General features: G+C 40.9%; 3 protein-coding genes across 5 annotated transcripts; 1 reads left to right on the top strand and 2 right to left on the bottom strand.

The window, feature by feature from the left end:
• Positions 1–7,621: 7,621 nt before the first annotated feature.
• On the bottom strand, positions 7,622–12,727 carry LOC117541216 (ubiquinol-cytochrome-c reductase complex assembly factor 3). Its single transcript, XM_034208377.1, has 2 exons — positions 12,473–12,727; positions 7,622–7,934 (listed from the first exon to the last, which is right to left on the bottom strand). Exons 1-2 carry the CDS (start codon positions 12,584–12,586, stop codon positions 7,809–7,811), a joined length of 240 nt encoding a protein of 79 aa, XP_034064268.1. The 5' UTR covers positions 12,587–12,727; the 3' UTR covers positions 7,622–7,808.
• Positions 12,728–17,537: 4,810 nt separating this feature from the next.
• Positions 17,538–42,131, top strand: araf (A-Raf proto-oncogene, serine/threonine kinase). 3 transcript variants are annotated; one of them, XM_034208323.1, is made up of 16 exons: positions 17,538–17,621; positions 19,044–19,253; positions 21,178–21,281; positions 23,958–24,060; positions 24,247–24,401; positions 24,921–25,019; positions 25,657–25,801; positions 27,750–27,777; positions 27,907–28,037; positions 28,140–28,342; positions 29,221–29,397; positions 30,495–30,541; positions 30,684–30,802; positions 36,593–36,724; positions 37,260–37,394; positions 37,549–37,689. In XM_034208323.1, exons 2-16 carry the CDS (start codon positions 19,143–19,145, stop codon positions 37,687–37,689), a joined length of 1,830 nt encoding a protein of 609 aa, XP_034064214.1. In that variant the 5' UTR covers positions 17,538–17,621; positions 19,044–19,142. The 3 variants fall into 3 exon arrangements, with proteins under 3 accessions (XP_034064214.1, XP_034064216.1, XP_034064215.1); XM_034208325.1 differs by lacking the exon at positions 24,921–25,019 and having other exon boundaries at positions 37,549–42,131; XM_034208324.1 differs by lacking the exon at positions 17,538–17,621 and having other exon boundaries at positions 19,143–19,253; positions 37,549–42,131.
• Positions 42,132–42,456: 325 nt separating this feature from the next.
• On the bottom strand, positions 42,457–52,781 carry zgc:64051 (leukocyte surface antigen CD53). The gene is made up of 8 exons (XM_034208326.1): positions 52,616–52,781; positions 51,963–52,043; positions 51,153–51,341; positions 47,832–47,906; positions 47,649–47,750; positions 47,453–47,557; positions 44,204–44,287; positions 42,457–42,968 (listed from the first exon to the last, which is right to left on the bottom strand). Exons 2-8 carry the CDS (start codon positions 52,023–52,025, stop codon positions 42,897–42,899), a joined length of 690 nt encoding a protein of 229 aa, XP_034064217.1. The 5' UTR covers positions 52,026–52,043; positions 52,616–52,781; the 3' UTR covers positions 42,457–42,896.
• Positions 52,782–65,340: the final 12,559 nt, after the last annotated feature.

The raw sequence follows: 65,340 nt of genomic DNA, 5'->3' as shown, positions 1-65,340 counted from the left end.
AATATGCACATATTTTAACACATTTCAGGAATCGAAATCTGAACTTTGGATATAGCCAGATTCAAAATTATTGTTTCATTTTGTAGTCATATTAGTATCTAAGGCTTTTACAGAAGGGATATTGGATATCTCTTTTTATCACTCCATAAATCAGAAAATACTGTCAACAGCCCTAAAATATCCATTTTCGCCATGTTTTTAGGTATATAATGTTGTATAATTCAGGCTATGAATGATATATGGCCAAACCCTTCTGTAAAAGCCTTCATAATATTGATAGGAATATAACTGGAAGGTTTGGTGTATGTACGTGCTACTGAAGTTGAAATTTCGAACTCAGAGTAGGAGAAAAAACTCATTTTGAGAAAACGACCTTTAAAGATTGCAGTGAGACGCTAGGTAAACCCTCCTGTTCTTTGGATGACAGCTTGCGCATCGACGCACTCCGTGAAGGTATTTCATGTTCAGGGTCATTTCTTTTTTTATAACCTTGCTTCGTGCAAGTGACAATTGTTGTCGTCTTCTCTGTGAACGTTTTTTTCGCCGTTCTTTTTGCATTTTGAGATTTCAATTTCTAGCTGAAAGCTAACCAGGAAGTGTTTTAGCACACCACGTGACGCATCTGAACGAATCACGTTGTCATAAATTGACACCAGCCAATGAGATTTCGTTTCTTGGTTTAAGACCCCTTTGTGCTTTCACGATTGGTTGCTGATATAAAGGAAATGACCATATTTGGATCCGATGAGATTGTGCAGGAGAGACACAGCTTTCCAGCGATACCTCTGTTGACATGGTGCACACAGCGGTCGCGGTACTTTATGTTACGTTAGAATGCTAACTTTTGGTGAATTTAGGAGAAATCTACAGACGCAAATAGACAAACTATAGTAAAATAAACACTTAAATGTGTATTTTGTACGTTTTCCTTCCAAAACCCTGAAAGAAAACATGTTATGGAATCAAAATAGCACAAAATCTCAAAATTGACCTGTACTTGAAAAACGATGTTTTTGCCTGCCGTGTCTCGCCTTAAGTGAATGGTGACTGTAAAAACGACACTGCGCATGCTCAAAGTATTTTCCTATTTAATGTGTGTGGCAAAAAAATAATGACCATAGGGGCAGTGGGCTGCCATCCCCACCATACGTCATCTCACATAATTCAGAATTGATTGGCTGTAAGTACGTCACGTGTGCAGTGCTGCAAAACGTCACGTGTAGTTTGAAGAGGAGACGAGAGAGCAGCATATAGCTAACATCACCAGCGATTAAAAGAAGTAAAAAACGAGAGCGTGTAAAACCTGATTGAGCAAGTTTGCAGAAAAAAAATCTGAGCTTGTGTGCATACATTTACACTTGTATAACATATCCACGTAACTGTGAACCAAATGTACACTTGTAAAAAATATCCACGTAACTGTGAACCAAATTTGAAGTCACAGAAGGAAAAACAAAGTGTTGTAGCTTGTAGAAAAAAATTCACTTAGTGATGAAATGTTCACTTGCAGAAAGATACATTTTTTTTAAAATATATTTTCCTTTACAACTGCAACTTGGTTATTACAACCTCTCAAATCAGTCATTACAACTTGACGAATCTGCTCTGTGGCAGTATAAATAGACGAATCTGCGGTCTTGACTTTTGCTACACTTCTTGCGATAAATGTGTCGCAAAAGTAATTTTCACCTGTAGGTGTGGGGGGAGGGAGGGGGGTTGGAGCGAAGGGGCGGAGCTATCAGAACGACGAGGCTCGGGTCAGTCACACTGGCTGCTTCTCAGGTCGACTATTTTCATTTCCTCGCTCCTTGGTCCTCGGTCTCACCGGAAGTTGATTTGCCTGCGCCATCTTGAGTACCGTCCCATGCATAGATATATAGTGTTTATATATATATCTATGGTCCCATGGCTCTTATTTCTGCCGGAGGACCGAGGAGCGAGGAGCGAGGAGCGATAATGGAGGAGCGATAACCGAGGAACCACCAGACCATCCTCCGATGAAATCCTCAGATACTCGCCCCGCCCCCTTACTGTGTATCGCTCACTGATTGGACGATGCAGCGCATGCACTGATCTGATGCTTCTTGACATGAGAGCAGTTTCCCAGCGGAGTGAAGAAAACACATGAACCTCACGGGAGTCACTCCTCAGTTTATACCGTGTTTTGTTTCAATTAATGTTTCATTTAGTTACAAATATGTGATCTTCACATTTCTCCCTGCAGAAAAAAAAAACATGGCCGAACTTCGTTTTATTCTCGGTGGAAAATGCCTATTTTAAAGTTAGTTTGGCCATTAAAATGCGTTTTGATGTCATTTTTTATGCGAGAAATATGAGTTGTTATTTCAGATTATGTGTGCAGTGGATGTACATGATCTTTAGTTTGCTAGTTATTACGAAGATTACTTCAGGAAATTGTGTCGATACAACGTTTTCATTGTTACCAAGGTGGTTGCTAGGGATGCTGCTATCGATATTATTTCTGTTATGTTGTGTAACAGTTTAATGGTGTAATCTTTATTGCTACCCCCTTCCCCGTCAATGTATAGTGTTGGTCCACAGCACAAACGTATTAGTTTAACAAAATCTGCATCTAAAATTGTGGCATAGATACGTTATTTTCCCCTGTGCAATTCCAGTCTCACATCTCACATCACATCGTCATAAACAAATACCGGAAACAGACCGAAAACACTTTATTCCGAGTATGCTTGCTTTTCTCTTTGAAAGTCATCACATAACGGCATTGTAATACACGGTTCGGCTGCATTAAATATTACATATCTGCCGTAGTTCTCTATTTATAGAGCCCTGATGAGAAGACTTCTAGACAAACATGAGGAACTGCAGCCAACACTGAAAACGTGACGTGGATCATAAATATATCAGCCATTAAACAACATCTTACATTTCTTTTCACACAATACGTCTCCTTGCAGTATCAACACTAATTCGGCTGACTTTTATATTTGATCCAATTGGTAGATAGGCTGTATTTACACCATAAAGGTGCACAGCTGATATAAAGGGACACCTAGTGGTTAAAGCATGTTATTGAATTTCATTATTTTTATTATTAGATATTAATAGGATCCCTATAAAGTATATTCATTACTCGTTATTCTCTACTAATAGTTAATTAAAGACTGTATATAATGACTATTTTGCACATCCCTTTCAAGATTTCAAGATTTTCTAAGGTTTATTGACATATTATACACAAACGGTGTAGTTATGCATTGAATGAAAAACTTTGTGTATACCTCCAGCAATGTTAACTATGTTGAAGCACTTATTTTAACCGATATTATACATGTGTATTATACTCTTATATAAGATGTATGTAGATATTTCATCTCCGGCCTTGTCAGGTATTGAACAATCAATAAATAAAGAACACAGAATTATTAAATATAAAACACAGAATTTGTGTGATTATACTAAATGATTTACAAATAAACACCACTGCATATTTACAACTCTTACACATGCTGATGTAACGCAAATGTTCCAACTTGGGATCAATAAAGTATATCTTATCTTAAGATGATCGATGGCTACTGCCATATTTGCAAAATTTGCCTCTGAACCTTGACAAGTGCATGTTTCAGGCTTATCAATGAACAACAGGAGGGGTCACAGACATAAGACCAGCTGTTAAATAAAGCTCTTCTGACCTTAGCTGGCATGTGGGTAATGCTGCCCATTATGGGCACAAGCAATTTTCACCCATTTATTAATTATATGTTTTACATTTGAGTGTTTCCTATCCCCTAAACCTCCAGGGATGTACACAGTTTAATACTGGCCACTTCTTATTATGGGAAATACAAAAACGTCTTTTAAAACTACAACTCCCAGAGGAGTGCCATAGAGCATGTTGCAAAACACACAATAGCCAGCATGTGTAGTTCTGGGGACGGGGTGGACCCGTTCAAATCCAGTTTTGGACAGTCTGCCGTGGTTCCATCCCATTTCAAGTGCTGTTCGACGCTCGGCACACTCTCCAATCACAGAGCTTGAGGACTATCACGGGGTTTGTCAAGCGAAGCGGAGAGAATACTTACTTCCGGGTGTAATATTCTCTAAAGCAAATGAGCTGCTCCGACCCTCGACCTGACGGACTCTTGTGTTTATTAATCAAACAAATAAACACAAGGATAATTATGTGTTATTGTTGAGTAAATGGAGAATTGCACAGGGGAACATAACGTAGATCTATGCCACAATTTTAGATGCGGATTTTGTTAAACTAATATGTTTGCGCTGTGGACCAACACTATATATTGACGGGGAAGGGGGGTAGCAATAAAGATAACACCATTAAACAGTTACACAACATAACAGAAATAATATCGATAGCAGCGTCCCTAGCAACCACCTTGGTAACAATGAAAACGTTGTATCGACACAATTTCCTGAAGTAATCTTCGTAATAACTAGCAAACTAAAGAACATGTACATCCACTGCACACATAATCTGAAATAACAACTCATATTTCTCGCATCAAATTACATCAAAAGGAATTTTAATGGCCAAACTAACTTTCAAATAGCCATTTTCTATCGAGAATAAAACGAAGTTCGGCCATGTTTTTTTTTTCTGCAGGGAGAAATGTGAAGCCATTCAGCCATTGGAATGAATGGTGAAAAAAAACGTAGGGATCTTACAATTTCAGAGGCGTTTTTGTAGAAATACTACGTCCTACGTTGTGGACCAACGTAGTTATCACACGTTTTTTTTGAGAGACTGGGTTGGCTGCTCCGGTACAAGCATGGATGTATAAGGGTACAAGTCTGAGCTGCTGTGGTTTGTTGATAATTGTCGTCTTCTTCTGTTTGCTTTAACCGAGGCTACGTAGTTATGCAGCGCCCCCATCGTCAGTATATGGAAGTACTACAAAGAACCCCGTTTAGTGCAATTATTTGACGAGTTTTGTATACACAGCTCGACAAATATTACCGAGGTCCGGACCTCGGTGACCTCAATGGTAGATACGGCCATGGCCACAACATAAGTAACCGGATCAAAGTAACATTACGTAGCCTACAGTCAAGCCCGCCTTAACCTGCCATCAGGCCCTGGGGCTGATGGTTTTGTAGGCCCCCTATTTAAACAACAAATCAAAGTCATTTATAGCCTCGGCAGGCTCTGTGATCGCACTTCTCCACTCTGCTCTACGCGCGCCTGGTCCTCTCCTCCAGATGAGTGATGTATCGGGCCTCCCTCATGTATTTGTCCGGTTGCCGTTGGCTCCCCTCCACGTAGCAAGTCCTCGTCGTCCTCTCCATCTCCTCCAACAGATAATGTCCCTCCTGTCTGTTTTTCCTCTCCCGCTACTCTATCGCTATCAGAACCAGCCCAGAGTCCTGCACGGGTCTGATTTTCAAGACCCGCTCCCGCCCCGCACCCGCGACGTGCAATACCGAACCCGCCCCGCTACCCACACATATTGCCAATTAGTTCCGCAACCCGACCCGACCCGTCGGCACAAGATCCGCAACCCGACCCGAACCCGCATAGCCTATGAGCAGTGAAAACGTGCAATTATTAACACACGCAGTTGCATATTTGTCTCAAAAAGCGTGGGATGTTGGTTCTTTTCTCCATCTAGGATCACACCAGAAGCCTCCCAGACGTTGGATTTCGCTCTTGAGGAAGTGTTATTGAAAATGCTGTATTCTCCGCTAGAGAGCTTCACCTCAGCCATTTCGAATGTGGCGCGCACAGCAGCAGATTGATGCGCTGCAGAGGTTATGATTATGCGCGGTCCCGCGGGGGAGAGGTCTGAAGATTTAAACATTAAACTAAATTACTATTATTTTAATATATTTATTATGCAATACCCGCGACCCGACCCGCATCATCTTTGTTTTACCCAGAACCGAACCCGGAAAAAAGTGTTTGAAAAAATACCACCCGCGAATCACCTTTTTTGCGGGTACCCGCGGGTACCCGACCCGATGCAGGACTCTGAACCAGCCTACTTGGCTTCGAGGCCGGCACCGCTGCCACTCGGTACAGAACTCATCTGTCCTTCCTCCTCATCCTGGCCTACAGGTTTAAAATAACCTGTAAGCTTCGGCATTTTTTGTAATAGCTGCTTGTCTCGAAACTCCTTTTCCTTTTCCGAGCGCCACTCTCAAACTTTTTCTTCTCCGACATTTTCTCCTAAACAACCTTCATCTGTCACTCAATCACTCGCAATTTGAATACGTCACAAGTGAAACATATTCTCATTCTGATTGGCTGTTAAGTGGTGCCCACTGACTGTTTCGGAGTCATCATTTTTGAGAAAAATCTCTGGAATCCATCGATCTGATTGATTAGCGGAGCAAATGATCAAAATACTACGGAGGGAAGATATTTTCGTTTGGATTACTGGTCTGGGGGAAGCCCGCAAGTGTGTGTGTTTGTGTATTTTTGCATTTGTGTGTATTGTGTTTGTTTCCCGGGGAAAACACTCGCTGTTGTTATGCCTGCTGTGACGTCAAGTTACTCCGTTCTCCGCTTGTAATTATGCTGTTACAAGCTTCAAAGTTGTATTTATCATCTGAATTTGCCGAAACAAGTTTAATATTCTAAAAGCTAAGACTTTGTTTATTTGAAATTAGATGAAAACAAACTGTAACGGACCCTGCCGTGTTATCTATGATTACTATACGCCTTACATTCATAATTTCAGCAGAGGGAGGGGAACAGCAGAGTGGCGAGAGAGAGCTGTCTTCTTCCCTTTACAAGCTTCAAAAATGGATTTATCGTGTGATTTTGGAAATAAAAGTTTCATATTATGAAAGCCAAGACTTTGTTTATTTAAAAAATCTGAAATAAAAAAAATAAAAATTATATTTTTTTTTGGCTCATGATAGGCCCCCAATCTCCGTAGGCCCCTGGGCTTCAGCCCAGGTCAGCCCGTGCATTAAGGCGGCCCTGCCTACAGTCCGCGGCACTGTGAGTGCAGACGTTGATGTGTCCCATTATCATTCATATCACATCATAATGTATCATATATTTCCTTATCTGAGTCAGCTTCTTGAACCGTATCTGGCCGTGCAACACTCACAGTGTCACATACTGTATGCAGAAGTATTATTTGAAGCAACACATTAAGTTGAGGAAACACTCGAGTCAAATGTAATTAAAGTCAGATCGTGTCTTAGACGGGGCAGTGATATCATAAACCTGTTAATGAACGTATTCAAACACTTTTTCTGTTACCAGCTGTATTCACCTTGCAGCTCTGTGGCTTTGATCCTGGATAAAGTGTTTAAGTCATGGATGTTTAAAGTTTAACTTCTTCATATTTGACTAATATTATAGTTGACTTTTCATTCAGGAAGTATGACGCTGCGCTGTCAGTACGCTTCTCCATGTTTGTGATTGGTCGAATGCTCCAGATACCACCCCTTTCATGTGAACGCGCACCTAACTAGATAGGACACGGCTGGCTTGAGCGATCGAGTTGATAGCCAGCGTTGTAGGACAGTTTAGCGAGAGCGGCTTTGTTTTGGATTAAGTCAACCGGATAACTCAAAACATATCCAGGATATGTTGAACTAGATTCGTAGTATAGGCCCCTGGCCTCTGGTAACCAGCTAACTTACAACAAGACTGAAAATATGTTGTTTGGATAGTTTTAATATATATTTGTAACATCCCACAGTATAAAGTTGTCACAGACAATGAAGCAATAGAGCTGAACATTAGACAGCAATTTACCCTGGAATAAATAACGTCCATCTGTTTCTGCACAGGATGAGGCCCTGCATGACAGTAGCATTTTCTACAGAGGGACTTTCCAACAGGTTCACTTCCCGCCGACCCCTCGTGACAAGTTTTCGTTGCACTCAGAAGCCTCCTTCAGTGTCTGCATCACCAGAGCGGTCCTCTTCCTCGTCTCGTCCATCGTTTGTGAGCTGTATTCAGGCAGATTCTGATGGGCGGTAAAGCAAGAGGCAGATAAATGGAATTAATAAGTGTATTTCACCACATAAACATATCTCTTCACACTCGCATATTTACCCTGATCATTATCCATCACACATCCTCTGTTTTATTTATTTGATTTTGTATACTGCATTGTCTTGTTTATGTTTCTTATGCTGGTGTTATGTATCTAGCACAGATGGAAGGCTGACAGGCAGGTAGGCCATCCAGTTATTTTAGCCGGGCCGGCTAAAATGTACGGTGGTCCTGAAGTGCAAGACACCACAGCATTTCAGAAAACACCACAGCATTTCACATTGGATGGAAAGGGTATTCCTTTTTGTTTACATTATATATGCTTCCGTTAGGCAATATTATAAGGAATCATTCTATAAACTTTCATTGTTATGTGGATGATACTCAACTATATTTATCAATCAAGCCTGATGAAATTAATCATCTAAATACAATTCAAGACTGCCTCAAGGACTTAAAAACGTGGATGACCTTAAACTAAACTTTTTGATGTTAAACACGACCAAAACTGAAGTTATTGTACTCGGCCCAAAGAACCTACGAAACAAATTATCTAAAGATATACTAACTATGGATGGCATTAATTTGGCCTCCAGTGAGACTGTAAGGAATCTTGGTGTTATATTTGATCAGGATTTATCCTTTAACGCCCACATAAAATCAATTTCAAGGACCGCCTACTTCCATCTACGTAACATTGCAAAAATCAGGCATATCTTGCCTCAAAACGATGCAGAGAAACTAGTCCATGCATTTGTTACTTCAAGGCTGGATTATTGTAACTCTCTATTATCAGGGTGTACCAAGAAGTCAGTCAAGTCGCTTCAGCTGATTCAAAATGCTGCAGCTCGTGTACTAACCAGAGTTAGGAAAAGGGACCACATTACTCCTGTTCTGGCTGCCTTACACTGGCTCCATATAGAACACAGGATAGAATTTAAAATTATTTTTCTCGTCTACAAAGCCCTTAATGGGCAGGCGCCATCTTACCTTAAAGAACTCATTATACCCTACTGTCCTACTAGGGCATTGCGTTCCAAGAATGCAGGGTTGTTGGTTGTTCCTAGAGTCTCTAAAAGCACAATGGGAGCCAGAGCCTTTTCTTATCAAGCTCCACATTTATGGAATCAGCTTCCAGTTTGTGTTCGGGCGGCAGACACCCTATCCGTTTTTAAGAGTGCGCTTAAGACCTTCCTTTTTGATAAAGCTTATAGTTAGGGCTGATTAGATTCAGCCCCTAGTTTTGCTGATATAGGCTTAGTTTGTCGGGGGACATCTTACTTCTTCTTCTCTCTGTCTGTACCTGTGTACTCTCATGTTCCGATTAACCCAGCATCCCCAAATTTCTTTTTGGTGTCTATCTACGGCGGGATCTTGAGTCGTGGCTGTGCCTGTTGCTGTGGTCCTGGATCATAGGTCCTGGATGGATATCCTCGTGGATTCATCTTCCTATTATACACACATGCATTTCCAAACATTTGGACTACCTATGTTGTAAATGTATTATCTTTTCGATTTACACACGGCATCTATTGCACGTCTGTCCGTCCTGGGAGAGGGATCCCTCCTCTGTTGCTCTCCCTGAGGTTTCTCCCATGTTTCCCTTTAAACTGTGGGTTTTCTCTGGAAGTGTTTCCTTGTACGATGTGAGGGTCTAAGGACAGAGGGTGTCGTATTGTCATACTGATATTCTGTACACACTGTGAAGACCACTGAGACAAATGTAACATTTGTGATATTGGGCTATATAAATAAACATTGATTGATTGATTGATTGATTGATTGATTGATTGATTGATTGATTGATTGATTGATTTAGGGAGAACACTTCTTGTTTGTGATTGGACAGAGCCAGCCAGAGAAGCACTGCCGTGATTGGTTGTTTTTGCTGCCAGTCAAGAAATGACGCTTCGTGATTGGTCAGCAACCGCCAGCGCAACATGTCCCAACACATCAGCCGTTAGCTGTTAGCACACACTCAGAGCTCACAGCTCCTCATATCTGTTCAGAAACTGGACACAAGTTAAACATGTACAAAACACAGACTGTCTGTGTCATGGCGAATACAGTCGCTGCTTTATTTATGTCTGTATGACGTTGTTGTGAGTGTTGATGGAGCAGCTAATCCGATTCCGATAGGATTTACATGGAGATACGCCTCGCCCCCTCTCCAGCGCGTCTGGTTTGAATGACAGGGGTAAACACTGACAGCCGCGGTGAAACTCGAGCGATTAGAGCGAGGGGCTTATCTCCATGTAAATACTATGGTAGACTACCCAATATTCGCATCGCTCTAATCGCTTGAGTTTCACCGCGGCTGTCAGCTGCGTTTACTCCTGTCATTCAAACAAGACGCGCTGGAGAGGGGGCGGGGCGTATCTCCATGTAAATTCTATGGGAGATAGCAACTACAACAACATGAACATATTTTACCAAAAATATTTCAAAAATGATGCCGAAGTAACTACATACTGATACCGGTTAGTAAAAACCATGAATTAATGCTGTGACAAGTCTGCAGATAAGACGGCAGGCGAAAAGCTTTTAAAATGCGTGTTTTCTGAATGGAATCGGATCCATCAGGCTAAACTAACCTGTAGCTGCTCCGTCCACACTCACAACAACATCATACAGACATAAATAAAGCAGCGACTGTATTCGCCATGACACAGACAGTCTGTGGTTTGTACATGTTTAACTTTTGTCCAGTTTCTGAACAGATATGAGGAGCTGTGAGTGCTAACAGCTAACGGCTGATGTGTACGTGTACATGTTACGCTGTCGGGTGCTGACCAATCACGAAGCGTCATTTCTTGACTGGCAGCAAAAACAACCAATCACAGCAGTGCTTCTCTGGCTGGCTCTGTCCAATCACAAACAAGAAGTGTTCTCCCTAAAGCAGGGGTTCTCAAAGTTTTGATGAGTGAGGGCCAATTTAGGTACCCAATATTGGATTGAGGGCCGCCCAAGAAAAAACGGAACACAAAATAATTCCAAAACAAATCCTTTCTTTATTGTACTAACCAATTACCGCAACTCGCGAGATGCCTAGTTGCCATGCAACCAGTAGTCTAGCAAACTTTCCACAAGCTGTCATTCATAATTTAGGAATGAGAACCCAGGGGGCGCAGTTTTACCATTCTTAAATTCCATACTAATTCTTACTAGATACAACCATGGAGGATTAAAATATAACGCATGCATTTCAGCGTGTCACATTAACTATCGCGAGCCGCCAGAAACATTTCCGAGGGCCGCCATTGGCCCGCGGGCCGCACTTTGAGAACCCCTGCCCTAAAGGAATACCCTTTCCGTCCAATGTGAAATGCTGTGGTGTTTTGTGAAATGCTGTTGCGCTTTCTGAAATGCTGTTGCGCTTTCTGAAATGCTGTAGCGTTTTCTGAAATGCTGTAGCGCTTTCTGAAATGCTGTGGCGCTTTCAGAAATGCTGTGGCGTTTCCTGAAATGCTGTAGCGCTTTCTGAAATGCTGTGGCGCTTTCAGAAATGCTGTAGCGCTTTCTGAAATGCTGTGGCGCTTTCAGAAATGCTGTGGCGTTTTCTGAAATGCTGTGGTGTTTTCTGAAACGCTGTTGTGCACTTCAGGGCCACCGTAAAAATGATTGGTCGGTGCTTTTTACAGCACTACGGCTTCCACAGATTACATTTTTTAATGTATTTATTGTCAAAGCATTTAATGTATTCATTGCTATCGGGATGTTAAGAGCATTCCATGGAATATAACAAAAAGTGTTTCTGAAATAAATTACATACCCCACCTTTTGTTGCCAAAACGTTAACGAGTCAAATCACACATGCAGTTTTATGATCCTTTTATGTAATGAAAGCATCTTTTAGTCGTGCTGGTTTTTAATATTTGTCGACAATTTTGTTTGACTTTTGATCCCAAATAAGGTTTATCGGCGACTAGGATTTAACATAGAATTTATTTGGTATATTGAACAATAATACACATAGTTTATGTAATTATTTCATAAGCACAGTTATTATTAATTACATAATATGCATATTAATTTGAAGTCCCCTAGCAGGCAACTGTTTAAAGCACAGGGATAAAAGCATACAAAATAGGATACAATTATTTAAAAAAAAGTTTGCACATAAAGACAGAATCTGCATGGAGAGCCAACCATCGACAGACAGTACACCCAACAATGGACCACACAGCCTGCTAAGATAAACAAAGCGTGTTTACTGCTTTCTCCATACTTTTTCATTATTTTTAAATGTATATGCATTTTTATTTTATTTTTTCTCTGAGTCCAATCTTAGCTCTAGTGATTTTTACATAGGCCTCCCTATAGATATTTCAGTGTCATGGGCTACGATATATTACATTTACAGTAGGAAACTATAATTGAATGTGAGCTTCTAAAAAATAAAATAAAAATGGTTGTGCTTGATACACAAAGTGGTGCTACATTTTTTATCTTTGTTGAGTTTCACTTAGTAGGCTAGTGTATACAGTGAATGCTGATCAGCTGATTCACCTTGACCATTTCTCTGCGCCTCTCTTCTCCGGGAGAGATTATCGACCACATCCCGTAGCCGAGCCCGATGACAGCGATCATCCCGCTGGAGGCGAGCAGGGTCCGGATACTCATCCTGGAGACACAGGGCGGCTGGTTCTGTGTCTGGTTCAGGTCTCTCACAGATTGTAGTCAGAGTAGTTCGGTAACGTCGGACACAGCAGCAGCAGTGCAGGCTGGGAGATCTTCTTCTTCTTCTTTTCTAAGGTTTACTGGTGAGACGTGTTGTTGCATTATCGCCATCTACTGGACCGGATGGTAGATTGGAAATGGGGGACCCTGATGTAAACAAGACGAAAGTCTTTCTCTGGTCTGCATCCCCTTAACAATTGTATGTTTTGAGCTGTACTGTACTGTACCCAATATACAAGCTGTTAATAAACTTTTCAATCAATCAATCAATCAGACAGGAGATAGGAAACAAAACCAACTAAAATATATTACCATCAGAGTTGGGAAGTTTATTTTAAAATGTAATCCGTTACAATTACTAGTTGCCTGTACAAAATATATAATCAGTAACCTAATTTGAGTATCACAATATTAAAGGAATGTAATCTAATTACTTACCGTTACTTTTGGATTAGCTCAACATCAAACGCAATGCAAATCAATAAAATAGAAAGAAATATCAATAAGATGTTTTCACTTCAGACGACAGAACAACCAGTGGCGGCTGGTCAAGGCGGGGCTCTGGGGCGCCGCCCCCTCTCATAATATCTCGAGAAGAAAGTCTATTTAAACATGATAAACGTGAATTATTATATATAAAATATTATGAAATAAACGTGTTTCCTTGAACGATGCGCCTGCATATAGTCTGCATTCCGTAAAAAATTGTTCCGCATTTTGGGTATTTTTGTGTGAATACATACTTCCTGGTTGAGGAACGCCGGCCAAATCAGAGTGAATGGAAGTCGTTAAACTTTTGGTAAGGTGACCAAAAGCTGCTCGCTGATTGGCGGCTTCATATTTTCCCACGTGGCGCAACTCTCTGCGCCCCAGACCCTCCCACTTTTATTGGCAGCGAATCTGTATTGTTTTCATGATCTTTGACCTGATGTGATTGGACTATGACACTGTCTTTTATGTTCACACCCGCCATTAGTTTTCTGGATGATATTGTTATGGCAAATTCAAGTGCGGCCGCAGAAAATTCAGTTTTTTCTTTACAAAAACACCATTTCACAAGGCGTCCACTGGAAGAAAAAAAGAGAATAAAGGAGCTTGGACCGGACCGACCCGATTAAAAAATTCATCAGCAGGCAAGTGATCGAGGACGAGCTTACAACCGGGGCTAGTGTCCATGAATCACAATCAATTTCCTTCGACTTTGGAGTGGTGTTGTAGGCAGGGGCGGACTGGGACTACAAATCATCCCAGTCTCGACCGGCCCACTTCGGTACCGCCGGCCCACCTCGGTGCCGCAAGTAAATACCGCTAGTAAATACCGCTAGTAAATTGTCGACGGGGGGGGGGGGGGGGAGCTAGTGACTTATCCGACTGGCTTACATCGTCCAACCGGCCCACTTCAGTACCGGCCCATCGGGATTCGTCCCGATGGCCAGTCCGCCCCTGGTTGTAGGTTGTTTTTTTTGCGCCCCACCCAACATTTTTATCACCAGCCGTCTCTGAGAACAATGTTAAAGGTAGGGTAAGAATAGGAGAAACCAGCTTGAGTGAGAGAAGCTCCAACAAGCCGTTTAGGACAGAGAGTATACATACTATACAGAGATGCTGTATGAGAAACCAATGTGATTTTGGAAAATTGTACAGTATAAATCTATTTTAGTAGACCTCAACAATGGAATTATGATCAGTAGAATATAGCCATATGAGGACGGAGGCTTTCCTTTGCTTTCAGCTGTCAGATTGTAAACAAAGTCACGTGACTAGGGGCAGATGACAGCGCTGACAACGTGTGTTTCCCGCAGCGAGACGCTACAATACTAATTGTGGGTTTATCATGTTGATTCGGCCACAAAAAAAGAAAGAAAAACAACTCTCGCTCTCTCCAGAGGGGCAGGTCAGTCAAAAAGGGCAAACGGGCCGTTGCCCGGGCAACATTAGCCCGTACCTGTGCACGTCCCTGAAATGCATACATGTATTCACAATCCTGATGAGCCGACCCTATCCAGTTTTAAGGATTGAGTGCACTGCCAAGCTAACAGAGGCGTTTATTATACTCAATAGTTTATTTACTTCCTGTATGAAGGCCTATAATGAAAATAAGAGACTGTTCAAAAAAGTCTAATTCATCCAATCAAAAACATGCTAAAATGTAAATCATATTTACCTGAATGTTACAAAAGTTTGATTAGTTGCAGTTTGGTTGAAAAAATACACTATAATACTAATGTATGAATAAATGAATATTATTGTATAACAAAACATGTTTTAAAGAGCTAATTCAGATAAAAAGTGAAGGGTATTCAGTCAAATGTAATGTATTTTAAACATGTCCCAATGGGGACAGTTGCTACATCGGACTTTCTTACATATTGTTATATGAAATGTGTTATCATCTTGTATGGGTAATAACCAGACACATTAGTTTGATACATACAAATGTGGTTGTTCAAGACGAAATTGTCTCTGAGTAACCGAGGGAGTTTAACTTTGGAGACATGCCACATACCAGCATGCTTCAAGACATCCACCACCATCCCGGTCCCGAGAAAAACAAGGATCACATTGACACACCTGTCGCCCTGACCTCTGTGGTTATGAAGTCCTTTGAGCGCCCTGTCCTTCCACACCTCAAAACCCTCATAGACCCCCTATGGACCCCCTGCAGTTCTCCTAGGCAAGGCAAGGCAAGGCAAGGCAAGGCAAGGCAAGGCAAGGCAAGGCAAGGCAAGGCAAGGCAAGGCAAGGCAAGGCAAGGCAAGGCAAGGCAAGGCAAGGCAAGGCAAGGCAAGGCAAGGCAAGGCAAGGCAGCAAGGCAAGGCAAGGCAAGGCAAGGCAAGGCAAGGCAAGGCAAGGCAAGGCAAGGCAAGGCAAGGCAAGGCAAGGCAAGGCAAGGCAAGGCAAGGCAAGGCAAGGCAAGGCAAGGCAAGGCAAGGCAAGGCAAGGCAAGTTTATTTATATAGCACCTTTCAACACAAGGCAATTCAAGGTGCTTTACAAAAATGAAAGACATTCAGACAAAGGCATTTAAAAACAGTAAAAGATAATAAAATAAACATTAAAAGAAAATATGCAGGAATAAAAAGTACATGAATGAAAAGTTACAGTGCAGTTTAAGATATGAATAGTTCACACAGAAGTTCCACTTTACTGATGAACACAACGGCTCAGTTTCAATTAAAAGCAGCGACAAAAAGAAAAGTCTTCAGCCTGGATTTAAAAGTAGTCAGAGTTGCAGCGGACCTGCAGGTTTCTGGGAGTTTGTTCCAGATATTTGGAGCATAATAACTGTAAGCTGCTTCTCCATGTTTAGTTCTGACTCTGGGGACAGAAAGCTGACCAGTCCCTGAAGACCTGAGAGATCTGGATGGTTCATAATTTAGCAGGAGGTCAGAAATGTATTTTGGGCCTAAACCATTCAAAGCTTTATAAACCAGCAGCAGTATTTTGAAATCTATTCTTTGACACACAGGAAGCCAGTGTAAAGACTTCAGAACAGGAGTGATGTGATCCACTTTCTTAGTGTTAGTGAGGACTCGAGCAGCGGCGTTCTGAATCAGCTGCAGCTTTCTAATATATTTTTTAGTGAGACCTGTGAAGACACCATTGCAGTAGTCCAGTCTACTGAAGCCAACAGGTCTGTAGACGATGCTGTCAACATGGCCCTTCACCGCCACGGTCCTTGGCTGTAGCTGCAGTGTAGCCTACCATATCGTGATGGAGGAGGCGAGGACCAAAACCTCTTGCCACTTGAACAGTTTCACCCCGTCTGCTACAGGCCGCATTAACAGGGCTTGGGACCCCCACTGACACTGGCTTTTATCCACCCCAGAAAAACATTATGCATTTCATTAATGCACATCATGCGAAAAACATATCGCATTTATTTTGCATTCATTTGTATTACTGTGAGCCATGTTCAGCTCTCCGAATATATTTTTGCCCAGCTCTGCACACATGTCTGCACAGCCCTCCACATACAATACTTTATATATACAGTATATACATTGTCATATATTCATTGTCCTAAGTATTTGAGTTTTTAAGCTCTTTAAGTTATTTTGTATAGTTAAATACAAATTGGTGTAAATATTTCTCTTTATTCTTTTGTAATGCCAAATAGTTTGTAAAAAATACTTTCTTTTTATTACATTTATATTTTTGACCCACTCTGACAACTTATTCTCTTACATTGTTTATGTCAGCACTCAGCACCACCAGACACCAAAGCGTGTGAACGTACCTGGCAATAAACTTGTTTCTGATTACTTTCTGTGTTTATGGTATCCAGTTTGGAGCACTGCTATAGTTTCTTTAATATATATATATATATATATATATATATATATATATATATATATATATATATATATATACTGTAAATATCCACAGTGTCATTAGGATGGCCCAACCTCTTTGAAACTCTTTTGCAATATGTGTTTCATCAGTAATTTATCTTTTCTCTGAACTCTTCTGAAAGATGGCTATTTGCAAATAGCCCACATGCCTCTTCACCCTCTAGGAAAACTTAGATATTTAGAGACGTTTTACTTATGCTCATGCATTTACAATTATATTGCTTGTTAGTAGTACATAGTCAGCACTGTTCTTGTTGTCCTTAGTTTGAATCTTTATGGTTTATTGCACTATTTGTAAGTTGCTTTGGATAAAAGCGTCAGCTAAATGTAATGTCATGTAAAAACCTTTTTATCACTTACATTGTTTGGTCACTACTCTCAATATTGTAATAATAACTAGGCTACTACTTAGTTTCCTTTCGGTACGTGCAGCACAATGTGCACTCCTGCTTTGTTGGGATATCAGTAATGACAGATTAAACATGACGGTGAATTGGCGCCACCCACTGGCCCTTTCAACCAATCAACCAATGTGGGCGGAGCAGTTCGGAGGTTTTCCGCTTTCCACGAAGTTCTTGACAGATCTGATTTCAGATTGAAAGAATTCAAAATGGCTGCTACAGGTAAGCGTTTTACTTGTATCTAAACTGTAATAAACAATTGTTTGACGGAAGGCGCTTTGCTGTTATCCTGGCAACTGTATAGCAACAACGGTGTGCAGTTTACAGCATGTCGATTAAATAAGTCACTGCTGTTTATTTTGGGAAGACACATAAGTACTCAATAAGCTGACGCGGTGGTAGAAACTCCACATTGGCTAATGTTAGCTGGCTAGGAGTAGCTTAAAAACACTGTACACTAGAGTACATTTAACTAGCCTCTGAGTTCTCCTACTCCCTCAGCATTTAACCAGCTGACTCGCACAGTTTCAAGTCGAGCTGAGGAAATTACAAACGCAATAATAATATTGCATCGTTAGCATTAGCGTACATTTTTTATTACATTAGTTTATACCCTCATCGTACTATCTTCTGCAGTTCCTAAAGTAGTTTGCTAGTTAGTTTAAATCCTTTAACTAGCGCTCCGAGAGAAACATGGCCTTCCAAACTCGAGATGTCATGTTGCTTAGCAGGCAAAGCCCATGCTAAGCTAAAAGGCTATCGTTAGCAAGCATTAGCATGCGAGTTGATAGCAAGTTTGCAGGTTTGCAACTTTGTCTTTCAGCGCTATATCTCTACATGCAATTATAGCTCGTCGGCACATGCACGGATGTTTCTGTTGGTGTACGTGTATAATTGTTATGCTAGTTAGCATTAGCTTTAAACATGTTTCTCGTTTGTATGTGCCGCTAAGTGACCGGGTACGTGATATCTCTCTTGTATTACCACAACTAATTCAGTATATTTGCATACACGGCTTTCCTTGTCAGCAACACATGTTTCTATATAGATGTATTAAGACTGATGCCATAACACAGCGTTTGTTTGGTGTAGCCGACACCAAGTACCTACCTAACAAACAGTATTTTTGGTAAAAGCGGTGGGAGGGTATAGTTGTATTAATGAACCTGCACACTCCCTCTAATCAAAACTCGTATGCAATTTAGCTTTTGAATTAAATAACCATAAACAGGCAAGCGCTGCCAATAATCGTTGCTTGTGCATTTTGTGAATTCAAAACTATTTATCTATAATTGTCGTGTCCATATTATGCCTGTAGGCTGGTATTGTGAATGGAGATATAGTCAGAAATAGTTGGTCGTGATTCATAGCCATTTTAGTTATGGACAGCGTTGGTTTTGTACAGCTTTGCTTGTTTGCATGTGCTGTGATCATGTATAGTGTTAAGTGTTTTTGGGACAGGCTTCCTGCTATGTGTTAATTGTTTCTTAGTAATGGAACCTTTACCTTCATCTAATAGGATGATGGATCATCGTTATATCTAGGACAGAAAAGTGCCTTTTCCCCCAACAACGGCATCCACCTTATTCACACAGGAGGTAGTCTATATTGTGTCAAAACTGAAATATGTCCATGTCGTTGCAGGCTCCAAGTAAAGGGCTAACTCTCTTGGATCCATCCCACTGCGCATGAAGCTCTCCTAAGTGTCTAAGTGCTCCTTGTCCCAGTTCCTCCCGCCTCATCATGTCCTCCACCTCCTCCTCCTACTCCTCCTCAGGGGAGACCAGTCCGGAGGATGTACCCCGAGGTGGGGGCACCATACGGGTCTACCTCCCCAACAAACAGAGGACAGTGGTGAGATGATTTGCTTTACTTGCTTCTAATCAATCACTCGGCAGAAAAACACATTTTTGAATACAAAAAGTATAAATGTTATGGGAAGGCTAAATCTATATCCGTATAAATAATTATGCCAGCACTGTTGATTGTAAGTGTTATAACTTACACAGAATGTGACATCCTCCTAAGGATGTCAGTGAGTAAGCTGGTGTGGTGTGAGGTTGCACAGATGGTGCGTTTCTGTGACTTATCTTTCCTATCAGACATGTATATCCTGTTTTCATATTTTTGTTTTAAATCATATTTGTTATATTGTCGTTTCCTGTTCTGCTCAATGTTAATAATACTGATAATGCACAAGATTGTTATTCATATGAACTGAAAACAGCAAACCATTAGGGGTGTAACGGTTCACAAACATTTCGGTTCGGTACGTACCTCGGTTTTTAGGTCACGGTTCGGTTCGGTACGTTTTCGGTACAGCAGAATTTTTTTTCACAAAACAAAACATATATATATATATTTTTATTATTATTAAACTGTGAATATTCACTCAAATAAATACAAAATATAATAAAATAAACATTAAGGTGCAGCATGTCGATGAACTGAAATCTGTATTTGAACTGTACTAGCACCTAAGCAGCCAGTTTGACATTAGGACTTGCTTGTCATTGTATTTTCATGTTGTTTAAAGAAAGATGAACTTGTCCACATTGCTGCTGAAAGAGCAGATCTGCTGGCACCAACAATGTCTCCTGCTGTGGAGAACACCCTCTCTAGGGACAGAGGTAGCAGACACAGCCAGGTAGCGCTTTGCTAACATGGCAACATAAGGATACTTGGCGTTTGTAATAGCTTTGGCTCGGTCTGAACTCTCTGCGAGTGGTGGAGGCTTACATGCTAGTGGGAGTTAGGTTTGCACTTCAGTCTTTTTTCTTTTGGTACCGGTGATATTCACGTTCGGTGATGCCTTTTCAAATGAGTGTGCAAGTTTGATGTATTGCCAGCCGTGTAACCAATGTTAGTTGAACAATGCCGACAAACAGCTTTGGTTCGGTCCACCTGTCTTTGTCCGTCATCCTTGTACGTAACTGCGAAACCAAAATGTTCCCAAACCGGAGACTTCAATGATTTTCGAGGATTTTCAGCTCAACTTTATCTGCGTTCGCCATTTCGACAGTTCCTCAAATTACTGACTACATTTGAACTCATCCCTGTGACCAGCTGTCATAGTATGCCCCTCGTCCAATGAAATGACTTGCTCGCTCTATGACGCGTTGAACCCAATGTGAGCAAATGACTCTGAATGCTGCGACGCAGCTCCTGAGATTACTTCCAAAAAGTTGTTCACGTTCTCAATTTTTTACGTTTAACGTTATATTCGTTCGGTACACTTCGGTACACACCTGTACCGAACCGAAGGGCCCGTACCGAATAATTTCGGTACGTGTACCGTTACACCCCTACAAACCATACATGTCCACTTCTGTTGCCTTTTAAGTGAAACTTGAGTTGATAGTTTTGTGACAATATATGTTCAACCTGTTTTTGAAAAATGTATTGACTGCTGAGCTCTTCCAGTTACTCTGCTTGGTGTCTTATATCAAAAGAACTGACAAACCACGCTATGACATTTTGTGGAGGTAACATCAGTATGGGACCAGCAGCTGTGTTCACTGCCAAACATCAATGTTGTCTTTAAGAGCTCTGAAATAGTCCAAAAAAGGAATAGGATAGAAAAGGAAAAAGTGATGTGTAAACTGGACTGAAGTTCTGTCATAACATGGATAATCTGATAACAACATGAACTCAAAATGTGCATCTGTCATTTTTGCTTTTCAGGACTTCTGGTATGCATTCTTTTTTCCTGTGTGTACATGGCCAATGATTTTCTTTTCAAAGTGGCTTTTGTTAAAATGCAGTTTCTTGTTTTCAGGTGACTGTTCGCCAAGGACAGACTGTGTACGAGAGTCTAGATAAAGCTCTCAAAGTGAGAGGCCTGAGCCAAGACTGCTGTGCTGTGTTTCGCCTGCTAGAAGGGTAAGATTGCTTACTGTCCTTTGAATGTCCTACAACACCATATAGGGATAATGGATGCATTCCTAATCACCAACATAAAAGATGAAAGGGTATCGGCAACAAATAAACATAAGTCTCAGATCTGAATATTGTAGACTCTGTTCTTTTGATATAATTGTAAAATAATAAGATTGAAGAGTAAAAATGGTTGCCCATTCTTTGTGTTTAAAGTAATTTAAACATGCTCATAAATGCAGTTCCTCCTAGGCCTCTTTCTGATATACGACTGGCCCATCCTCTTGTATCAGCTGGTCTGAACTTTAGAGTCTTTTGTTATAATTTAAATATCAAATAATATGTTTACATTTTTTATTGTAAACCGCTATTTACACCATGTAGCTTAAATGAATAATAAATACACTTTATTTATATTTTATTTAAGCTACAAGTTCAGTGAACTGACAATTTAAATTACAGTAAAAAGAGTTTAAATTGACAGAATTTCTCTGGTTGATCCTAATGGTCTGGCTTATATATAGGGATGGGTATCGTTTGAAATTTATCGATTCCGATTTCGATTCCGGTTCTGCTTATCGATTCCGGTTCTTATCGATTCCCCGTTTCGATTCCAAAATTGTAAAATAAAGAGGTCAAACGTTTAGATAACAAAAATATATTTATTCTTAAAAGCTTTAACTGAAATTGTTACTAAAAAATATACATGCAATACAAATGTATTGCACAATAGCTGTGCTTTATTTTAACTGAGCTATGCCTGTGGCAAGCTATTAACAGGCATTACACTTTGCCTTTTCTTTTTCTTTTTTAGTGTAGTGGAGCCTCACTTCAGAGTGTTTACCGCGACCTATCTTTGGTGTTATGAAGTGACTGAGCTCGTGAAATGTCTACGGGAGGGCGGGGGAGCATCGCTGCGGGGCAACTGTGGACCTCTGTCGCCTGTCAGCGCAATTTATATGATGCCGTTTAAACAAATGAAGGGCGGTGCCGGCCATCAGCGTACCGAGCCGGCAGTCAACGGCCCGCTGACGACCGGCCGTTCTGTGATTCTCCAGGTCCGCCCTGTATTCCACCGGGTCACCGCAGCACCGCGGTGCAGACGGACCCGCTGGAATACAGGGTCTACCGCGTTTAGGAACCGTTAAGCAGAACCGAAATTGTGTATTTTGTACGGGTACCCGGCATTTTCTTATCGGTTCTCATCTGGAACCGAGTTTCGGTTCCCAACCCTACTTATATATATATATATATATATATATATATATATACAGTATAGGTTGTGCAGATGTGTGTGTTATTTAAGGGACATGTTGATTGTAGTTTCATGATTCTTGCCCTGAGGACTCAGGAAGTTATTGCGGATATCTGTAAACATCTCCAAAAAACAAATCTGACTCGACAAGAAACTACAGCAGTCGGATAATCAAATGGCCAAATCGCCCAGGTTAATCTTACTTCTATTTAAAGCAAACATCAAATAATAACCCTGCTGTAGGGATGGGCATCGTTAAGGTTTTAACGGTACTGCTACTTTTATCGATACCGCTTATCGATCCGGTCCTTTAACGGTACTCTTATCGGTTCTTTTGGAGAAAAAAAGGGTTAACAAATTGTGAACAAAACTAACATTGCTTTTATTTAAATGAAATAAATAATATTTCACATCAAAAGAAACGACAATGTTTTAACAAATCGTATTAAATAATGTGATGACAGAACTGTAAACAGAATAGCTGAAACTGTAACAAAATAAATACCTCAGTTTCCTCTAATCATTAACCCATGTTTGTATAACTCCGTGTGTTGCTGCTAGCATACAGAACACCTGACGTGGAAACGTTACTCGTGGATGGGGCTACAGAGCTGCTAGAAAGACGGTCGAACCCGGTGCATTCCTCCGTCTGAATGTGGAGCACTTTTGATAAATGTTTAGACAAATTGCTCGTGTTACCGCCCTCACATGCTAAACTCTTATTGCACTTTTGGCAACGAGCATTGTCCACATCGAGACGGGTAAAGTTTAACCACACCTCGGCACACCGCCATCTCCTCTGTGTGTGTGTTGCTGCATGTATCAGCTGAGCTGCTGCGTGTGTGTAACCTGCCCCGCCCCCTCCCAAGCAGGCGTGGGGGAGAGAGAGATCTCGACTGGATTGGAAAGATCAAAAATACTAAAAATAACCATAGACGCATTTTGCAGTCTTTTTGCGTATTAGAAACGGAGTTGGCGAAGCTAAAACTGCAATATGATGTTTATGTAGCAATAATACATATGACGTATATTTTGTACATGTCTCCAGTACCGATAAAAAGAGCGATAACGTCGGATCTTAACGGTACCACGGTCTTTAGTAATTCAGCCCCGGGGCCCGTTTAACACCGGCTCGGTACCCATCCCTACCCTGCTCTCAGCGGTGGTCTAACCCAGTTTTTCGACAGGCTTCCTTTTCTTAACGTACTTGTGTGCACCCTGTTTACCTGTGCAAAGACAGATTATTTGTGACATTTCAAGTAGAAGGAAATTCAGTTTTACTTCTTGTTCACTACTTGTTTAAATCATATAATAAACTATGTTTCATTATAGAATACGTCTATAATAATAGACGTTTCAATACCTTTTCACTGTTTAAATTACAGTCTCAAATTCGGAGATCAATACATTTTTTTATGCGTTTCCAGACGTAAGAGACTGACGGACTGGGACACAGACATCACTCCCCTGGTTGGAGAGGAGCTTTTAGTCGAGGTTCTGGATGATATTCCCCTCACAATGCATAACTTTGTGAGTAGCTGTGACATGTTTTTTTGGCTTCTTTGTTATACCTTATATTAACAGAGGGCCAACCTGTAAGGAGCTGGCTTGGTTGATATTCCACTTTATATTTGGGTTCATAAATATATATTTTGCTTGAATGTTTCTTCAATGTTTAAGGTGTAATGTAAATGTTGTGGCTTTTTTTCTGTGCAGGTACGGAAAACATTTTTCAAGCTGGCTTACTGTGATTTTTGCCACAAGTTTCTTTTTAATGGCTTCAGATGTCAGACGTGTGGCTACAAATTTCACCAGCACTGCAGTAGCAAGGTCCCTACAGTGTGTGTGGACATGGACACAGTGAGCAAACGGTGAGTTGAGGAAGTGTTCAAAATCGTGAATGAGGGCAATATTTCTCCCTGTTTGAGTGAAGGGAAGGCTGGATTACTTTCTGAACTTCATTTTTATTAAGATCAACTCCAACTGCACCTCTGTCAATGGATGGAGTCATGATCTTAACTCAAAGTCGACATACTATCTTCTTTAGAAGCTTGAAACCACATTTCAATGTCTTCTTCAACTTGTTCAGTTCTCATAACTGTTTCCGAGGGACTGCGAAGTTCATTAACACAAACAATATATATGCTGATTAACAGATGTCTCCTTCACAATGTATGTGAAATATAAAAGTCTAAACAAGTGGGTGCAATACAAACATATACAAATCAGGTTAACAGCATAGATCATAAAAATGTGATCACTCTGGGTAGGTTGAATATAGTTACATGTAACGAGAGTTGCACCAACTTCCTTAAATCGGTCTTCCTTTGTATGACACCTTGTTTAAATTTTTCTTTGGTCTTATGCCTTTTCTCTTATTTTTTTGTCAGGTGTGATCCTAATCTCTGCAGAGATGAGTACCCACGGATACTATTGCCAGAAAGTTCCCCATCGCAGAGCAACCTAGCCTTAACCCCAGAGCCTGCTGGGTAAGCTAACCCTAACAAATAAAATTCAAGTGTCAGTTAAGTCTTTAGGGCCAAACGCATTCAATGTCTTTCCCGCCTCGTGTGTGTGTGTGTGTGTGTGTGTGTGTGTGTGTGTGTGTGTGTGTGTGTGTGTGTGTGTGTGTGTGTGTGTGTGTGTGTGTGTGTGTGTGTGTGTGTGTGTGTGTGTGTGTGTGTGTGTGTGTGTGTGTGTGTGTGTGTGTGTGTGTGTGTGTGTGTGTGTGTGTGTGTGTGTGTGTGTGTGTGTGTGTGTGTGTGTGTGTGTGTGTGTGTGTGTGTGTGTGTGTGTGTGTGTGTGTGTACGCACCTTAAAGCTTTGGGTAACGATAGCTCTTCACTAAAATGATCACATTTACCGAGAATGAGTTGCGTAAAAAAGGAACGATGCCTTAAGAATTAATACGTTGTTTCTCGTCACTTGACAAACTGGGCGCTGCTGCGTTACAAAAGTTGAACCATATGTAACTGTGTGCAGCATTTTGATGGCGCCTTCCACACGTGTACCCGCACGTGTACATTGACAGCACTGGATGTAAGTGAACAAGGGCGTGTGTACGACCCCTTAGTCTGTGAAATTCATATTGAATTATAAAATGTGACCATTTGCTTGATTCCACAGGATGGACCTCCTGTCTCCGACTTCAGCCTTCCGCTTTCCTTTGCTTGGTGGAGATGGGCAGTCTCTACAGAGGCATCGTTCCACCTCTACTCCAAATGTTCATATGGTCAGCACAGTGGACCCTGCTGGTGTCAGCATTATAGAGGTCAGTGTTGGTTGCCTGCTTCATGTTTTCAGTGGTGTCTAATGCTAAGGCGACCTAATCGTATAGAATGTACGTACCTGTTCAATGTGTAACAGCTCAATTGGCTGTAAAACCTAAATCGCACCTTGTGAAAAAGAAAAAAGAAGGCTCCAGTGTTTCCCCTAGGATGGAGTCATAGCAGCGGTGCTAAGGCACGTGGGCCTAGCATAATGTGAGCGCGGAGCGCGTGAAATGTTTTAGTGCGCGCCGCCAATTTGTCTCTATGTGTCTGCCAGCACAAGAAAGGCTCTTGAGGCCTAGTACCAGGGCCGGTTCTAGACAATTTGATGCCCTAGGCGAGATTTTATATATAAAGATTAAATGAAAAATCTCTACAAAAGACAAATACACTACAAAAACAGAAACTTATTAACATAGGTAATATACGTGAAAACGGCGTCAAATGTATTCAGTATTGTATGACCATGTTTTAATTGGCGGGTGGATGTCACATCCTCTAGGGGGGTCCGGGGGTATGCCCCCCCGGGAAGATGGTTTTGAACATTTGAAAGTAAAATGCTTCAATCTGGTGGACTTTGAGCACACAATTACTAGAGACCTGATCTAGGGGGTATAACTCTAAACACCCATATGAAAAAGATCGGTTTACATTTTAATAATTAAACAAGTATGTGAACATAACCAATAACCTTCCATAGCCAATAACAAATACACGTAACGTATTTTATTTTTGTTGTTCATTTATATCTTATTTTACCCAGTTAACATTTATTTATTTATGCATATTTTTGTATCTCTCCAACTTTAAACGATATTTTTGGTTTACTGTCCTATAGTATACATTGGAATGATTTCAAACCTGTTTTTATGTATCCTAATAATTATAAAGGAGTGCCTTGGAAATATGTGTTTACATAATTTGTAAACACATATTTGTTTGTGACTCACTGAGATAACTTAGACTAAAATTAACTATCTAAACACTCAGAGAGTCCTTTACCTCACTGAGCCTCTCAGTCTGACAGCAGAGGACTCTCCCTCCATCTTGTTGTTGAAACAGCTCCTCTGTCTTTTAGAGCAGCTAGCTAAGCAGATGCTAACAACAAAAATACAAGTAACCGGTGCGCTCTGTCTCTCTCTCTCTCTCTCTCTCTCTCTCTCTCTCTCTCTCTCTCTCTCTCTCTCTCTCTCTCTCTCTCTCTCTCTCTCTCTCTCTCTCTCTCTCTCTCTCTCTCTCTCTCTCTCCATACACACATACACACACCCTCCTGAGCTTGAATGACACACAGAGACCAATCGAGGGCTTTGATTTATGATCGGTATGGAAGTGGCCATGTCGGCAGGCCACATCATGTAGACAGACAGTCACCCTGTGTGAGGCAAACCCACATTTGTGCTGCGTTGCGTTCACAATACATCATTTAAAAGAAATCGCCAGACCAGCAGGCCACGCCATCGGGAAACCTCCCGGTCCTCCCGATGGCCTGTCCGGGCCTGCCTATTACATACAGTGGCAATGTCTCAAGATTTAGCAAAATACACCTTTTTGAACATACAGTAACACAAATACTACAAATCCACATAACAAACAACCGAAAAGGGTCGGCACTTATTATTATTTATAAAAAATATTTTGGTACCTGGCTGGCGCCCCTAAGCAGCGGCACGCATATTTCAGCAGCGCCGCTGCTATTTGTATATAGGGGAAACACTGGGCTCCAAAAACTAACCAGCTGTGGTGCATCAGAAATGTTTATCCTTCACCAACTGCTGACTAACTTCTTTATATAATTTCCACTACAACACCACAAGTCTAACGCATAGCTCCAGTGCTTGAAATGGCTGGTCCTTATGAAGTAGGCAAACCCGACCTCAACACTTTTTACTTACCTGTGTAATCGTTTATCAAATTTGAATGTATAATATTGGGTTTTTTCGCCTTTTTTAGGAAGCGCTAAAATTCAACAACACAATGGGTATGTGATTCAAATCTAACAAAAACAGTTTTGATTTCCTGCTCCCTTTCAGAATTGGTATTCAGTTGAAGTTTTATCTCTGCTCTTTTTTTTTGAAGTAATCGGTTGTCCTGCTTGTCATGCCTGCAGGTCCTGAGCCCTCACCAAAGCCCTCCACCAGCCCACCCTCTTCTCTGTTCACCCCAGGGAGTAGACCCCCCAAGTCTCCCTCAGAGCATAAGGAGCGCAAGCCTTCCTCTTCTGATGACAAAAAGAAAGTGGTATGTAGTCTTTGACATTATTCTCAGGTCATTGGTTGACCTATTCACATTGAAGAAATTTACATTTAATTACATTACATTAAATCTCATGTGATGTTTCAGCACCGAGGGGGCTACAGAGACTCCAGTTACTACTGGGAAGTCCACTCTCGAGAAGTGAACATTCAGAAGAGAATAGGTGCAGGTTCGTTTGGAACAGTCTTTAAGGGCAAGTGGCACGGAGACGTGGCCATCAAGATCCTGAAAGTCACTGAGCCAACGCCGGAACAGCTGCAGGCCTTCAAAAATGAAATGCAGGTCTTACGGTAAGAAGTGCTAACTTAAAGTCTCTTTTATTCAAAATTGGGCTTCTTCTGTGTTTTGGAAAATGTATTGAGACTATCATTCAAAATGCTCAGTTTAAACAAGACAAAAAAACGGTCATATGCTTTTGTCATTTGCTCTGCTCAAGGTAGTGTACAAAAAACGATTCACAATCAAAACACAACTCTATTTACACATTCCATGACACATAGACAAGCATGGATAACAGAAATAGATGGTCTCTGAATTACAGTTACTTACACTTTTTTTTTTACAGTAACATAAGAAAGAATATAATCATTGCATACACAATAATCCACAATCAACAAAGGAGACAGACTACCTGCCACTTCATAAAGTCTACTTATCAATGCAACATACCAATACTTACAATTCATGTTCCTTTCTATGATCCCTAACGTCTGAATTGTGTCTGCTAATACACTGCAGGTTCATAAGTAATAATGTCTTTAACTTGACTACATGTTTTCAGTTGAATTGTCCTGACTTATAAAGTACCAAATTGTCATTGCAGCGTAATCTGAAACACAATGTGAAAAACATTAATATTCCTCCTTAGTCCTTTTGAGTTCACATGAACTATGTAATATCACACCCAAATGTCTCAATTCAGACACACCATTTTAAACAAATTGTTACAGGGATAGTCAGTGGTGCATATCATCTGAATTCATAGAATTGTTCCTTCATAATAACCTATTTAATAGTACATTTAAAGAACTCTGTCGCAGCCACTTTGACTGCGATCTCAAAATGAACCAGTATTAGTCAAACATGTATATGACTCAATCATAACAGTTCCATAACTGGACCTCAATCTTTTCATTTCTGACACTATTGCCATTTTTGTAATCTTCAGGAAGACCCGCCACGTCAACATCCTGCTGTTCATGGGCTATATGACTAAGCCCAACTTCGCCATCATCACTCAGTGGTGTGAAGGCAGCAGCCTGTACCGCCATCTGCACGTCACAGAAACCAAGTTTGACACGATGCGTCGCATTGATGTGGCTAGACAAACAGCACAGGGCATGGAGTAAGACCTTCTTCTATATATTCTATTTCCGCATCACCACTCAACCACTGCTGATAGGATTATCAAATGCTAGAAATCACGTTTTAATTTCACGCAATTTTAAGCACTGTAAGAATGATAGTCAGTTTGGATTGAATAATTATTCCATGTTTACTTTTGATAAACTTGTTTATATGTTGTGAAACTTGTTTCAGCTGTAGATTAGAAGACATTGAAATAGTTTTTTAGTATTGTTGGCCATAGCACAGGAAGCACTCTTATGGTATTGGTAAAAGTCAAGACTGGTTACACAGTAGAATCTCTGAATCAATCAATCAATCAATCAATGTTTGTTTATGTAGCCCAATATCACAAATGTTACATTTGTCTCAGTGGTCTTCACAGTGTGTACAGAATATCAGTATGACAATACGACACCCTCTGTCCTTAGACCCTCACATCGTACAAGGAAACACTTCCAGAGAAAACCCACAGTTTAAAGGGAAAAATGGGAGAAACCTCAGGGAGAGCAACAGAGGAGGGATCCCTCTCCCAGGACGGACAGACGTGCAATAGATGCCGTGTGTAAATTGAAAAGATAATACATTTTACAGTGTAGGTAGACCAAATGTTTGGAAATGCATGTGTCTGTAATAAGAAGATGAATCCATGAGGATGTCAACAATCTTGTGGGAGCCATCAGGGAAGCAGTAGGTGAGAGTCAGGCAGGACCGCAGAGACAGGTTCAGCCACGACTCGAAGTCCAGGACTCAGATCCAGTGCTCAGGATAGAGGATCCAGAACACACGACCACAGCAACAGGATTAGCCTCGACTCAGGATCCCGGCGTATATATGGACACAAAAAAGAGATTTGGGGGAAGCTGGGTTCATCGGAACATGAGAGTACACAGGTACATACAGAAAGACGGAGTAAGGTGCCCCCCCCCAACAGTCCAAGCCTATAGCAGCTAAACTAATGTGTATACATGCACTCCTTTAGGATAGGTTGAGGGAAGAATAAGCTGATGACGTAACCCAGAGGCTCTCTAATATTGTGCAGGATGTAATAAGTGGGGTCAGGTCTTGTAAAAAAGATTTTATTTCCTCCCCTTTCAGTTACCTTCACGCAAAGAACATAATTCATCGAGACCTGAAATCAAACAGTATCCTTTTGTTCCAGTGTTTTCTACAGAAAGCTTCCTTTCGACACCTCTCCCTTCTTATAATCTCTTGCTTGTTAATGGTTTTTGTGGTAAGTAAAAACGACCAGACTTTGTTGTTATGTTTCCTGAGCTGTTCTGCTAGATATTTTTCTCCACGAGGGCTGGACTGTAAAGATCGGTGACTTTGGCCTGGCCACAGTGAAGTCTCGGTGGAGCGGCTCTCAGCAGGTGGAGCAGCCCAGTGGATCCATTCTGTGGATGGTAAGCCTCTCTTCACACTATATGATGACTGTGAGTCCATGAAGAGACATCCAATGAAACTATTGTCACCTTTTCTCATTGTAAGTCATTGGAAAGTGCAGCATAAATATAAACGGGAAGCTCTCTGATTCAGTTCTCTCATATTCAAAGTTTATAATATTTGATGAATATTTGTAACTTTTTTTAGATTATGTAGTATTACGGCCCGTCCACACAGCGGCGTGCGTTGACGCTTGGAGGTGGGCGTATCTGAAGCTTGGGGATTTTTTGCGAGCAACGCGACCAACAACCAATCACATGAATCTCCCGCCCCGACATACAAAGCAATAGCAATGTTAAAACGAAGTAAACTGGATATAAACTCCCCAAACAGGCGAAAACCTACCAGTTTCACCCACTGTCTCTGCCACCTCCCTCCATGCCTCGTTCCTCCGGTTTGTATCCCGGTAGATGAACAGAGACTGATCATACAGCACCGGGTGATTCACTACCGCTATAATGAATTTTCCCTCCATTTTTTGGAATATGAGGAAATGACCTGCGTAGTCTCTCCCAGCATACACGCGGTTTGATTGGCTAGCGCTTGTACAGGCAGATTTGCATAAACGGGATTTCATTGGCTGACGCTTCTGCCGAGGCGCCAAAAGTTGAACATTGCTCAACTTTTGAAGCGAGCAACGCTCCACGTCGCTTCCCAAAATGCAGTTCAGCTAAAAGTGACGTCTCCCCATTCAAAGTGAATGGGCAGAAGCGTTGGAAGCTTCAACGCACGCCGCTGTGTGGACGGGCCGTTAATCAAAAAAAGTAGTATTTGTAACACTTTTCTATGTGTTATTTTTAGGGCTGTCAAGTTAACGCGTTAATAACGCGTTAACGCAAAAAAAAATTAACGCCACTAATTATTTTACCGCGATTAACACATGTGTATTTTTTGTCCTCGGCCGCCCCGTAGTTTCAGAGCGCATCGAGTTTAAAATACCATCTACAAGCTGATGCTGACAGCCCCGCTCCTGCTGCCCGCTTGTGGCAGACCACACTTCCACGCTCACCGGCAGGCACCGACTGGCCATCGGGAGGACCGGGAGGGTGTGTGTATGTGTGGCCCGAGCGAGCGAGAGAGAGACCTTACGTGCATTGTTGTTGTTAGCATCTGGTGCTAGCTAGCTGCGCTAACGGATATGGAGCTGTTTAAATGAAAACAGAGGAGCGACATTTCGCCGACAACTGCGCCGAGCACTTGACTTTATGCAGGAAGCCAGACAGTGGGACATTGTACGAGAAGTCATCACACTCAGCACGGATAGTGCGCAACATGATTGCAGCGTCCAGGCAGCTCCCGTTCGAGCATATGCCTTGAGTTGCACATAGCTCCAACGATCCATCACACACACACACACACACACACACACACACACACACACACACACACACACACACGAGAGATTCCAGGTTGAATTGAGGTGAATATTTGTAATGTTCAGAGGTTGTTGTGTTTAATATTCATGAGAATATTTGTCATTGTTCAAATGATAATAAACATATTTGTCCACTCATATGATACTAAGACTATTAAAAACTTGAAAAATATTCCTCTAAGGTACATTTAGAACAGATAAAAAATGTTAAATTGCGATTAACTATGGACAATCATGCGATTAAATATTTGAATCGACTGACAGCCCTAGTTATTTTATGATAGTGATAGATTACTTAGCTTTTTGATCCACATTCGATTTGAACAGTTTTCAACTATTTTAGAAATTACAAAAGTCTTTACAGTAGAAACAACCAAACCTCACAACATTTTAAAAGTGGTCCAAATATAGTGTGTTGGAGCTGTGGGACAACTCATAGTTTAGTCCTTAGTCCTAGTAAACACTTATTGTTTTTCTTTAGACTTAAACATTATTATTTCCTTTGCATGTGACTTCATCGGTTACATATGTCCATGTTTGTGATTGAAATGAGATATTATGAAATTCAACTGATTTAAAAGTATAGATCTGGTGTGATTTGACTGAGGGGAACATCTTTTAAATACAATTAAATAAACTGATTTAACTACGGACTATCCTGTAGACATGCTAAATAAAAACATACGAATAAGATTTGAACCATTAGAGCACTATCATAATATCTTATGACTATCAGAGACTGGATATATTTCCCTCGCCTATCTCCGCTACAATGGGGAAATAAAATGACAGGCCACAATTTACATTTTATGTAAAAACTCATTGTTGTGAGTGTGGACAGAAAGGCTACATGTTAGCTTAGCTCTGATAGATCAGAGGCCTGTACTACGAAGCAGGATTTTCACTTGGCGGGCTAACTTCAGGGAAAACTTGGGGTTTCCGGTTCTACGACGCTGGTTCTCTTTTTAGCGGGCTAGATCTCCATGGTAACTTATGCTGAGCGGCTAACCTGGGGGGTATACTACGAAGCAGGATTTTCGTTTAGCAAGATAACTTCTGGGATTTCCAGTACTACGAAGCTGGTTCACTTTTTAGCGGGCTAGATCTCCATGGTGACTTATCCTGGAACCTAGCCTGTGCTCCGAAGCCGGATAGGTTCCAGGATAAGAGATCAACTCAGCGAAAGCACCACGCCTGCTGACCAATCAGAGCTCAGTGTGCGGAGGAAATACAGTTTAAACTGCCGTTGCAGGAAAGACGGCCAGACAAAATCACCGACTGTGTGAACGTGAACATGAATAGAATATCACCTCCATCTTCAGAGCAATCTGACTATTATAACATTAGCATTAAGAAAGCTGACTTAAATATCTGCCACAACATAAGTAACCGGATCAGAGTAACATTACGTACAGTCAGCGGCATATCACTTCATAATGTATCATATATCTCCTGATCTGAGTCAGCTGAGCCGTATCTGGCCGTGCAACACTCACAGTGTCACATACTGGATGCAGAAGTATTATTTGAAGCAACACATTAAGTTGACGAAACACTCGAGTCAAATGTAATGAAAGTCAGATCGTGTCTTAGACGGGGCAGTGATATCATAAAGCTGTTAATGTACGCATTCAAACACTTGTTCTGTTACCAGCTGTATTCACCTTGCAGGTGCAGCTCTGTGGCTTTGATCCTGGATAAAGTGTTTAAGTCATGGATGTTTAAAGTTTAACTTCTTCATATGTCTAATATTATAGTTCACTTTTCATTCAGGAAGTATGACGCTGCGCTGTCAGTACGCTTCTCCATGTTTGTGATTGGTCGAATGCTCCAGATACCACCCCTTTCATGTGAACGCGCACCTAACTAGATAGGACACGGCTGGCTTGAGCGATCCACTTGATAACCAGCGTCGTAGGACCGCTTAGCGAGAGCGCGTATGTTTTGGATCAGGCCAACCGGCTAACTCAAACATATCCAGGTTAGGTTGAACCAGCTTCGTAGTACAGGCCTCTGACCTCCATTCAGAAAACACACATTTAAAAAGTGTTTTGCCTGCAGTATTGTAAGAAGACTCGTCAAAGCATTAATTCATGGTTTTTACTATCCGGTATCAGTATGTAGTTACTTCGGCATCATTATGAAATGTAAACGAGTAAACACACCTGACAGCCGTAGTCAAACTGAAGCGATTAGAGCGATGCGAATTAGGGATCGACCGATATGGCTTTTTCAAGGCCGATACCGATTATTAGTAATCAAGGAGACCGATAACCGATATTTGGAACCGATATACATTTGCAGTAAAATCAGAAAATCTTGGTGTTAAAATGTAGAATAACACAAACTCCAACACAACTCAACTTCTTTGAAATGCATTTAAGCATATTATGTTTAATGAACTTTTAAACATCTTACAACTGGTTTCCTCTCTGTGCCCTTTTCTTTAATGCAGCCATCTGCAATGAGTTAGAGAGACAAGAAGTGGGGCTGCAGGCTGACATGCTTAACTAACAAGAATGCTTAATTTATTATATCTGTCAATCTAGCATAAAATCCCAATAAGCTGCTAGCAACTGCAAAACACTAGTGCTAGCTAATGTTTTGCAAACTATTAAAAGTGAGGCTATTACAGTAGACCTAACGTTAGTCTAGTAGCCTCACTTCTAATATGTTGCTAAACATTTGCTGATACATGTTGGCTAGCTAATGAGCTTCACATATCAACCTGAAAAACTGCAAGGCTCCACTCACAGCCCCCCCCCCCCCGCACCACAGTTACTCCGCTGCGAGACGCTGCACGCACCCCCAACTCTGACTGACTTCCCGCGTCCCTGTGTAACTGGGAAACTGATAGAATTGGATCATAAGATCGTGGTGTTTTTGCAACTTCAGCATAGGGGATTGGGATGTTTATTGAACTTCGGTTTAACACATGGATGGCTCTGCCGCTCAGCGCTGCTGCTTGCTTCAGTCTGTGTCTGCGTTCTTTCGCACCTGTCTGTAACCTGAGAAGGTCCCGCCTCTCTGGCTCCCGCCCGGAAAATCTTCAGTAATAGCCTATCAGATAGCGCTGTGGGCGGGACATTGATCGTGTACACAGAGTGGTGACTGCAGCCAGAGAAACGGCCGCATCAGAGCCAAAGTTTTATCGGCAATTTGCTAAAAAAAAGGCCGATACCGATAATTGGTCAAATGCGGAATATCGGCCGACCCCTAATGCGAATATTCACTTTTAAACCACACTGTTGCCGGAAATACATCCCAGAAGGATACATTAGTGCAGGGTACTCAAACTTTTTTGCTAAACGTCCACTTGTGAATTGTATACAAGGTCACGGGTCCGGATCAATGCCAGTAAAGTCCCCCAGAAACGGAGCGGAGCAACGAAACTGAAATTAAGAAGCAGTTTCGTCGCTATGCATGGGGCCCCCTTGAGGGGGTTTCCCGACATGTCGTTGCAGTAAATTAAAGGATTTTCATGTTGTCGTTGCTGTGGACCTTCTCTCAATCTACCTTCTTTGGGGGGCCCCCTTCTGGTCCAAGCACTTGCCTGCCTTGCCTGTCGGCAAACGGCGCCCCTGTATACACACACACATTCAATACATACATACAATACATATGGTGGCTTGAACTAGTGGGAGAAATGGCACTGTTTGTCTGTAGCCAATGCCTTGAACCTCGGCAAAAAAGGCATTAGAAGCATTAGAAAGTCAAGGTAAACTTGCGGTTAACTTGCAGTCTGCAATGCGTGTCACGGTCACGCACACAAGTAAATACATATGCATGTTCATTCTCACAACGCGTCAGACACAAGAAAATATACATTAATTTACATCAGAATCAGACTTTTTAAATTTTTTACAATTTTAATTTTTTATAATGGGACACAGGGTTCGGTCCGGATTGATTTGCAGTTCGGTCCGGAGTTTGAGAAGTCCTACATTAGTGTATTCTCGCTCATAGTTCCTTCAGCGAGCCTGCTCGATCTTCGCTCCTAGATGTGCAATTTCAAAATTGGGATGTCCTTCAAGATGACAGTCTGGCTATAGACAACATTTCACATTGACTCTGAATATTAAGATAGAAACCCAGTTCCTCTGTTTATTTGATGATCTAAAATAATTGTGGTGCACCCTACTGCGTATGTTTTTATGTAAATGTGGAGAAATAGATCTTTTATGTAATGTATTCCTTCGCTTTTAGGATGCATTTCATACCCTCGCAGGTTTTATGGGGAAACGAGTGCTGATGTTAGCATAGACATATTTGATGTATTTAAGAAGTATCAGCCTATATATTGAATACTTCAATGTGTAACTTTGGATTTGGCTCATTGAGTAGTGCTTACTTTTGTGTCTTTTGTCTTTCCTAGGCTCCTGAGGTGATCCGGATGCAGGACACCAACCCATACACGTTCCAGTCTGACGTGTACGGATACGGAGTTGTGCTGTTTGAGCTGATGTCAGGGACCCTGCCTTACTCGAATATCAACAACAGAGACCAGGTTACTTTACACTCCTCCTCTTGTGTTTATGTGCTCACAGGGTATATTAGTTTTGACTTTTCTATTTTATTTGATAGTTCTCAAGTTTTAGTTTGGTTTTGGTTTTTCATATATTTAGTTTTATTACAGTTATTTAGCTCAAATGTCTCCATTTAAAAGACTTCTGCCTTAACCAGTCTCGTGCTACTCCTCAAAGTGTTCTCCACACATTCATGTGTTACACAGTGAGTTAATAAACCAATGATTATTTTGGGGCTACCCCTTTTACTGTAAGTTTTATTCATGTATTTCTTTTAATGTTTATTTTATTATCTTTGCTTTTTAATGACTGTTTTTAAATGCCATTTTCTTAATGTCTTTCATTTTTGTAAAGCTCTTTGAATTGCCTTGTGTTGAAAGGGGCTATATAAATAAACTTGCCTTCTAAGTTAAGCACGTTGAAATCCCCTTCTCTTGTTGTGACACTAGCATTGTTGCCCTTCACAAGCAGCTCTGTCAGGTTTCAGCATCAGTTTCCTCTGCTTTCTTTCCTCAGATTATCTTTATGGTTGGACGTGGTTACTTGTCTCCAGACCTAAGTAAGCTGTCTAGTACCTCACCCAAGTCAATGAAAAGGCTTATCATTGACTGCCTGAAGTTCAAACGTGACGAGAGGCCCTTGTTTCCACAGGTGAGTGTACATTTCCCATCTTGTTGTGTATGCCTTACAATTCTTGTTCTTAGTGTACCAGCTGAAGTTCCAACTGTCATATCTTAAAAACTTTTCAAAATGCAAGGATGAGTGTTCACAACCTTTTGACAAATCCTTACCTTTGGTTCTTCAGATCCTGGTATCCATTGAGCAGGTTCAAGACTTGCTGCCAAAAATAGAGCGGAGTCGCTCGGAGCCGTCGCTCCACAGGGCCGTCCACGCTGAGGACCTGAACCCCCTCCTGTTCCACACCACCCGGCTGATGCCTCTCTAAGCTCCCCAGCTATGGGGGAAGAGAGGGCGTCACCCTTTTAAAAAAGACCACAGCATTCCGTGCCTCGGAGAGGCTGACTGTCCCCCACCCCCTCCCACTCGCTCCCTGCGCCTGCAGAGCCTTACAGCTGCAGAAACAACCAGAACACATGTTTTATCTGATATAGAATCTCCTTCCCTTTATTCAAGTGAAAACAGATGTGCTGATTAAGTCTTCTGGATCTAGACGCCTCGGATCAGTCCACTTGAGAGAAAAGCCATCAAGCTGATGCATTTCATGACCTGACCTACAAGGAGGTGTTTTAGTTGCTTTGAAGAAAAGGTCAAAGACGCACCCTGCAACATTGAGGCAGCCTACTAACAGCAGTGGAATAGTGTAACTATAGTGTACCACGTGCTAGAGCTGCTGTTCAGGTCAGCTGATCAGATTCCATCATTCAGCTCAGCTGTCATGCGGCCCTGTCAGTCTACTGTGAAGCTAGTGATTTGAAAACAAACTGCCCTTTTGGGATTGTTTTCAAAACACAAGACATTTGATCTCCATGTAAACCTATAATATTCCCCTGCTAGAATGAATGTCATGTTTCAACCACATCAACATAATAAACATGTGGAGGCATATGAGAATAAGAAAGTTCAATCCATTGCCAGTCTAGAAGAAAATGGCAACCTTCAACACTAACTAATTTAAAAAGTGTTATTTGAAAATACAAATGAATGATGGGAAGTAAGATGGAGGAAAGTATCTGGGTACACAATGAAGCAGTAACCGGCTCAAAAAGAAAAAGGAGATTGTCGGGAATGAAAATGTGCTTCTCTTGTTGATTCTGAACTATACAACAACAGGACACATTTATCTAGTTTGACTCATGTTCTTCAAAGTAACTAAAGGCTATCAGTTACATGTCAAATGATATTTACCCTGCCCCGCTGGGTTCATTGTTTAGCTTGTTGTATTAAGCTTCACACTGAATATAGGATTACATCGTTAGGACCAACAGTTTTGTAGTATACACAAAAAGGTTTGTCTGACCATTTTATTCATCATTCTGATATTGAACATTTCCAAGATATAAGTTTCAAATCATCATTTAAGTTTCCAGTTAAGAAACCCCCGTCCTCAGAACCCCGGCTAATCATCAGATAGATGCCACTTAAACCGAGAAGAATATTTCAATCAATTCTAATGAGGTAAAGAAATCTAGAGTCTACTTCAACGGCAATATTTAAATCTTGTGTCCACTGTGTTGCTCTGCCCCTTGATACACGGAGACACCATATAGTTCCATGTTTGTGGTGAACATGAAGTGAAATTGAAGATTGTTTCAAAAGAATGTCATCACATTTTTGCCTAATAAGGAATTGACAGATCATAGTAAGTTGCAGTCTTAATGTAAATGGTTGGTTAGTTATTGCTGCTACGTTTGTTTTCTGTGTTTCTACGCCTCAGACACTGTGCACCCCGCTTACAGCGTCATCAAGTCTGAGCAGGTCCTTTCTAACGCTCACTGTGGATCCACCACTGGAGGATATTTGAGGATCATGTCGGCACACACTTGAACTACTGTAGCTTTTGGGAGTGCATTAACGCTGAGGAGCTGGAGCTGTTTCCCTTACACACATGTAGCCAACAACAGGTGAAGCGTTCTCACTTGGTCTAAGACAGGGGTAGAGCATGCAGGAGGCACATCGGTCATTTAGCCGGTTCGTCATTTGGATAACTTGTCTCTTGTGTCCTCAGATTGGTCTGAATCTTTGGAGTTGGCTTTTATCTCGCCCTTTATCGAGTTAGACATTTTTGTCCGTGGCGTCTCCATGTAAAAGACCCTTCCACATTATACTCGGCTGTTTGGTTTCTTCTGGTTGACACTGCCAGCTGCGAAAGGAAAGTCCTCAACACGCCCACTCGCTAGGTGTGAGAACTCTAGTCACATATGGGCTCAAATCAGATTTCCACAGACTCCGCACTTAGAGCCGTCAGGGTGAAGTCCGCCTGTTGTCTGGTCACGTTGATTTGGACATTTCTCACATACAGCTTTTCTGGGTGATGACTAGATCATTTCAGGGTTCCAGTGCATGTGTTAAAGGATTACAACCTGCTGTAACAGCTGCCAAACTCCCCACCAATTCTTTGTCTCCAGCAGTCTCAACATTACCGTTTTCTATTCACGGAGTAGCTCTCCATTACGCCCACAGTGATGGTAATTATGTGAGGAATAAAAAATGAGCTTGAAATTCATTCTTATTGTGATGTCAAGAGATTTGTTTTATCTGTCAGATTTTCTGTTTTTAAAACGATATTTGAAATTCCGATTGGCCCTGATTCCATGCTCTGGATGATTGGGTCAGCACTTCAGCTGCTGATAGTCAGGATCAGGTTGCATACATTAGGTAATGCAAATGGACCAGTTGTTTCACCTGGCTGGCATGTTATGTGGATACTTGAATAGCTGTCTAGAGGTTTTGTTGCAAAGCTGTAATGGAGTTGCAGCTTCTGTGCAATGTGTGGGGGAGCAGACTTTGTCAAACAGACTGAGGGAGCAATAAGGATGAGCTCAGAGTTTCCCGGCGCTCTGGAACAGAAGGAAACAAACACTCACTTGTAGATGATGGCTCACAGTTTGATCAGTAATCAACTGTTATTCACTGTGTAATGACCAATAACGATGGTGGATGTGATGGTGCATTTGAGTTGTAATGAAGTGTTCCGTGTTCCTGACGCATTATGGGCATACTGTAACATTGGGAAGGCCTCACAACAAGCCTCAACTGTTGGTTGTCTACCTGTGATGGGTCTGCAGTTCTTTCCCAACACTTGTCCTGTTCAGAACAAAATGCATCATGGGAGTTTATTCATTACAGGGGAATTGTTTTGGTTCATGCTAAACTCTTTCAGGGGTTATAATCCTAGTCCCATGCAAAAACTGTAAACTAATGTGGACACATCATCAGTGTCAGTGGCATGGGGAATTCTTCGTTCCACTGAGAGAAATCCACCTGGATTTAAAAGTAACATCTGAAATAACTAATGTAGTTTTCTTCACGGCGACGGGTTAGTCGCCTGCGCTCTTCCTTGCAGCGGTGTTTGAACGGCTCAATAATACTGAGTTCTCAGCTCTCATATGTCATTCTCTTGGAAGTATTAGCTTTATAATACTACTGAGTGGTTTGGATTTTAGTGTCACCCTCAAGTGTAAATGGACCAGCTGTGTGGGGAGGGGGGGGGGGGGGGTGTTGGGTGTTCTGTGAACTGTCTTTTCTCCGCTGTATATTGTATGCATCAGTCATTAATGAACTGACCGCAGACCAGATATTTAAACCGTAATATTTGAATGTTGTGAAGATAGGGGCTGGGTACCCTTACTGTTCTTACTCATTCCAGTTCTTTTGATGGGGGGGGGGGGCATTGGTTGAACTGTTGGGGTGGGGATCTGTGAAGCAGAGTTATGAAAGACTTAGTTTCTGTCTTTATTTATTTGTGTTGTGTGAGGTGGTTAGATGTTGGCAGAGGGACATCACTCTCTGCAACACTCGCCAGCGCTCTCTAACAAGAATGTGTTTTTAGGCTCGGTACTGTCTGCTCCTTCAAATAACTTGTATTCTGATACTGTCTCCTGCAGGGGCATTTGTAGTGACTTGTCTTTTAAACATCTTAAGCACAAACTAGATATCAAACTTTTTTGCAATATTTTGTTCATAGGTTTTCACTACGATAGCATTTGTTAATAACAACAAAAATACTGGTGATATGGGCTGTGACGTTTAAGTGTAGCTTTTCAGTATTTGAATGGCCTTTTGGCTGCTGAATGAAAGAAACCCACCTTTTTAAATGCAATGCTTTTATAGTCTTTCAGACAGAATGTCCATGATGCACTGCTGGACCAGGTTTCCTGGAATCTAAGTCATACGTGTATAGCCTCACAGAGGGACTGTGTAGTGGAGAACTCATTACTTCCTGTTCAGAAAGTGAGGCGTCGCCCAAAGAGGACGGTTCATCTGGTATCCAATGGCAACAAATGCCACAGTTACTGAAAATCTTTTCAAATGGACCTGAACGTTTGGATTACAAAGAGGAGCTGCTTCTGGAGACTTCCTGGGGCGGCCGAGGGGAAACCGACTAACAGCTGCTTGTTTCGGAGAAGAAGGGGCGGAGCCATCTGTATCGGAATAGATTTTTGTCTTTCCATATCTCTAGGTGAATTGCAATACTTGTGTTTATAGTTTCTGAGGTGTCAGGGGTGTTCAGTTTGCAATAAATGGTATATTCTTCTCTGTACAGTTACATTTTTTAATTACAAAAATTGTACTTTTCTCTATTTTTGTGTGGTTTCAAAAGAACAAAATTATTTTAAAGTGTAAATGATATTAGTATTTTTTTAGTTTTGTTGTCTTAAAATATTGATGCAGGATTTATTCTTCAAATAAAAGCAATTATCTGTGTTACCTGCTTGTTTCCAACGGTTTGAAAAACCTTTGCTTGTCTTTCAAGTCAGTTTGTTTTATTTCTCATACAAGGAAAACATTACAATCACGCTTTCTTAACTAAGAACCAATCAATCTACATTTAAATTAAAGGGTGCTCCATTCTTAAAATAGTGGATTAAGAGGAACTCAAGTCAGTTTCAGGTGTTTTTTATTTTAGAGGAACCAACTGATGGAGTCTAAAGAGGAAGTGGTTACATGTACATTCACATCAGTGAACTGAGCAAGAACAGGAAATGCTGATCCTCTGATGACATGAAGTTAAAATGGAGGATGCAGAGCAGTGTAAATACTGTAAACAATACTTTATTGGTATATTACAGGATGAGTCTTTGTTAGAAAGTTACAGAATATATGTCATGTATTTTACAGGAAAAGCTCTTTTTTCATACTGCAATTATTCTTCTCAAAAGACACAATGTAGAAAAGTCTGGAGAAACCAACGGCAACAGTCGTCTCCCTGCACACAGTGCAGACTGAAAAGCATCTAAAAAGCTTCACTACGTTAAAGGACACCGCGGTCATGTCTTAAAAAATGTCTTCCAATTTCTACTTGATACATTATTTTCTTCTATGCTAAGGTCAAATATATTTTGTCGTCACACAAAGATTAGTAAAAGATAACTATTTTCTGATCTTTTCAGATTTCTCAGCCTCATCGATTAGACATGATTTCTTAAAGGATATTGACTGAAAAACATAGATAAAAGATCAAAGTTGTAAAGTCTATAACTTGTAGCCCAGTCCAGATCTGCTGATGTGGCAGAAGAGCGTCATGGCGAAACACATTCCCAGCACCTGTGGACCAACAAGAGGAAACATGGTGAATTGTAAAAGACAGATCATCTGGGAGAAGAGATGTATACATTTGATGAGCTGTTCCTATATGAGACAACCTCAACATTCATGTAGCATTTGAAACAGAAAAAATGACTGACTCCATATGTTCCCAAAAAAAACCATTTCCCAAACTGGGATTAATTAAGTCGATTTTATTGTATTATCTTAAAGCTATTTTAAATTGAGATGATTTGGATATCCCTTAGGGATAAGGTGAGAAGTTCGGTCATCAGGGAGGGACTCGGAGTTGAACCGCTCCTCCTTCGCGTCGAAAGGAGCCAGTTGAGGTGGTTCGGGCACCTAGTTAGGATGCCACCTGGGCGCCTCCCTAGGGAGGTGTTCCAGGCACGTCCAGCTGGGAAGAGACCAAGGGGTAGACCAAGGGGTAGACCTAGGACCAGGTGGAGGGATTATATCTCTTCGCTGGCCTGGGAGCGCCTTGGGATCCCCCAGTCAGAGCTGGTTGATGTCGCCAGGGAAAAGAAAGTTTGGGGCTCTCTGCTGGAACTGCTACCCCCGCGACCCGACCACGGATAAGCGGGAGAAGATGGATGGATGGATGATTTGGATATTCTATTAACGCTGCATTCAATTATATTTTGGCGCACCACAAGTCTAATAAAATAACATGTTTGATTGTATACTACGTTTTTCCATGAGAAAATACTTCTGATCATCTTCATTAGGTTTTTTTTCAAATGTGTAGCATCTGTGGTCAATGTAGCAAAATCATTCAACATGTTTTCCTTTTTTAACTCAGAAATGAGGTTTGCTTTTGTGTAAATTAGGTCTATTGACCATACATTTCAAAAAGAAGAGTACAACTTGTGGTAAATGGAAATAGAGTTGTATTTCTAATTCATGGCAGTACCAGCTTCCGTACTCTGCAGCCTTTCTTTACTTCTAAACAGACTAACATAGCAGCATCTTTCTGTGAGATCAATTGCATCTTAGATTAACCGAACATAAATTGACAAATAAATCACTTATGTTGTAAAGCCTGCTGACTCGACACCCCAAGGCGTTCGTCATTCCGAGTGGAACTTTCATTATACAGTCCTTCCCTAATTCCCTACTTTTCAACTTATAAACAACCTACTTATATTTTGTATGGAGAAGATAACAAAACAAGTGTATTTATTTTGTATGAATTGGAAATAATTATATGGTAAATATAACCACCATCAGTTTACCTCGATAATGCAGAGGACGATGACAGAGATCCCGGTGGTGAGGAAATTATCCTCAAACAAAGTCTTCAGCGTCACCAAACAACCCTGTAGACAGAGGGAAATGCAAAGGTGAGGCATCTGGCACTTTACCTGACCTCTGACCTCTGCAGTGTGTCCAAACAAGCCTAACTTCATGCTGTTGCTCAGGGAAGGCAAGGGCCCTTTCTCATTTAACTAATTTCCCCTCCTCGAATCCTCGGTCCTCCGGTAGTGACCCGGAAATGAATTTCAGCGCGCCATGTTGAAGGACATCTAATTTCTCTAAATGCACATCGAGGACCGAGCATCGAGGAGGCTCTCTGGAGCAGCTATAACCGAGGATACACTGATGGGTCCTCCACGGATCCTCCGCGGATGTATTTCCAGCAACAGTGATGTTTCAAAGAGTCGTGACGCACGGCCGGACTTATCTCAGCCAATTCAAACCTTTATTTAACGAGATTGGTCCCATTGAGATCATAGATCTCTTTTTCAAGGGAGAGCTGCAGCATATAGGTTCCACATGAAACATAAAACAATAAAGGACATTATACATTATATTTACAGGATACATTTACATAGTTATAGACATTTACAAGTGCCCATAGTATCAACGAGCATTTCATTTAGCCTAGCTTTAAAAACATGCAGAGGAATGAGATTGCTCAGTTTCAATTCCTGCTGAAGATTGTTCCAAGCAAGTGGAGCTGCACATAAAAGCTGTCTTACCTAAGACACAGTCCTTGCTCTTGGCACATCTAACAATACTACATCATGCGATCTCAGACAATAGCTGCTTGCAACTCTCTGTGTTATCAGAGAGCAGATATAATACGGGAGTTTACCCAACAAAGCTTTATAAATAAACGTGTACCAATGACTGAGCCTCTTTACAGTAAGTGATGGCAGACCTGCCTTGGCATACAGGGTACAGTGATGAGTAAGTGCTTTACAGTTTGTGACAAATCTCAGTGCGCTGTGATAGGCGGCATCTAACTTGTTCAGGCAATAGGCAGGTGCATTCATATACAACAAATCACCATAGTCCAGCACAGGTCAAAAGGTCACAGAGCCTTTTCCTGGCTTCAAAAGAGAAACAGGACTTGTTCCTGTAGAAGAAACCTAGCCTAACCCTCAGCTTTTTAAGCAGGTTATTGACATGAAGTTTAAAAGTAAGACAATCATCAAGCCAGATACCAAGGTATTTATAACTGGTAACCATTTTGAGTACTTGTCCTTGCATAGTAACAATATCCAAAACAGGCTCTGGTGTCTTTTTAGCTTTTGAAAATAGCATTACCTTGGTTTTGCTATTTGACAGCTCTGCATGCATCCCCTGGATATTATTTTATTAACTGCTTGAATCGCAACGCGATGTTTACAGTGAGAACAGCTGTGCAGTGTTTATAATATATATCACTCAATATAACAGGCCTACATTACTCTCTTTATTTGTACACTTTAGTTTAGTAGATTTTTAAAATAAATTATATGACAGACAAGCAGCCAGTGTAAAGACTTCAGAACAGGAGTGATGTGATCCACTTTCTTAGTGTTAGTGAGGACTCGAGCAGCGCGTTCTGAATCAGCTGCAGCTTTCTAATAGATTTTTTAGTGAGACCTGTGAAGACACCATTGCAGTAGTCGAGTCTACTGAAGATAAAAGCATGGACAAGTCTTTCCAAATCCTGCTGTGACATTAGTCTTTTAATCCTAGATATATTCTTTAGGTGATAGTAGGCTGCTTTAGTAACTGTTTTAATGTGACTGTTGAAACTCAGGTCAGAGTCCATGACTACACCTAGATTTCTGGCTTTATCTGTTGTTTTGAACATTGCAGACTGAAGCTCAGCGCTAACTTTTATACGTTCTGACTTGGCTCCAAAAACCATTACCTCAGTTTTATCTTTGTTTAATTGGAGAAAGTTCTGATACATCCAGTCATTGATTTGTTCAATGCACTTACTCAGTGTTTGAATTGGAGCATAGTCTCCTGGTGAAATGGTTATGTACATTTGTGTGTCATCTGCATAGCTATGGTAACTTATTTTGTTGTTTTTCATTATCTGAGCCAGTGGTAGCATGTAGACGTTAAAGAGAAGAGGCCCCAAGATGGAGCCTTGAGGTACCCCACATGTCATATTTGTCAACTCAGATGTGTATTTACCGATAGAAACAAAGTTTCTTATTGAAATAACTAATCATGACGGACAAACGCAGCTTATTATTGGGGTGGTTTTGGTGCAGTGGTTAGAGCGTTGGTCATCAGATCAAGGGGTGTTGGTGAACTCCAGTTCGAATCCCGCCTCGTCCGCCACTGCGTCAGGCCGTTGTGTCCTTGGGCAAGACACTTTACCCGCATTTGCTCCTGTGGGTAATGTCCGCAGCAATGACTCTTACATGTCTAATATGTGTAATGTGTACTTGTTTTGCTTTGAGCACCTGTAAAAGCGCTCTAATAAAAAAAAAATGTAATGCATTATTATTATTATTATTAAGCATTCAACTTAATCTTGTCGACAAAGTTAAACAATTGAACTATGAACCTTATGTTAACAACTGTACAATTAAGTTTAAAGTAAGTAAGTCAACATTTAAAGGTGTTAACTGGGTTGAGTGTTGTTTCTTAAGCTATTCATTTATTCAGCATGTTTGAATGGTGATATGCACGGTGGAAGATGTGTAAGAGGAAGAATTACCCAGATCTTGTAAGAAAAAGTAGAAGTACCAGAGTGTTGAAATACTCTGTTACAGTAAAAGTCCTGCATTCAAAATGTTACTCAAGTAAAATTAGAAAAGTATTAGCATCAAAATATAGTGAAAGTATCAAAAGTAAAAGTATTCATTGTGCAGATTGGTCCATTTCAGAATAATATATATGATATGTTTTATAATGATTGATCATGAAAGTGTTCTCAAAGCTGGTAAAGGTGCAGCTAGTTTGAATGGCTTTGTATACTGCAGGGTAGCTGGTGGATTTACTCCAGGTGGAACTAAAGTCTGATTTAACAATTGATTAGATTTCACATCATTCATCCACATCTGTAAAGGTATCGTAGTAAAAAGTAAAAAGTAGCATCAGATGGAAAATACTCAATTCAAGTACAAGTATCTAAAAAATGTACAGTACTTGAGTAAATGCACTTAGTTACTTCCCACCTCTGTTCCTTACCCTTGTGGCGTTTTTAACTGAGGTTAAGGAAAAGAGGTTAGGAGAAGCTGAAGGTCTACCTTCTCTCTGTACTTAGGCTTGGGGGTCCCGCAGTGGTCAAGGCAGCAGGAGTCCGGCACACTGACCTCCCAGTCCGTCCAGTTATGGACTCCACAGCAGTCGAACTGAAACAGATCATTCAGAGAGACAAAGTCCTTTATCAACAGACCAAGGTGACCTCGTATTCATTCACCTCCCACCTCGCAGGTCTCTCACCTTAACCTGGACATAGTCCCACTCACTCATGGTGATATTTCCAGTCTTTCCTTTGGCCAACTCCAGACCCTTGGTAAGATCGTCATTCACCATTGTAGCAATCTGAACAGTGAGGTGAGATTTGCAGGTCATGGACTGTGTGTGTGTCATCAGTGGTATGTTCACAGTGTGTGATGGACCTACCTCCCCCTCATACATGAGCAGCAGGCAGGCTGCCGTCAGCTCCACCAGCATCAGGAAGAACAGCAGCAGGAAGAACTGTCACACAATATGATCACTCTTTGAAATACACACCACATTTTTTTTTTACATTTTACTTTCTATATTATGCAAATTAGTTGGATGATGTATATGGCTCACTTAACTATGATTATATATAAAATGATAATATTCTAAAATGCAAACAAAATGTTGAAAATGGAGCCCCTACTTTGGGAAACACTGACTGACATTTAATATCTTAGTATAATTACATATACGTATGTTTTTACGTAAGTAAAATAAAATGAAACAAAAAATAAAATCACATAAAATGAATTCTAAAAAGTGTGATTAGGCCAAAGAATGTCTGTAAAGTGATCTAAAATAATTAATTAATAATGTTTTTAAATATTTGAAATTAGTTTAAAAAACGAAAAATCATTTTAATAAAGGTAACGCCGCGGTGTTAAATAAAACTTTGTGAAAGGACCCTCTCCACATAATATGTACTTAAAAGGGACCTATCATGCAAAATGCACTTTTGTACGTCTTTTATACATGAATATGTGTCCCCGGTGTGTCAGGGAACTCACCAAGTGTCAGAAAACACAACCCTCTCTCTTTTTCTCCATACCCAAATCTCTAAAAACGGGGCTGCAACAGATCTGATACAGACTGATACAGATTTGAAATATCTCTGACGTCAGAAACTAGGAGCTCCGGCCCCGCCTATATGGGCAACTCTCCACTTATCAGGAGCAGAGCCCTAGAGATACTCTAATAATTAGTATCTCTAGGGCTCTGGGGCCTCATTTATAAGGGATATACACTCAAAAAAGTTTCTACGCAATGTTTCCGATTTATAAAATACTAACTTGACGGGAAAACGTGCGGTCCTCCACACAAACTCTAACCCATGCGTACGCACTAAGCACAACAACGGGAGAGACGAGAAACTGCGACACCGTTGGCAGAAGGAAGAATGGAGAGAAATATGTGGAAATAATACCATAAATAAAATGTTACCTCTCATTTATCATATATGAAGAATTCATTTTCAAACATTGATTAAAGCCAATCTTAAAATGATTAAACAAACGCCTGTTTGAGACTCCTCAGTGCACACAAACACATAACTTGGAGAAATAAATAAATACGGATATGTTATTTAAAACCACCTCGAATATGTTGTGTTAATGTTATGAAATGTTTTCTCATAAATGATGCGGTAAGCAGGAGGACAGAATTACGTCTAAACTGACGCCGTTTTGCATTTCTATAGGTTGATACGAGCATGGTTTTATATACTATCATGTTTAATCGTGTGTTATGCCGTTTGCCAAGACTTAATAAGTCGCTCGTAAAACACAGGAGGTATGGAAGCTAAGAACACCATATGTGGTCAATTGTACAGCTAATATAACACAACACATTAGTTGTATTTCCTTTAACTGCTGTATATAGAGTTGCTGCAGTGGAGACGCTGCGCACAGCTGATCGACAGCTGGGACACAAACCACCAAATACAAAAACATAATTCAGATCCAGTCGTCATGACTCCACAACGGGGGGATTCCCCGTTCACTTCTTACAGTTTCTCATCAAGGGGGGGTCTCCTGTCCCCGGTACAAACACACTGCCTGAGGAAGGCTATGTGTATTGTTTTTGTCATTAACCTTTTTCGGACCATTTATTTATTTATTTATGTTGGTGACGATCCGACCTCCATGCTGCTACTCTGGTTCAAACGGCATCCACCAAACAATATGATTTATCTCGACCTCCCCAAAATAACCAAAATCTGACACGGTGTGAGATGTCTTTTTCAGCTGTTCTGTCGTCATTTCCTGCGATCTTCTTCATGCAGTCAGTCAGAATGAATGAATGAAGGGGCGTTTGTCACTGTCACTACCCGATCCGTCCCCTTGCCCGATCGGTACTGCGCATGTGCGAGATGGTCCGCCATATTGGACAACTCCGGATGGCAACCCAAGATGGACACTTGACATAGTGGCTTTTAGCAAAGCTCAAAAATAAAACGAGAGAGAGATGAGTTATTTTTATTACAACGTGACTTCACTATTATTTAACAACTCTTTTTATTGGGTTCTTTTATTTGGGGTTAAGTACATTGTCAGAATAAGTGAGAAATGGATTTAACTTCTGTTAGACAGCTATCATACTGAATACATATTTACTGTGAATGTATGCAAAAATGTATGGCATATGGCTGTCTAACAGAAGTTAAATCCATTTCTCACTTATTCTGACAAGTGTCCATCGTGGGTTGCCGTCTGGAGTTGTCCAATATGGCGGACCATCTCGCACATGCGCAGTACCGATCGGGCAGGGGGACGGATCGGGTAGTGACTGTCACTACCCGATCCGTCCCCCTGCCCGATCGGTCCGCCATATTGGACAACTCCGGACGGTAGTGACAGCGTTTCTTTGACTATTTATAGGCAAATATGGGCGTTACGTGAAGCCCGCAAAAGCTGCACCGCATTTCGAGTCGGTTGTGATTTATAAAGGGAAACCGGCGTAGGAAGTGCTGTACGCACTTTCCTCGCCGGTGCGAGGTGTGTTTGGTGAATCGGAAAATGTCGGAACATTTCTGTACCTATTTTTTGGATTTCTACTACGTAAGCAACCTTCCCACGTGAATCCTACGCACGGCATTATAAATGAGGCCCCAGATCAGGAGGAGACAGCCACGGCCGTTGCCGTTCGAAAGCGCTGGAGATGCTGTAGTACATATGCCAGGCCTGTAGGTGGCGCTGTAGTCTGCCACAAAAGCAGCGAAGAAGACTTCTCACAGAATCAGCCCATGCAAAAACAGGGCTAAAAAAGAGCAAATAGAGCAAAATGAGGCATGGCTAAAATGCATGATCTGTTTGGTATTTTGAAAAAAAAACTTCACAGACATGTTTTATATAGGTATGGCCCTAAAATATATTATTCAAATATAGCATGATAGGTCCACTTCAAAGTAACTTTTCCTAATAGAGAGGTGCAGGAACGAGTCCTAAAAACAGGAAGTGAGTTAGCATTTTACCACTTGAAGAGTTTACGTGTCTGAAAAACGATGGTTGTTAACAAGTGGCTGAATAGGACTACAGAAGTTGTCGAGGACGTTGTACGTCATTACGCCGAACACATAAACACTCCCACTAAGTTTGTTTGCCCCTGTTCTGCTTGAAAGCAAGTACCTGCGCTGTGTGTGCGTGTGTGTGTGTGTGTGTGTGTGTGTGTGCGTGTGTGTGTGTGTGTGTGTGTGTGTGTGTGTGTGTGTGTGTGGGGTACCGTCAGCAGGAGGCAGCGGTTCTCCTTCAGAGCTCCCAGGAAGCCGAGGAAGGACACGCAGGTGATGACGATGCCGCTGACCAGCAGCATGTTGGAGACGGTGAAGCTGGCCAGGGTGGGGGTGAGGGCAGCCATCCTGAAGCTCACCGTCATGTACACCCCGAGGATCAGCACCACCACACCACACAACTGCCACACACACACACGCACACACGCACACACACACACACACACACACACACACACACACACACACACACACACACACACACACACACACACACACACACATTTTACTGAAGTACACTACTTGAGTAAAATGTACTTAGTTACTTCCCACCTCTGTTAATTGCTTTTTTTCAGTGTGAGGGAAAACCTACTTACATGTAACAGGTTATAAAACAATTAATTCAATAACAATCACATCAAAATGTTAGGGATAACAAAAGGGTTATTACCAAATAAGTTCCTTTGTGTATAATATATTAAATGTATTCTCCTGCTGTAATCCAACATTCATTTCTGTTCAAATAAAGGCCTTGTAATAAAAGTTGAACAGTGTTAACTGATGAATACTGATGTCAGCTGCTTTAACTGTATATTCAGCTTTATTGCCCATGTTTACATATTTGATAGAAAAGTAATCAATGTTAGAAGTGACATCGTTTTGATTAAGTAATTCAAATAGTTACGCTACTTATAGCTATGTATTAGCTGAGCTACATCAGCCCTGCTTGATGAAAATAGATCCTGACGTGCTGCACCATAATGACGTGTGGATGTGAGGCTGGGTGTCTCAGACATACGTACAAAACAGAGTAAGTTGGCGAAACACATGATGTACTTCATACACTTGAGGCAGTTCTGAGCCATTCTGGAACCTGATCAGACCTGCAGCGAAGAAGAACAAAGTATCATGTTATCATGTACTGTATGTACAGTATTATAGGGTGTGTGTGTGTGTGTCTAAACAACATGGTCACATTGCAGGAAAGAAACGCTGACACATCTCACTTCCTGTGTATCCTCTCGGTTTATTCACAGAGAGTGCGTTTCAAATCTTTGTACCATTATCGACATTATGACATTAATCATTATTGATGTTGCCAAAATCATCTCAGGGTTTGGTCTTCTGTGGAAATGCTACAAGTTCCCCAAATATCAAATCAATGATGTTGTCCTCTGGGGACCACATTAAACATGAATTTATTCAGAAATGAATTGTGAATCCATCTTTGCTGTTAGAACAATAAATAAAGGGAATGTCGGAACTGAACATTTACTTACATTTTTGGTGACTAAACATTTACATACGATTCTAAAAGTCATTTTTTACAAGTTCTGTCTGTGATAATACCGTCAACACATTGTTATATTATAAAGACCAAAGAGAAGGAGGAGAGCTGATCTTCCTGTCCTCAGAAAGAACCAAATGAAGGTGAAGAATAAAGTTGATGTCTTACCAGCTTGGAGAATATTCAGTTGTCTCTGTTTTCTGATGTTGAGTGAGCTCTGCACTTCCCCTTCTCACACTTTGTGGGGCTTTCAGCACCTCCCTCTCACTTCCTCTTTCTCACCATTAGCACCACGGAAATTGATGACAGAAGTAGAGAGAAAACTGAAATAACTGCAGCAGTTTCATGCTTCATATTTATAGACAACATGTCGGAAATACCACCCGCTATAAAACAGTGTGGTCTGTCACTGTGTGAGGTCATCATGAGCGTTTCAGAGAAATGTCCTTATTATATTTATTCAAAAGCAAGGTGTAACTAAAGTCTGATTTAAGAGTTTATTATATTTCACGTCATTAATCCAAATCTGCAAAGTAACTAAAGGTATTACATACATGTAGTGGAGTAAAAGTACAACATTTACCTCTGAACTGTAGAGGAGTAGAAGTACAAAGTAGCGAAAAATGTAAATACTCAAGTGAAGTACAAGTACCTCAACATTGTATTTAAGTACAGTACTTGATTTACTTAGTGTAGAGTTATATTTGTATTTATTCATGTTAGCAAACTATGGATAAGCTTAAAATGGGAATCATTTGGGTAAAACTGTGAGCTGGATATGGGGCCTGTTGACATGTGTTTTTGAGGACAAAGGAAGATGGGGGAAGGTGAGAGCATGTCCTGATTTGCATTCAACTTAGATCTAGCTACAGTGTTTGTGATATTAAGAGAGGTCCCTTGGGTTTCTCTGGTGGTTATCAACAGTAGCAGTTAAGTGAATACTGTTCAAACAATACCTGTGTTTGTGTTTTATATTGATTTCTATGTTTTATCCTTTCATAAATGTAAGGACTACAAATGGCTATAAACATTCTGGGCTGGTTGGAGTAAACAGGGTTTTATTGCTCTGTGGGGGAGGTGTAGGTATGCAGGCCTTGAGACCTTTTGTTGTAAAGTGAGCCTGTTTGGTTTCCTGCTGGCCAGCGTTGCGTCTCCCAATGAGATGACCTGAAAAGATGACCAGCTGACCTAAACCCTAACCCCTCCTTCTTGCTCTGGTATATCTCCGGTGGATCCCTGGCGTTCGGTCTCTCTTCACATGCTGCCTCGAGCGAAAGGATGTCCGCAGCACGCGAACCAGGGCAGGAGTAAGCCGGCATTACTCCTTAAGCATTACAATATAACTGTAATATATCATGTTGTATTGTAATGATTGTATTGCATTGTCATATTGCCATTAAAGTAGATTATTGTTAACGGTTACTTTGTAGATATGGATTCCTTCCTGTATTATAACCAGCTTCATAGGAACGCGCGGAGATTTGAAAAGCGGACCAGTTATCCCTTTTAATCTCCAACAAAATGGTGACCCTGACGTCTAGATATAACGAAGCTGGGGAAGAATTCAGATGCTTTCAAACATCTCAGACAATCAGCAGGATTCTGCAACTCTGCAAATAAGGTAAGCAGACGATGAAAATCGCCTGTTTGTAATTGACTGATTGTCTGTAGGCGTTTCACAGTGTTTTTAAAGTTTAAATGGAATATACAATGCATATTTTACTATGTTAGGAAAGTTATATACGAAACGTAAACGTTGATCGACAGGTAGACGAAAGTCCTGCGTGACGTAAAATAGAGCAGTTTGACGCGGATTTGCAGGTAGTTTATTCCTGAGTGGCGTGGAGACGGTGCAGTTTTGTGGGTTGCGAGGTTTGATTCCTGCACGACAAAAACCTGGAAACTCGATATATTAGATCGGGTCGCCGTTTAAAAACTGGGGTTTAAATAACAGACCAATGCTGAAAGCTTAAAGCCAGAGCTCTGTTATATATTAAATCGAAGGAGAGCGTTTCCCTTTGTCTGTAAACTTCTGCTGCTGCCATCTAGTGGCTGAAAGGGGGTATCACACCCTTGAAACTTCTGCTGCTGCCATCTAGTGGCTGAAAGGGGGTATCACACCCTTGAAACTTCTGCGAGCTAAAACTGGTACAAAACAATAAGGGATTGAACATTTTTTACAACGACAGCACCAGGAGATGAGTAAACTCAAGAATCTGTAGAGTGTAAATACATTGTGCAAAACACATTTTACACTCGAACTGTTTGCACATCATAGACAAGGAATTTAAATAAATGTTCAGAAAGAAGACATAGGCCTACACTTGATTCAAATTTCATTACTGTGATCCGATTGGTGTGCCCTGCAGGTTTACTATTGTTCGAAGTAACAGTGGGATTTAAAATGAGAGAAGATATGGAGATGTTCTTTCATAGTGTGTGGAATATGTGATGCTGGAAACATGTAAGTATTTCGGAGTTGTGTTGGGTAAATATGTAACAATGGATGAAACCATTTTTGGAGTGAGTTTTTGTAATATCATAAGTAGACATTAATTATGTTGTTTAGATGGCATTTAACAACTAAGACAGATAGTATGATTAGAAAGAGACAGAGTGGAAAGGGTTGGATTTATTTAACATCAGTGGGCTAGACTTCTTATAGGTAATGTGTACCGAGACCTGGACTCCCCCTCTGAGTTAGAAAGGCTATGATCCCAACCCTCCAAGCAGATGAAAAAACCTAACCCAACAGGAGACTCCTCCTTCTCCATCGTACAGACAGAGAACCAGAGCTGAACCAACAACAACAACAAGACTACATCAAGACTGCAGCCAGAACTATCTCCACCTGTGGCATCCAGAACCAAACAGCATGCTGACATACAGAGAGATACTCTCATCAGCCCATCAGACAGGACATGAGAGCAGAATCCGCCCTCCATAAAAACAGCAGAGAGACTGTAAAGGAGGAGTGCAACAACAGTGGCATGATGGGGCTGCAGATGTGACTGGGCCAATGGCGGCCTACAAAAGTTACAGCGGATGGATTCAACAGCTGATGGACTGAAGAGAAGACAGAATCAGAGGAGTTGGCATGGTCGATTAGAAGTGAGGAGGCCGGGGTCACGGCTTGAGAAAACCAGGGGAGGAGAAAAGGAGAACGGGAATGAGTGAGTTACACATAAACACACTTATTCACAAAACGCACATTTAAATAACTTGAATTAACTTAATAAATACGTAAAGACAGAAGGATTTGTTAATCAATTGGTCAATTGAAAATAGCAGTAAAGAGGAAAATATTAACGTGAAATGAGAATCATCCTAAAACACACTGACAGAGTAGAACTTTATTCTTCAATATTTTCATCAGGTTAACAAATCATTCTTTAAGAGATTTTTATTCACGTGTGAATGAAGTAGCGATCTCATTGGTTACAATATTGATCACCATTATAAGGATAGTTTTAGGAACCACTCTATAGGACAAATCTTTGTTTGTATTAATGGCTAGTGCCAAGCCACATATAAAATTCCAATCTAAAGTGTTGATTTCACCATTGTGGCATAGTTATTACCATAGGACTTCGGTTTTAAATCCTTGATAAAGGAGGGAGTAATTGTTGCATGTTCGGACACCCAAGGTTCCACACACTGCTAAAAGACTTTAACATTGTTTTTTAAGTAGACCAGAATTATAATGAGCTATGAAATGCAGAGCGACACAGATCCTAGTAATGTTTTGACTCAAGATAATAGTTATGTACACAAGTTTCTGAAATAGATCATTAGACATTTTAATACTAATTAGGTGTAATTGGATTGCAGTAGTAGTAGTACTCGAAGGAAGTGAGTTTTGTACCAAGTTTCAGGAAAAGTGGGAGGCAGAAGTCCCAATGACAAGTGAGAATCATCTTGAAAATTATAGTTGAAATCGTGACATATTTTTGTAGACAAAGGATACTGGCCTATGCTGAAATGTCAAAGTCTCTGCAGAGCACGACACATGGCCAAAAAAGACGGAGACCAACTGACCTTTGACCCTGACCGACAGTGTAACTTGACAAGGCACTGTGGATGACTGACTCTGGGGTGAACCTGACCAAACTTGACATGACGACCAGACAGTGTGAGTGTGAATGTATGCCGGCATGTGATCAGTGTAACTGCATGATTCTAAAACAATAACTAACCAAGCATGTTTTTGGACTAACATATTATTTTGGAGCTCCAAGGGAAACGAGAGGTTTCCTAAAAATTCCACAAAAAGGGGAAACCACACAGGTGATATTTTACTCTCACATGAGTTGGCGGTTTGCAAATGTAAAACTAAAATCTGAAGATTCTGTTTCTTTTAGGCCTGAAGGACGGAGAGGAACACTTCTTTTCACTGAAGTGTTCACTGTGGAAATAATGATAATGATGTCAAATTGAAAATAATGTTCGTTATGTCCCTAACCAATTACCTGACAGTTTTTGTTCCCCTCCCATTACAGGGTTTTGTTACACATTATTTCATGTGTAAAAAGGGGGAGTGAGTATAATGTATAAATCTCAACATGGCTGTAAAATTCACAATTTAAATTTTTCTTTTAAGGGTTGACGGAAACCTTCCGCCCCAACCCAGAGGTTCAAACTGAGCATTGAATTGAATGTAATTAACCTGCTCCATATCTGGGGATAAAATACTGTTTGATGAAGGTTGAGATGTTTCTAAATATTGATTTGAATTATAACAGGTAACAAAGAAGTAGTGGCCAAGGGGCTACTGTGAAACCGAAGAAGTTGACCTGTGATAATGAAACAATTTTGTAATATTTTAACAGACATTAGAGTAACTGAGGTTTGAAATGTAGAAAGAACATATTACAGTTAAAGCTAAAACATAGTAGTGTATTGAGACATAATTTAATTTAGACAACATCATGTAACTAGCCTGGTAAAGAAGTAAAAGCCATAGACTTTATTGTTTAGGTCATTATGAGGATATACATTTCATCTAAATTTATAATAGAAAGACATTTGATGACAGTTTGTTGGAATTCTGTATTCATTTTTTCAGCGTGATAATATCTAAGCACTGACAGGTAAAAGCAGTATCACCAGGAAATCATTCACTTTGTTAGTATCATGATTTTGGTTGTTTTTGAATCCATAACATTAGTGTGTTTCCTTACAGAAACATTAGCAGTTCATATTATATTTAGATTTTAAATAGGATTTCATTTAAAAATAAACACGGATGCTTGTCAGAAATTCAGAGCTATTGAAATATGTTATTTAGTTTACCTAAAGATGTTGGGGTTCTTATTTAGTTGGCACAATCCAAGTATTAAGATTCTGAAGCTGCACTGGCAGATAGGAGGTCTACAATTAATTTAGAAAACCTGTTCACAGACGGCTGTTGTTTCAAGACACCCCACCAACAGGCTCCAAGTGGGGCAAAACAGCTGAGCGTAGGCTTGAGGGAGTTGTATCAGATTTCTCCACACAGGTCGCTGGCGCCAAAAGGGGGACCCGAGAAGCACGAGGCCGACAGCAGAGTTCGTCTGGCTGAAAGTCATCAGGACAAAGTGGCTCAACCCCAGGCTCTCCGACCCCGACCGAGTGACCCAGCGGACCTCTTATGCCGTCTGCCTGGGAGAAAAGGGGGACAGCTCGTACCACGGGAGCCAGTGTGCGGCGGGGAAACCACCTACTAGGACCAGGGGACGACATCAGGACGTGGGAGGCAGAAGGCAGAACTGGTTGGAGTAAACAGGGTTTTATTGCTCTGTGGGGGAGGTGTAGGTATGCAGGCCTTGAGACCTTTTGTTGTAAAGTGAGCCTGTTTGGTTTCCTGCTGGCCAGCGTTGCGTCTCCCAATGAGATGACCTGAAAAGATGACCAGCTGACCTAAACCCTAACCCCTCCTTCTTGCTCTGGTATATCTCCGGTGGATCCCTGGCGTTCGGTCTCTCTTCACATGCTGCCTCGAGCGAAAGGATGTCCGCAGCACGCGAACCAGGGCAGGAGTAAGCCGGCATTACTCCTTAAGCATTACAATATAACTGTAATATATCATGTTGTATTGTAATGATTGTATTGCATTGTCATATTGCCATTAAAGTAGATTATTGTTAACGGTTACTTTGTAGATATGGATTCCTTCCTGTATTATAACCAGCTTCATAGGAACGCGCGGAGATTTGAAAAGCGGACCAGTTATCCCTTTTAATCTCCAACATTAGTTACTTTACACCACTGTCTGGCATTGAAAGTATAATATTCCCTTCTACTCTAAAATAAATCAAACCTATGAGTGTGTTTTAAGTGTGTGTGAAACACAGTGTGTTTGAAACATAGTGTGTTTGAAACATAGTGAAACACAGTGTGTGTGAAACACAGTGTGTTTGAAACACAGTGTGTTTGAAGTGTGTGTGAAACACAGTGGAGGTGTCTGAGTCTTGCTAAAGGACTGAAGTCTGCAGGTTGGTAGAAACAGTGAAGGCTGAGTGAACATTGAGTTTCACTTTGAGACCTAAAGTACACCCTGATGGTGAACAGCACAACCACATGTTACAATACGCCCATGTCTGTAATACATTCGTCACAATGAGTGTAACATTTATATTTATTTAAATCAGCTTATAGCACTGTGGAATTATAATCAGCGGTGGGAAGTAACTAAGTAGATTAACTTAAGTACTGTACTTGTGTACAATTTTGAGGTAGTTGTAATTTACTTGAGTATTTCCATTGTATGCTACTTCTTCTCCTGTACAATTCAGAGTTAAACTGTTTACTTTTGCTCCACTACATGTATTTAATCTCTTTAGTTACTTCACAGATGTGGATGAATGATGTGAAATATAACCAAGTGTTAAATTAGACTTTAGTTCCACCTGGAGTAAATCCACCAGCTACCCTGCAGTATACAAAGCCATTCAAACTAGCTGCACCTTTACCAGCTTTGATAACACTTTCATGATCAATCATTATAAAACATATCATAGATATTATTCTGAAATGGACCAATCTGCACAATGACTACTTTTACTTTTAATACTTTACGTTTATTTGTATACTAATACTTTTGTACTTTTACTTGAGTAACATTTTGATTGCAGGACCTTTACTGTAACAGAGTATTCCTACACTCTGGTACTTCTACTTTTACTCAAGTACAAGATCTGAGTACTTTTACTTTTACTCAAGTACAAGATCTGAGTACTTCTACTTTTACTCAAGTACAAGATCTGAGTACTTCTCCCACCTCTGCATATCGTTCACAAAGTACATTTGAAAGGAAGATGTCAGATGTTGCATCTGACCGACCCTGATGGTTGCAGCCTGTTCAAAATACATAACATTGCACTAATTAACTTTAAATGATGTCTATATGAGAATAGTATTATTTAAATATGCATTGTTTTACAATAATATTATAGTTTTATTATTTATGAGATCATAGAACAGAATGTCTGTAACTGTTTAAAACTATTTTGATCACACTTTAGTAAATATGAACTACAACCTTGGGTTTCCCAAAACAAGTACAGACATCCCAAAAAGACAGAAATTATTTATTATGGTCAATATCCAGTCTTTGAGCCACACAGGTGTCCAGTGCCTTGCTCAAGGGCACCACGGCAGTCGCAGTTCTAGACCAATTTGACTGGGGGGGCCAGGCTGGGGCCAGTTATTTTCTGAGGGGGGCACAATAAATGCAGGACGAAAAAGACAAAGACAGTATGAAGTAATTGCGCATAAGAAAACAATGCAATACAGTTATTGGTATTTGTTTCATTACACATATGCTGACCTTTAACCTTTGTGTGCTGTTTGGGTCTGTGGGACCCGTTTTCAGTGTTTACTCAAATAAAATGTATGCAATTAAATTATTGTAACCTGCTTTATTTGGGGGTGGACCTCACCTCCTCTAGGGGGGTCCGGGGCATGCAGATGTGTTTTTAAATGTTGAAGTTAAATGCATCAATCTGGTGCACTTTGAGCACAACATGAATTTATGGATACAGCTCTCAACACTCAGATGAAAGGGAGCTGTATACTTTTCAATAATCCAAACATCTTTAGAATATGATCACAACCAATAACAAATCCTTTAAACTTGTTTATTCTTATCTTATGTTATCTATAGTATTCTTTCTTTTTATTTATGCATATTTTACTAATCACTCCCCTTTCAAACTGTTTTTTTTTTTTACTGTCTTATAGTACACATTGGAATGATTTCTTACTTTATGTTTTACAACTATATTAAATAGATAAAGGTGTTAGGAACCTTGACAGACACTTGGACTCAAACGCACGACTCAAAAGAAAGTTTGTTCAAAAAAGTCTTTACTTTGGAAAAGTATAAAGTTCAAACAAAAAATCACTCCTAAGAGGCAAAACGTAGCAAAGCAAATGACAAACTAAATAAACTTGACTATGGTCACAAAATACAATAATCTCTTGGCGAGACAAGCTGGCTCTCTAAATGGCACAAGGCACAAGACGAACTGGCACAGGACAAAGGGAGACAGGACTATTTATACATGAGGTAAGGGGGAACAGGTGGAAACAATCAGGGGCGGGGCAGACGCTGACGATGGCGGGAAAACACACAAAGGGAGGAAGTAAGGGGACCTGAAATGAGAGACAAGAGGTAAGTGTGAGGGATTAATTTTGTCTTTACTTAAGATATTTGACCTTTCGGCCTGTTGACGTTTTACGACGAAGCCGAAGTCTGTTATCTGTCTTAAGAAATGGGAACTGTCAGTTATTGCTGACATTATGAGTTTTATGACCGGTCAACTCTCGGTCACAAGAGCCATAAAGTCAAATAAGTCATTCAGTACCTCCAGGTGGTGACTTACACCATCCCCCCAATATGTGAGTTGACTCTGAGTGAAGCTAATTAAAGGTCTGCCAAGATGAGAAGGGATTCAGAATTGACATGGCAACCCACCGGTGCAGTCAGAACTTTCTGCTGCTGTGACTTGTGATATGAATTCTCCGGCCGATGCTTGTAATAAACTGCCAGTGTTTGACATCAGAACTCCTGCTCGTCCCGTGTCTCTCTGAGTCCTGACTCTCCATTGCTACAGAAGTTTCCCTTACAAATTGGCGTTGTCGGCAGGATACCAATACATCTTCAGAACTGGTAAGTGTAATTTCAAATCCACATTTGGACATTGCCTTACCAGAATCTGTGATTGACGGTATCCTAAAATTACCTGTGAAACTGAGCGGTTGTGTTTCATTTTTGGTTAATGAACATTTGGCTGATTGCCTCTGTGTAGCTGCTTGGGACGAAATTACCATACAAGCATGCACAGCTTATGTTCAGAGTAACCTTAAAGAGATACATCAGTAAAGTGGAGCTTCTGTATGAAAGCAATGTAAAGATTTGTATTGGACAAATCGCAGAATTCTGGGGTTTCAGCGGCCAACACAGCAGTTAAAAATAAGCAGCCAGAGATATTCCCCCTATCGCCTCTGTGAGCACGGCTCCAGCAGCAGCCACGGGGGTGTGTGTAAACATTCCCCGTGTCTGGGTGGCTGCAGCCGTGCAGCTGAGAGGAAGAAAGTCACAGTTTCTGTCTATATCTTTAACTCACACCACCGCCATCCCTATTAAAAACGGGATGGTCTTAAAGCACTCGTTGTTTGTAACAGTCTTCTGCATTGCTGGTAAGGCTGGGGCAGCACGAGGTGCGTGCATCACCTGATGCGCCACAGCTCTCTACTCTGCTGGAGGAACATTTCCTACGTTGCTTGGAAGTGTTGCCTACGTTGCTGGACCAGCTGGTGGCGGTCCGGGGTGCATACATAACAATTATAGGCTAATTGATCACAGGTGGGCAGTGGCAAGCAAGTGTGGAACAGAAGCTGTGTTTCACCGTTGTGATGAACTTGATGGCGGGTATATAGGCTGGTCGTGTAGGACTACAGTTAACTGTGTTGTTTTGGAGAGAAAGGGTAGCGAAAAAAAGTCTATGTTCTCCTGGTCGGGGGATCATAGCGCCACTAACTAGTGGTGTCGCAAGAGGATAAGCTAGTTATCGCTTTTGGACGGTCTTCAGGCACGATCTTAGCACTTGTACAAGGGTGGATGCGCGAGTCAAGGTGCTCCATTTCAATAATTCCCTACCCCCTCTGAAAACCTCCTAATTCGGACTAAATTGAGCTGAATGAACTTTTCTGTCACGCTGGTGTTTATTGCGAGTTTATGTTTGTTTGTCTAATTGTTTCTATATTGGTTTGCCTACCCGCCGTCTTGTGTATGCTTTGTATCAACTAACAACGAATCAGTCCATAGCCAGGGTAAAATGAACTAAACTTTAGTTATCTCACCAAAAGTAAATGACTTGAGAAAAATAAATAATGTAAAGATATAAAGCAAAATGATATATTATAGTATAAATGTGCTGCAAATGGAAAAATAAATAGCAAAAGAGTGTTTTTATGTCCTGCATCTGTCTTACATCCTGAGACCCTCAGAGGCATCACTGCTGGTCATAAATACCGGCCTGAGGAAATCAGGGATGCAAAAAAATCTGTCTGCTCAAATAGGTCAATGTTGTATTATTTGTTTAATTTATTCTTAATCTATGTATTGTATGGTAATAATGAATTTAAAAAAAACGTAATGTATTGAACACATTCCGAAACAAAGCAGATAAGACAGAACTAGACTCAGACATAATTGTGATTGAAACCTTTTGCGCTGTTGCTGCAAAATGAAAACTTTGTTGGCCACTGGAATAGGACAATTGATATAAGTTGAAGTTCAATTACAGTTTTAAAATATAGTTTAACATTCTTTATTAAACTGTTTCAAATTATTTCTAGTACAATTGGTCTACAGACATTACTACAATTCTAATAGCTAACTACTGAGCTTATGAACAATAGAGTAAAGGTCGCTGGTTAAGCCAGGATCAATATATTTGTTGAGGTTTTTATTGTGTACATAATAAATGTGTTTAAATGAATTGAGCAATTTTTAAAGGAGTATAATGTTGCAATCTCTTTAAGATAAGTAATTGCAGTTCCAAGATAGATGTTGTTTTCCCTGGGCCTCTCCTTCACAGGCCCACACAATAAATCATGAGACTTCCAAATCTGAACAGACAGAGATCAGTATCACAAATCCATGAAGGGTTTCTACTTGGCCCAATTTAAATACCATAAAGAGAGTATTCACCCAGCTGTCTAGTTTCCTTCGAGTTCAGTCTAAGCTACGAATTGTTTCTGATAAACATTCGCACCGCTGGTTTTAAACCTTGAGCAGACAAGCTGCTCACACACACACACACACACACACACACACACACACACACACACACACACACACACACACACACACACACACAACACACACACACACACACACACACACACACACACACACACACACACACACACACACACACACACACACACACACACACACACACACACACACACACACACACACACACACACACACACACACACCACACACACACACACACACACACTTTGGATGAGTATTTGCCTTATCCACTTTTGCCTTCTTTAGAGTTATTAGTAATTCAAGATTAATTATTGAATTAAATGTGCTACATAAGATAAAATACTGAAGCTTTGACTTGATCATTTCGGTCACAACATTAGACCTTGTCCTCTCATCTCTACTAAAATAAGATACGTGTGCATGTTTGGGTGTTTTAACACTCCTGTAATGTACCTAGTCTTGTCAGGGATGCAAACTCATCAGGTATGAAAGAAAAAGGTGACAAGGATCCAAGCCCCCCGACCCCACGGAATATCGGTTTTAAAATGAGGAATAACAGATGATTTTAGCAGTCAGAACAACTAAAGCAGCAGTGGTAATAATAACAGAAACGCTAAAGAGTCACATCTAATAGAAATATATAAAAGCATTTATTTTATGCCCCGGCCACACGAGGACGAAAACGGCTAAACGCATAGGATTCACGCAAACGCAATCGCAAAAAAGCTTCCGTCCACACGCAATAGTCATCCGGATAGTGTCTGTCCACACCATGGATGTATAATAACACGAGACCGCTCCGTTTAGCTCCAACCGCTGGAGAAGCTGCAGTACATATGCAGGAGCCTGTACGTGGCGCTGTAACTTCCTCCACAAAAGCAGCGAAGAAGCATGGTTGTCATGGTTGCCCTTCTGTTTATTCTCAGCGGTGGGGGCCGAGGGAACCGGGCAGAGTTTTTCGCCAGTCAACGTGTATTAAAGTTGAAATCTTCCGGACAAAATTATAAAAGTGCCGGTCAAAGGTCTTCTTTGTTATTTATTGAGCTTTAAAACAAATGAATAACGAATCTATATAATAAAATACACGGAGCCTCTCTTTTTCCTCCCTCTCGACAGCGCCAGTGTCTGTTTCATGCAGCAGCTGATCCAGTAATGAGTAACCCGGCCGACAGTAAAAATAAACATATTTATAACTAGTTTAGGTAGTTTGAGAGGTGTCTCCGTCCTGTCAGATTAGACTTCACTCGCGTGTATGTCCATATCGAGAGAAAGATCAATAATCTGAATTCAGTGTGCAGTTTACTTTGACGCGGGGGTGAGTAGCAGAGGTGGGGAGAGGCGGGACTATTGCCTCATCATTATCAGAAAATGATCGTATAGGACGTACACACGGAGCCGTTGGCCCCCCAGAGCGTTGCGTATGCCGGTCTATCCACCTTGGGACCCGTTATCGTTTCCGCAGTCGTTTAGTGCCGTATTCGGTCGTCCTCGTGTGGCCGAACGGTCTATATGACACTAAACAGTAACGCAAACGACCGTTTTCGTCCTCGTGTGGTCGGGGCATAAATTGTGTAGCAGTCAGTTTATAATTTTGGCAGCACTGTTGAGCATTTTGAAAATGTAT

Source organism: Gymnodraco acuticeps, unplaced genomic scaffold, assembly GCF_902827175.1.
Source record: "Gymnodraco acuticeps unplaced genomic scaffold, fGymAcu1.1, whole genome shotgun sequence".
Taxonomy (NCBI): domain Eukaryota; kingdom Metazoa; phylum Chordata; class Actinopteri; order Perciformes; family Bathydraconidae; genus Gymnodraco; species Gymnodraco acuticeps.
This window is presented reverse-complemented; position numbering and strand designations above follow the sequence as displayed.

Coding starts and splice junctions, on each gene's coding strand:
- LOC117541216 (XM_034208377.1), bottom strand. CDS start 12,586: ATGAGTATCCGGACCCTGCTCGCCTCCAGCGGGATGATCGCTGTCATC. Junction 7,935..12,472: donor GGCGCAGAGAAATGGTCAAG/GTGAATCAGCTG, acceptor ACCGCCCATCAG/AATCTGCCTGAATACAGCTC.
- araf (XM_034208324.1), top strand. CDS start 19,143: ATGTCCTCCACCTCCTCCTCCTACTCCTCCTCAGGGGAGACCAGTCCG. Junction 28,038..28,139: donor CTGATGACAAAAAGAAAGTG/GTATGTAGTCTT, acceptor GTGATGTTTCAG/CACCGAGGGGGCTACAGAGA. Junction 30,803..36,592: donor GTGGATCCATTCTGTGGATG/GTAAGCCTCTCT, acceptor TGTCTTTCCTAG/GCTCCTGAGGTGATCCGGAT.
- zgc:64051 (XM_034208326.1), bottom strand. CDS start 52,025: ATGGCTCAGAACTGCCTCAAGTGTATGAAGTACATCATGTGTTTCGCC. Junction 44,288..47,452: donor AGCCTAAGTACAGAGAGAAG/GTAGACCTTCAG, acceptor CTCTGTCTACAG/GGTTGTTTGGTGACGCTGAA. Junction 42,969..44,203: donor TCGTCCTCTGCATTATCGAG/GTAAACTGATGG, acceptor GTTGGTCCACAG/GTGCTGGGAATGTGTTTCGC.